At 43.4% G+C, this 63889-nt stretch overlaps 1 protein-coding gene across 1 annotated transcript; it reads right to left on the bottom strand.

The window, feature by feature from the left end:
• Positions 1–6938: 6938 nt before the first annotated feature.
• GCNT2 (glucosaminyl (N-acetyl) transferase 2 (I blood group)) lies at positions 6939–35600 on the bottom strand. The gene is made up of 3 exons (XM_075270844.1): positions 34522–35600; positions 13599–13688; positions 6939–7479 (listed from the first exon to the last, which is right to left on the bottom strand). The coding sequence occupies exons 1-3, from the start codon at positions 35441–35443 to the stop codon at positions 7289–7291; spliced, it is 1203 nt and encodes a 400-aa protein (XP_075126945.1). The 5' UTR covers positions 35444–35600; the 3' UTR covers positions 6939–7288.
• Between the last annotated feature and the right edge of the window lie 28289 nt (positions 35601–63889).

Here is a 63889-nt window from a genome sequence, read left to right as displayed (position 1 = left end):
ATGCCAGAGAATTAGATACGCGTCTCAGCACACAGTTCCACATGGGTGAGGATTAGATACACGCATCTGCACACAGTACCACACGCTAGAGTATTAGATACGCGCATCTGCACACAGTACCACACGCCAGAGTCATTAGATATGCGCGTCTGCACACAGTTTCACTTACTGGAGGATTAGATACGCGCCTCTTCACACAATACCACATGGGGAGGATTAGATATGTGCATCTGCACAAAGTACCACACCAACAAGGATTGGATACTTGCATCTAAACACAGTACTACACGGGGAAGGATTAGGTACAGCTTTACTCCAGGTATCCATAACAACTGATCACAGGTTTTTCACTGACATTCAAAATGAGATACACATAATCACATGACGCTTATGGACATACACACAAACCACATACAAAATACACGAGTGCAAAACTGGGCAATTCTTATGGGGCCACTACACAAACATAAAATGTAATATACCCGTGCGAAGCCGGGTCCTCCCTCTAGTGGTATATAAATGTATATGTTATAATAATGTATCTGTGTGAGTATATATGAATGTATATATGTGAGTACATATGGTATATGTATGAGTGTGTAGGTATGTGTGTGAGTATACTAGAATTCCATATATGCGCAGCAGAAACACTGCAATTTCTAAAACTGTTGCCGTCTTGGAAATCGCAGCATGTCACTTATACCTACGGAAACACCTACAGTACGTTTTCCCTATAGGTATAATTGAAGCAGAAAGTCAGCAGAGGAAACCTCTTTGGAGTTTCTGCAAAAAGCGCTGGGGGAAAAATTGATGCGTTTCCGCAGGGGTTTTTTCCTGTGGGGCACTATGTTAGGACTTAGCCTTGTAGTGTAATGCACAGTATACTGAGATGATAAGGATTAGGCTCAACAGCGAGATGCAGCTAAAAAACACTGGAAATCAATAGCAGTGAATCACAATGTAATTTTTCTAAAAGCATCTTTTTTCTTTTTGTAGCAGATTTTGCTGTGGTTTTCTGAGCCAAAGTCAGGAGTGGATTGAACAGAAGTGAGAAGTATAAGAAGCTTTTTAAATATTCCACATTCCATTTGTAGCTACTCCTGGGTTTGTCTCAAAAAAACACAGCACAATCTGCAACAACAAAACAGCTGCCTTTCTGCAATGTGCGGCCTCGGCCTAAAGTTTTGGTTTTTTTTCATAAATCAAAATTATAACCTAAAGCAAGTGCCCAACTCTTATGTTGTGAGGTCAGGTGTCCTGCGTTCTCCCATTTAAATAGTTTGGTTGATGAGTGAGCGCACTACTTGTCTGTGTAACGTATATGGAGATGATGAAGGTAGTGGAGATCAACGTTCAGCTATTGTCATCTGTCCCATAAACTTTGAATGGAAAGGCAATGTGCATGAACACCAATCCATTCAGACAGGAGAACATGAGAATTAATTCACTGAATTAATGATGCCACGTAACTTCCTTTAAAAAAAACAGATGTCACACTGCCAGTGGTGAACCTAGCCTTGGTGCTGGCTGAGGCAGACGATTGAAAGACGTTCCCCGGGCTGAATACCGGGGAAGGGGGGTGGGAGGGGTTGAGGGGTTGCTAGTGGTAACATTGCAATTAATTTTTTTTTTGTTACTTCCAGGGGACGTCTCTGACTCATTGCTCACATTTCCTATCTCTTCCCTTTGAACCACCATGACACCTTCTTACAGCTGTGACTTGTCTCTGTAAAGTTTACAACAGAGATATGTTTGACTCCTCACTTTTCCACGCGTGAGCGCTTTTATAAATGTCCTTTGCATGTGGAATTATGCCCCACAGCGGCCCCTGCAGCCTCTATTATGCCCCACAGTGGTCCCTGCAACCTCTGTTATTCCCCACAGTGGCACAGTAGACTGTGGGGCATAATAGAGGTTGGGTAGGCCACTGTGGGGCATAATATAGGTTGGGTGGGCCATTGTGAGGCATAATAGAGGTTGGATGGGCCACTGTCGGGCATAATAGAGGTTGCAGGGGCCATAGTGGTAGTGAAGTGTTTGGCACTATGAGGGGAACATTATACAGTAAAAGCAGCTATTTTTGGATTATACTATGAGGTCAGAGGTGAATCTGGCAGTCAGTGGCTGACATGACAGTATTTAGTCCTGGTATAGCGGTCAGTGGCTGATGTGACAGTATTTAGTCTTGCTATAGTGGTCAGTGGGTGACGTGACAGTATTTAGCCCTAGTATAGCGGTCCTATTTGATAACTCTGTATGTATATAAATATTTTTTAGTGCGTAGCGAAAGGGCATGTACCTTGTTGCTTGTGCATCTCATCTTTAATGATAAGGCACAGAAGCAACTAGTTTCACTAGGCAAAATTTTTCTACAAATTTACAAACCACCACTTAAAAGACATAGGAACATCCCTGTAAGTATCAGTGATAGGCAATGCATCAAATTAACAGAATATGACTATGTAGTAGGTACAATATTTCAGCATTTGGTGCTCCACTTTTAATTTTTCACGGGCCCCATTTTGTCTAAAGCTGATCCTCCCTGTCCTGTACACAATACAGGGCCAGAAGCAGAAAGCTCTGTCACTGTGTATTAGCACCTTCACTGCATCTCAGTACTTATTGAAATTAGAAGGAGCTGAGCTGCAGTGAAGGCGCTGGGCAACTAAACAGCGAATGGAGCTTTCTTTTTCCGGCTCTGGGTTGTGTACAGAGAGGGTGCTGGAAGTGGCTCCATACAGCTGATGGGGCCGTGTGTCAGCCCCCTACTGATCAGGTATTTATGGCCTAATCTGAGCATAAGCCATAAAAAAATTAACTCTGTACAAACCCTTTAATATGCCCCACACAGTTTAATGTCCCCCCTCCCCTTCCCACAGGATGTTAGCCCCCATCACTTCACCCACACAATATAATGGCCCCATCACTGTTTGCCACAGGCCACTGTATGGGGGGACCAGTGAAGTAGCCATAAAAAGTTTGGTCCAGACAACCCCTTAAAAGAGGTTGTTCATAGACTGAGTGATCACTGTGGTGGCCACCAGGGAGGTGTAAAAATAAAAACATTTTTTTAAAAAAAAAAAAAAAAAAGCATACTTACTCATGTATCCCCAGAACCTCGTTGTCCCCCATCTGTGTTTGTTTGGTCTCATGGCAGCACCTCATTTCTGGAAATCATGAACCTATTTGGTCTGAGTGGTCACATAAGGTTTGAGACTGAATGGACACTGGCAGCGGACAGTGGAACATCGGGCACAGGTGAATGTGCTTTTTTATTTATTTATTCTTTATTTTACACCTCCCGCCCGGCACGTGGGTTGCTCCAATTCCTGGAAAACCACTTTAAAGGATTTATATATCTTTCTACTATTGATGGTCTGTCCTTAGGATAGGCCATCAGTATTACATTTGCAGCGATACAACAACCAGGACCTCTGCAGATCAGTTTCTAGGACAATCCGGCTACAGGTAATGGTAACATTTCTAGGAGCCGCTGCTCACTTGCCATACAAGGTGTAGCAGTATGTTTACGTAGTGCGTTGGTACACATGGTATAGCGGGTGAGCAGCATGGCTTCCGACATGTTATTAACTTTAGCTGCCCTGTCTCGGTACCGCTGGTCTACAGGGGTCCTGATGGTGGGCCCCTAGATATAATTCCACTGGTGGGCCCTACACATCCCATTTTGCGCAAATAGGTAATAACCTCACTCATAGCATGCTAAGGTACACAAGTGCATCTATTTCTATGCATAGTGCTCCTACTGATTAAATTGAGAGGTTTTGAATAATAATATTAATAACAATAACAACAACTTTATATAGTACCAATACATTCTGCAGCACTTTTCAAATAAGAGGGTACATGAACAGACAGTATTTGACATTACAATGTAACAAAATAATGAACATATCAAACAATAGGAGTGAGGACCCTGCTCAAAAGAGCTTACAATCTATGAGGAAATATAGGGAGTAGAGATGAGCGAGTAGTATTCGATCGAGTAGGTGTTCGAACGAATACTACGGTATTCGAAATACTCGTACTCGATCGAACACTACTAGCTGTTCGAAGTTTAAGGTTCGATGCAGAACCAGCGTTGATTGGCAGAATGCTATACATTCTGCCAATCAACGCTGGTTCTTCTCTTACCTTTAGAAGTCTTCTCCGTGCAGCGTCCCCGCGGCGTCTTCCGGCTGGAATTCACTTTGCCTAGGCATCCGGCCTAGGCAGAGCCGACTGCGCATGCACGGGCATGCCCTCACATGCGCAGTCCGCTCTGCTCAGGCGTCGGGCCTGGCGGGGGCGCTGCGCCGGGTAAAGACTTCAAGGAGAATCCAGCCTGACCGTCACTCGTGGACTTGGTAAGTATAATTTTATCGAATTTTGCGTACCCCTGAAACGAGCATTTCCCCCCATAGACTATAATGGGGTTCGAAATCCGTTCGAACAGTCGAACAGTGTGCAGCTGTTCGAATCGGATTTCGAACTAGGGACATTTTAGTGTTCTCTCATCTCTAATAGGGAGAAAAGAGATAAGAGGGTTTGTTTGATACAATGACCCAGCCACTTTTTATTTTAGTGTATTTTTTTATCATTTGCATAACATTACCATGTCTATGTCTGTGATTTACATAATTCTAAGATGTTTCCTTCTTGGTGTTGTAATGTGGAGGAGTGTATATACAAATGTTTTGTGTCTTCAGCTTTATGTAGAACTATGTATGTGTCCCCATGATTACAGATTACAAATTTTTAATAAATGTAATGTATTTCCTAATAAAAGGACCTGGGACGTCACAGGTGACGTATGAGAGTGACATCCCGGCTCCTTTCCTTAGGCCACTGATTGGCCATAGCTGTTACATGCGGCGGGGACTTCCATTGGAACAAGCTCTGGGGTGTAGCTGAACCGGACACGCTAGGGACAGGTGAGTATTTAACCAGCGCTCCGGTGCTTACAGCCACAACAGATTCTGCCCCAGATATACCATTAGTGGGCTGCTTGGAGGCTGTGATACTGCAGATGGCCAACTGAAATCTCGGGAAGTCTGCAGCTGGTGCGCTGGCCTTTAGCTAAAATAATTTACTATGTCTAGAAATGACAGAATTGCAGCCTTGTCCGTCATGAGTGGCCTTCAGATCCTCAAGACATATTCTCCCTGCAAATCCTTCACCACAATTGGAGGCCCTGTCCAGCTATACACCCTCCTACTGACAGGAACATCAATTTCCAGAAAAAAGTTATTGAGGAGAAATATATTGCAAAATATTAATAACAATTGACTAAAAAATTTTTTTTGCAGAAAACACATCTTTTTAATTTTATATGGAAAAATAGATATAAAAAGATATATAAAGATTGAAGAATTTAAAATTTTTATTTTAATGGAAAACACTTTTAAAATAACATCTATCTACATCATTTTTGACCTAAGCAAGGGAACATTAAAAGATCAACAATTAACGTTTGAACAACTTTGTCCTAGGGCTCCAGTCCCCAAAGGCTTAATATCAGATTTATGCAAGTTGCTTTTTCTATACTCTTTAGAAAATAACTCTGTTAGTCTCCATGAACATGCTGGTGGCTAACCTGCTGCGATCTATAGTAGCAGCATATTAATCCAGGCTTGCAGATAGATATTTTAGGATCACCTGAATCAGTGTCTTCCTTTTGTAAATAGTTACTTCCATTGCTGAGATATCAGAGATATCACTGTATTAGTCAATATGAGAATAAGCTCTTTGGAGCAATGAGAGCATTGCCATTGCTCCAAGGAGGTTAGCAGAAATGCTCTGATTGCTACAAAGAGCTAATTTGCATATTGACAAAAACTGCAAAATATCAATGGAGTAATGGAGACATTGTGTGGCTGAGTTAAACCTAAGCTAACTATATGAGTGACATGTTGTATTCTAGAGCCAGACTACCTTTAAACAAATCTTATTCACAATTGGAAGACCTGCAGTACAAAGTGACTTGCATTGCAAATGTCATACCTGCAAAATGTTAATTATTGCTTTAGTTTTTATCTAGAAATGTGCCTTGCAGAAGTTTAAAGTTGTGAGGGTCAGAGAAACTTGCAAGTGAGCTGCAACAACAGCCACTCTATTTTGTTGCTTTTTGGCCCCATGTCCAGTAGAAGAACAAAAACACCTATTAAAGGCTAAGGCCCCACATTGCGGAAACGCAGCTTTTTTGGTTGCAGATTTTGCTGCGTTTTTTTGAGCCAAAGCCAGGAATGGCTACGAAAGGAATGGGAAATATATAGGAAATTCTTGTACTTCTCCCTTTTGTTCAATCCACTCTTGGCTTTGGATCAAAAAACCAAAATAAAATCTGCTACAAAAAAAGCTGTGTTTCCGCAACGTGGGGCTTCAACCTAAAGGCAGAAAAAAATGGACAACCCTTTTAAAGTTTAAATATACTGGGCGCAGTGAAAAAAATTATGCATACTCACCTGTCCCTCTTGCTCAAGTGTCCTCCAGCACCTCCTGGTTCATCTGCCCCTGCAGTGTCTTCCAGCATTGTGCAGGGGGAGATGTGAGCGCTGATGCCAGTGGTTTCAGCACAATGCCGAAAGAGACCTAGGAGAGCAAATGAACTGAGAGGTGCGGGATGACACACGATAAACGGGGATAAGTGAATACTGTATGTATTTTTTTTTCACTGTCCCCAGCAGATTTAAACTTTAAAAGTTTTGCCTGGACAAACCCTTTAAGGACATATATAAGACATAATTTGAATCTCCTAAACCCCAATGCAAAACCAGTGATGGGGTTCTTACCTGCCTTGTCCCACTCAGAGTTCAGGACTGCTGCCTCTGCACCCTCTGTGGCTATGCCTTTGCATTCAATGGTATGAATATTAGGCGTTGGAGCCTGACTCACCATTATACTTCATATATTCGTTTTCTATATTCCAGAACTTCTTCCCCTCTTCCTCTTCCACATACCAGCCCTTATGCCTTTTCATTGAATACTTTGTGAGTTGATCTATGCTACTGTACCTGAATTTATAACCTGTTCAAATTACTATTCTTGCTTTTACAATGTTCCCCTTTCATTTTACTACAATAAAAAGACAGAAGAAAAGAAACGACAACAAAAGGCGAGAGAAATAATACTACATAACGTACTCAACTCCAGTCTGAAACTGCTTTGTAAAGGAAATATTGGGTCTAAAAACATAATAAAAAAAATATAGCATTGTTTATAATTGTAAACATTTCCTAATATTTCACACAGCTTTATTGTGTTAAGCAATATGTGATCATCTTTACAGTAGTTAAAAGAACCAGCTTGGTTGTAGTGCAGTTTTACTCTGAGATAATGCTTTGTGTCGTAACCTCAGCTCCATGCACTCCAATGTAGGAGGATAACTTGACAGCTCAAATTTGTTGGCGAACACACTTGTGGAATTGCATAGCCATGGTATATCTCCTGGTCCATACACACACACTTGTCTGACATAGTGGCCTGTAACAGATAAAGCAAAGCATAATTTCAGAGATTACAGAACCATCAATGTTTTGTTGCACCCCCATGATTATTAGAAAGGGCCCTTGTGCACACCAGAGCTCAGAGGCATTCATGCATATGGGAAAGGCCTTGTTCAGGTGTAAATGTATATATAATCCAATGTAACTCCCGAACAAGCTGTGATTCTTTTCATCTGAACATACTGCACCATAGGCTTCCATACTGTTGCAAGTTTAGATCACTAGAACTCATGGCGTCTGCGTATAACATTTGGAAAACTGGAGTCCCCACTCAAGATAGTCCTTGTACTGTTATCTGCATGTGTTTGTGTTGTATGCGGTATGCTTTTGTCTGTTGCGTATACTGTACAGTTTGTAAGTACTGATGACCCATATGTCTTCATTATAATACTTTGGAATTGTATTATGTCACTGTCACTTTAATTGTTACCACTGAGTCATCACCAATGAGTTTCTCATTCTAGCAAGTTCTGATGAAGAGGCAGCGCATTGATCCCTTCACATGTGGAACTCTGTAGCCTAAGGCTAGGTTCAGACGGGGGTTTTTGGTCGGGAATCTGAGGCGGAGTCCGCACTCCGCTCCGGAGTAGGCCCAATGAATGGGCCTAGTCCGGAGGAGGGAGTGTCTTCAGGCCAAATCGTGAGGCGAAACGGCCTGATGAATGAGCATCTCGCTTCTTTTTCTGGGAGCCAGAACAAACCGGCTCCCGGAAAAAAGACAGGATTTTGAGGCGGATATGGTGACCAAAATACTCCATGTGAATTTACTCCAAGGCAGAGTTCAAATGGGGTATTTTGGTCAGGATTTTGAGGCCGAATCAATGGGAGCCAGTCAGTTCTTTTTTTCCAGAATCTGTTTGTTCCTGCTCCTGGAGAAAAGAAGCGACATGCTCATTCTTCAGGCAGAGTCGCCTCGCAGGCCAAAATACCCCGTCTGAACCTAGCCTAAACCCATCCGGAAATCTAGTGAAACAAACTGAATTGACAGTCATGAGCAGCAGGGTCCATGTGTGCTTGGCATACAACCTTTGTGTGAACAATAACACTGCAGTGTGTTTGCAGACCATGTGACTCTAAGGTTATCGGAGGAGGCCATTGCCTGTATTTGAACAAGCTGCTATAAAACTACTGCCAAATTGCTGTGAAGTTTACCTGTACCTGAAACTACCTCAAGTAAAGTGCCCAGTGATAGTCTCCTACAAGTGTCTGTGTACTTATTCTAGGCTCATTCCAAGCACAGAGTGAGTGCAGGGCAGTATATGTCCTGATCCTTGGATAGGTGACATAACCAGTGGCTAAAACAACGCGCCATTCTGAGTAAGCCCTTAAGAAGATAACCTGTAATATAAGCTTTAAACAAATACAGGGGAAGTGTGAATAGAGCTGTGGCACACATGCATGCTTACCACTCGATTCACTTTTAGGGCTCGTTCACACAGGGCATGAGGATTCTGACGTGGATTCAGCACCAAAGTCTGCAATATTGTCAGTTTGACAATTTATTGTGCATTGTGTTTTAAGATACATCTTAACACAGTGGTATATTCATGTGCCTGTTTTTATCAGTAGTAGAGATGATACAACGTGAATCCTAAACATTTGACTTTTACCACCCATGAAGCACTATTATACTCTGGAGTTATCTCAAACTCCGAAGTATAATAAGAGTAGGCCTGGGGAGATGAGTAAAATTAACTGTTATATTCTCCTGGCCTCACCTCTCCTGGACATCTGTCGGTCCTCTGGTCTACAGCCCTCTATCTGGTACATGACATAAACCAGAAACTGGATGAGACTTGAAGATGACGCCAGTGGACCACTAGATGCCAAGGGATGCCTAGGAGCAGTGAGTCAAGGTGAGTATTACTATTTGTTAGTTTTACTTACCTTTCCTTGGCCTTCATTTTATTCTAATTTGGTTTTGACGAGACCACAGAGTATAATAATTGCTATTCAGCCTGAAATGAACCAGAGAGCCGAACCTCATGAATATTCGTCCAAACGAATCTTGTGAGGTTCAATCATCTCTAATTGATATTTAAATGAAAAAAGCTATGGACACGTTTATGCATGTAAAACATCAATACACAATGTCTTACTAAGTTCCTGGATTTAAAAAAAATATTGCACTCGTATTTTTTTTTGCATTGTGAATTGCAAATTATATTGCTATTCATTTTCAGTGGAGTGCCATTTATTAGGCACAAACATCATGCTAACCATCAATTCAGGGTGATAAGCAGTGGCAGAACAATCGCGTCACAGAGAGATAGTGGGCCTGTAGGGGTTATAATCTCCATGGCCAGCCTGGTTCCCCGACCGCTATACATATTGATAATGTTGCCAGGCCCCTTTCCAATAGATGCCAGCCCAGGGGAGATGACTAAAAATAAGAAGCACCTATACTCCCCTTTCCTAGGCTTCTGACAATTCCCGACATTCTTTCTGAGTCCTTACAGCTTGCGACTGAGGTCACATGTCAGTATAATGATGTCAACATCCTCCGTGATCGCTGAGGCCCAATCACAGACCTCAGCAGTGATGTCAGTCACAAGCTGGTAGAGGATCGAAGAAATGCACAAGAAAGCCAAATGGAGCAAGGATGCCCAGGAGAGGCGAGATAAGGTGAGCATAAATGTTTGTTATTTTAGATCACTTCCCATGGACCTCTACTGATTATAGAAGTCTACTTATTATACTCTGGGATTTGAAGAGAACCGAGAGTATAATAATAGCAACAAAGCAGAGGACTGAACATCACCACAAATTTGTGGGTACTTAACCTGCATCCCTTTAAAGTATCTGACACCAACATTCGACGAATTTCGTGGGATTCACCTTAAGCGACTCTCAGGGGCCTCTTAGGAGCACAATAAACTGTGTTGGGTCACTGTGGAGCATATTATACTGTGTGTGTGTGGGGGGGGCAATGTGGAGCGTATTGTACTGTGTGTGTGTGGGGCACTGTGGAGCATATTATAATGTGTGGGGGCCCTTCGCTATTCGCATCACACCATCTGTTTTATATCAGCCATGTGCTATTACTGTATAACAGGCTGTAATAACATTACATGGCGATTATAAAACAAATACCATCCAACGTAAATAGTGAAGGAGTCACGGCACTTGCAAAAGCACAATATCTTTAAAGAATTGATCAGCAGGGGCTCCAGGTGTTGAATCCCCACTGATCTCATACATCTCTAAGGTTGTTAAGGCCCTGCAAATCAGCTGTGTCCCACAGTATGAAGATTCAGTATTGTTCATATGCTGGGCACTGTGCTGTTCACTCACTCACTGTAGTCTTGATAAACAAATTTGTGGGTACTTAAGCTGTATCCCTTTAAAGTTTCTGACATACCACTTCAGCACCTGTAACAATCGCTATCAAGAATATGCTGTAGGAAGGGTGTGGGGGCCCCAGACATAAGAATTTAACAGGGCCAACAAGACTTTGGTTACTTTAGCCACTGGGGATAAGTGAATGATAGTGAAGTTTGGTATACAGGTGCTTTGTATAAAGGGGTGCTACAGGTCTTTAGTATCTGTATAAGGAGACTGTCACAATATGTAATAAACATAATTAGGCCTCATTCACATGTCCACATCTGCAAAGGTCCATGATTTTCACAGACACCACCCCACCCTGCTCATTTACAGATGTGTGCTTTCCAAAATTTTACATGTATTTTACATCTGGGAAAAGCAGGTAATTTTTTTTTATGTTTCATTTTCATTATTTTGTATGTCTCTGGGTCCATTAATAATGGATGTCATGGACCCTTAGACTTTCATTGACAAAAAGGATGTAGATACACAAAAAATCCACTGATGTCTGAATAAACCATCTGAAATCACTTATTTTAAAATACAATGAATATACTGTCTTTGTATGTAATACAATTGTTGAAGTGTAATCAGGGCCGGCGTCAGCGCACGGCATAGTCGGGCAAGTGCTGGGGCCCACAGAGCCTCTGGGGGGCCCCCGGCACTTGCCTGTCACAATTTCAGCTCATCGGCGTCCGTCCGCCGATGAGCTGGAATACATACGCGATGCAGGAGCTGTGAGATCAGCTCCTGCTTTAAAGCTCCGGCCCGGCTTGCATGTGTAGGCGCGATGACGTCATCACATCACGCCTACACACGCAAGCCGGGCCGTAGCTAAGCAGGAGCTGATCTCACAGCTCCTGCATCGCGTATGTGACTGGAAAGAGGAGCGTCGGGGGAACGATGGAAGGTGAGTGATAGAAGGTGAGTGTAAGTGTTTGTTTTGTATTACATATTAAGGTGAAACATAATGAAGGGGGCCCATGAAACTGGGAGGCAAATGAAGGGGAGGGGGGGGGAACGGCATAACACTGGGGAAGATGAAGGGGGTGGGGAGAGAACGGCATGAAACTGGGGACAAAGATGGAGGGGGCCCAAAGAAACTGGGGGGCAAATGAAGGGGAGGGGGGAACAGCATGACACTGGGGAAGATGGAGGGGGGGAGAACAGCATGACACTGGGGCAGATGGAGGGGGTGGGGAGAGAACGGCATGAAACTGGGGACAGAGATGGAGGGGGCCCAATGAAACTGAATGGGCAAATGAAGGGGAGGGGGGGGAACGGCATGACACTGGGGCAGAGACGGGGGACATGAAACTGTGGACAGATGAAGGGGGAGAACGTGATAAAACTGGGGACAGAGATGGAGGGGGGACATGAAACTGGGGGCAGAGGAAGGGTGTATATGAAACTGGGGGAGAGATGGAGGGGGGGCATATAATTTACAGGTGACTGTAGGAGGATTATACTGTGTGGGAGCACATAATAAATGAATGAGAATGGGTGGAATAAACATAAAAGTGGGTGGAGCTAAATTTGCAGCGGCCGCACATTTTGCCCCTCTTTCTACTCTTTAAAAGATTGGGAGGTATGGCGTTGGTGATGCCACACTTCTGCATGACGTCACTCGCTTCATCTGCAACGCACAGTGTCTCGAATCCCCAACCTCCTTTACAAGGGGGCCCACTGAGGCTCTGTCGCCCAAGGGCCCATAAAAACCTGGAGCCGGCCCTGAGTGTAATGCTCTGGTTCTATCTTGTTTTATCCTCCTATAGTGGAGGAAATCCCATTTTAGACATATTAGTTTTATACATATGATTTCACATGTTCTGGGGCTTTCTCAGCACATATGACAAATATAATGTAAAGAATATGTAGACAGACCCTAACTTCTCTTTGGGAAATGTAATATTGCATTTAAAGGACCTCTATCATTGGGAAAAGTCATTTTTAGATAAGCACATCCTTGCATAGCTTTTAGAAAGGCTATTTCACACCTACTTTTTGTATGTAAATCGCCTCAGTAGTGTTTGAATAAGTCAATTTTTATTGATATGCTAATGAGCTTTGACCGTGCAGCGGAAGTGTCTCTGTGCACTGTCTGTGTATGTACAGCAGAGATGAGTCATCAGCACAGCAATCTATGCTATACATACACATAGAGCAGACAGTGCACACAGACACTTCTGGTGCACAGTTGAAGCTCATTAGTGTATGTATAAAAACGGACTTACGCTGGGTTCACACCAGTGTTCGGGTGTGCCGGCAGGTTTCAGTCTCCTGCCCTGTTATGTGCAGGAAACGGAAACCTGCATAACGGAGTCCCGGGCGCAGATGTGAACGAGCCCTTATTCAAACACTACTGAGGCAAATTACATACAAAAGGTAGGTGTGGAATAGCCTTTCTAAAGGCTATGCAAGGATGCACTTATCTAAAAATGACTTTTCCCAATGATAAAGCCCCTTTAATAACACAATCTAATAAGCAGACTTGAGGTAGCGTTCCTCTGCTGTTTGTCAGTTCTATATGAATGTTGTCGGAGAACTTGGTGGGAGGCGTGTATAATGTAATAGAAGACAGTTGTCTGTCAGCGTTGTCAGATCGGGTGACCGCTATACACATCAATAGTTGAAATTTTAAATAAGCATCTTAAAAAGAAGCGATCTCGCCGCCACGTGGATCTGCTATATCTTGTTCGGCCTTGTGTATCAAGTGTCCTGTTATCTTTGACTTTCAAACTACAGTAAAAACAATGAAAGCTCTGTTACCATGACAACCATCGTGACTTCTGTCATCACTCCACTTTATCGCTCTGAGATTACCTTCCCATTTAGCATCTGGCATGGATCCTGGAAAATCTGTTGGAAAAGGAAAAAACATTGTCTCAGGAAGAGTCCATCAGCAGTACATATAAATGAGATGCATTAAAAGGATTTCTCTTTTCCCTACCTCAAAATATTGATATGATAGAATGTAAAATGTTGTTATAGATAGTTATTAATGAAATCTAAAAATATACATAACTATTTATAACTAGTTGTAAATTAATGTACAGCTAATATTAGACCTAGAAAGTGTTAATGGGGTACAGCCATATATATATATATATATATATATATATATTTACAGGGCCGACTCCAGGTTTTCATGGGCCCTTGGGCGACAGAGCCTCAGTGGGCCCCCTTGTGGAGGAGGCGGGAGTTGGGACACTGCGCGCTGCTGCAGGTGGACAAAGCGAGTGACGTCAAACAGGAGCGTGGCGTCACCTATGCCATACCTCCCAAATTTTGAAGAGTAAAAAGAGGGACAAATGTGCGGCAAATTTAGCTCTGCCCACTTTTATGTTGACTCCGCCCATTCTCATTCATTTTTCATGTGCTCCCACACAGTATAATCCTCCTACAGTCACCCGTAAATTATATGCCCCGCTCCATCTCTCCCCCAGTTTCATATACATCCTTCCTCTGCCCCCAGTTTCATGTCTCCCCCCTCCATCTCTGTCCCCAGTTCCATTCTGTTCTCCCCCCTTCATCTGCCCACAGTTTCATGTCCCCCCGTCTCTGCCCCAGTGTCGGGCAGTTCCCCCCCTTCATCTGCCCCAGTGTCATGCCGTTCTCCCCCCCTTCATCTGCCCCAGTGTCATGCCGTTCTCCTCCCCTTCATCTGCCCCAGTGTCATGCCGTTCTCCCCCCTTCATCTGCCCCAGTATCATGCCGTTCTCTCCCTCCTTCATCTGCCCCAGTGTCATGCCGTTCCACCCCTTCATCTTCCCCAGTGACATGCCGTTCTCCCCCCCCTTCATCTGCCCCCAGTTTCATGGGCCCCCTTCATTATGTTCCATCTTAATGTTTAACACAAAACAAACACACTCACCTTCCATCGCTCCCCCGCCGCTCTCTCCGCTCTCACTCCACTCACATAGTTGTAGGCCCGATGTAACTTCATCACATCGAGCCTACAAATGCAGAAACCGGGCCGTAGCATTAAAGCAGGAGCTGAGCTGTGACTGCTCCTGCTTTAATCGCCAATGTATTCAGCTCATCGGGACAGGCAAGTACTGGGGCGGGCAAGTGCCGGGGAGCCCCCAGAGGCTCTGTGGGCCCTGGCACTTGCCCGACTATGCCGTGCGCTGACGCCGGCCTATATATATATATATATATATATATATACAGTCCTATGAAAAAGTTTGGGCACCCCTATTAATTTTAATCATTTTTAGTTCTAAATATTTTGGTATTTGCAACAGCCATTTCAGTTTGATATATCTAATAACTGATGGACACAGTAATATTTCAGGATTGAAATGAGGTTTATTGTACTAACAGAAAATGTGCAATATGCATTAAACCAAAATTTGACCAGTGCAAAAGTATGGGCACCTCAACAGAAAAGTGACATTAATATTTAGTAGATCCTCCTTTTGCAAAGATAACAGCCTCTAGTCACTTCCTGTAGCTTTTTTAGTCAGTTCCTGAATCCTGGATGAAGGTATTTTGGACCATTCCTCTTTACAAAACAATTCAAGTTCAGTTAAGTTTGATGGTCGCCGAGCATGGACAGGCCGCTCTTAAATGATCTGATAACAAAGATTGTTCAACATAGTTGTTCAGGGGAAGGATACAAAAAGTTGTCTCAGAGATTTAACCTGTCAGTTTCCACTGTGAGGAACATAGTAAGGAAATGGAAGACCACAGGGAGAGTTCTTGTTAAGCCCAGAAGTGGCAGCCCAAGAAAAATATCAGAAAGGCAGAGAAGAAGAATGGTGAGAACAGTCAAGGACAATCCACAGACCACCTCCAAAGAGCTGCAGCATCATCTTTCTGCAGATGGTCACTGTGCATCGGTCAACAATACAGCGCACTTTGCACAAGGAGAAGCTGTATGGGAGAGTGATGAGAAAGAAGCCGTTTCTGCAAGCACGCCACAAACAGAGTCGCCTGAGGTATGCAAAAGCACATTTGGATAAGCCAGCTTCATTTTGGAAGAAGGTCCTGTGGACTGTTGAAACAAAGATTGAGTTGTTTGGTCATACAAAAAGGCGTTATGCATGGCGTCCAAAAAAACAGCATTCCAAGAAAAACACTTGCTACCCACTGTAAAATTTGGTGGTGGTTCCATCATGCTTTGGGGCTGCGTGGCCAATGCCGGCATCGGGAATCTTGTTAAAGTTGAGGGTCGCATGGATTCCACTCAGTATCAGCAGATTCTTGAGAATAATATTCAAGAATCAGTGACGAAGTTGAAGTTTCGCCGGGGATAGATATTTCAGCAAGACAATGATCCAAAACACCACTCCAAATCGACTCAGGCATTCATGCAGAGGAACAATTACAATGTTGTGGAATGGCCATCTCAGTCCCCAGACCTGAATATCATTGAACATCTGTGGGATGATTTGGAGCAGGCTGTCCATGCTCGGCGACCATCTTACTTAACTGAACTTGAATTGTTTTGTAAAGAGGAATGGTCCAAAATCCCTTCATCCAGGATCCAGGAACTGATTAAAAGCTACAGGAAGCGACTAGAGGCTGTTATCTTTGCAAAAGGAGGATCTACTAAATATTAATGTCACTTTTCTGTTGAGGTGCCTATACTTTTGCACCGGTGAAATTTTGGTTTAATGCATATTGCGCATTTTCTGTTAGTACAATAAACCTCATTTCAATCCTGAAATATTACTGTGTCCATCAGTTATTAGATATATCAAACTGAAATGGCTGCTGCAAACACCAAAATATTTAGAACTAAAAATGATTAAGATCAATAGGGGTGCCCAAACTTTTTCATAGGACTGTATGTATGTAGCATGAACCCATAGAACTCTATGGGCAGGCGTTTTTTCCACGTAGATTCTGACATGGATTCAGCGCCAAAATCCTCGCCATAAAACTGTGTGTGAATGGACCCTTAGTGTAGATCCTGTAGATCTACTAGAGTAGGCAGAATTTGGGAGGATTTAGTCTTTACAACACATCATGATATGATTCCTTACTAACAGAATAGCATGTTGAAAATAAGAGATTAATTTTGTGCTCCTCTCAATGTTTGTCTGTATGAAAATGTATTTGTTTATGGCGCCTTCACTGCAGAAATGAGTGAATTATTTTTAGAGACAACATGCAAATAAACAGCTTCAAATGACTTCACTGCAAAGTCATGTATTTGCATATTTCCTGAACCTTTCAAAGTATGTTTCCTTGCTATTGTGAAAAGCAGAAAAGATGCCTTTACAGTCAGAGAAACAAGGTAGAAGACGACACGGTTGTAATCTAGGACTTTGGTTCTCCAGTGATTTTTTATTTTATTTTCAAAGCCAGATGGGGCCTTATGCATGAATACTAAAACTGGTAACAATTTAAAGGGGTTGTCCAGGTTTCTAAAAATTAAGGCCAATCACACTCTCAGCATTCTGGTCATTTAGTTCACTAAGACAGGTTATCAATATCAAATCAGAGGGATTTGGGTGCCCCCACCAATCATCTGTTTTCAACAGGTGCTGGAAGGCGAAGTAAGGCCTCGTTCTGCGTTGGACTATAATGGGGTCCGTGTGCTTGCTGCCAGATCTCCGCAGGGATAATGCGCACAGGAAAGTAGTTCACAATCTACTTTCCTGCCCGCATGATTCATGCGGGTAGTGCATGGCAAGCACACGGACCCCATTATAGTCTATGGGGTCCATGTGCTTTTACTGCACACTGCTTGCAGTTGCGTTCGGTATTCCGTTCGGGGGGTCCCCATGCGGACTCCCCCGGATGGAATACCAATGCAGATGTGAACGAGGGCTAACACAGAAGCATAGCTCCATAGGAACTGTGCTGGACTATTGCAGCTCACTTCCCATTCAAATGTGCTTCTCGCTCTGTTCTCCGTGTTAGTTTGATGGCAGCTCTATTATGACCATTGTATTGTACATCAATCTTAATAAAGGCCCCAAAAGGTGCACACTATGGCTGGTTTATGACGGTATACCCCACAAAAGGGGGCCTTGTGCCAAAGATGAAAAACATTTTCACCTCTCTAAGCCAGAAAGTATAGAGAGGTTGATAAATCTCCTCAATATCTTTACAAAGTTCTTGTGAATGTCAACATCAATATGCTACTTTTAAGACATGCCAAATTGCAGGAACGTTTGCAACTTGCTTTAAAGAGATTGTTAGATCAGGACTATCCCTTTTCATATGCCCTATGAGAGCATATGGATGACATAAATGGGACTCTTCTGGAACCTTATTTTAAGCCAGAAAGTAGAGTTTAAGAGAAGCTTTTATTCTTGCTCTCTTGTATTCAACTTCATTACCTTATTATTTGACCTACTAAATGGCCATCATGCAATACTACGTGTCATACTACAATGGACATTGTAAGAGAAATGTATAGTTGGACGAAAATTATTTTTTTGTGGTATTCAGGTGTGAAGTGATGATCTCTTTAATACAAAATAAGTAAAAATTTGAGAGTAGCGCTGTGGAATATGATGGTGCTGTATAAGTAAGCAATAATACATATACAAAGGCTGACTGTGATTTGTGGAGAAAAGGGCACATGCACACTACCATTTTTGTGGTATGTTTTCTTAAAGGTCATTTAATAACAGGCAACTCAGTCAATAGATACTGCTCAAAATTTTGGGACAAGTTGTTTCCATAGTACCTAATCTATAGATATCCAATTAGAACTGTTTCTGTGGAAGTGCTCCAACATTGTTAGCAAGGCTTTACAAATAAGCTGTTCATTTTAATGCAATTATGATAACAATACTAGCATTAGGCATGTCATCTATTTCCTGATTCCAATTTCAGCTATTTTTGTTAGCTGATGGTACGTGTCAAGGTAAAAAAAAAAAAAAAAAAAAATCAATGTCAAAACACACTCTTACAGTAAGGACATTTATTAATGGAAATAAATAAAACAAAGTTACACTTCATTTAGGTTTAGAGTCTCTTACTAATCTGTTCTGAAATATGTTACCAACCCTGTTTTCATGAACAAAAGATTTGTAGGGAAATTTTGCTGAAGTCTGTGTTGATGTAAATTGTGCCAAGTTTATCCAATGTAACACGTGTTGCAGTGGCATAACTAGGAATGGCGGGGCCCCGCGGCGAACTTTTGACATGGGGCCCCCCTCTGACCGACACCCACGCCGAAGACCTCGACCGACCCCCTCCTACGCATTCCTGCGTGTTCTATTATGCCCCATAATGGCCCCTTCACATAGTATTATCCCCTATAGTGGCCCCTGCACACAGTATTATGTCCCATAGTGGCCCCTGCACACAGTATTATGTCCCATAGTGGCCCCTGCACACAGTATTATGTCCCTTAGTGGCCCCTGCACACAGTATTATGTCCCTTAGTGGCCCCTGCAAACAGTATTATCCCCCATAGTGGCCCCTGCACACAGTATTATCCCCCATAGTGGTCCCACCACACAGTATTATCCTCCATAGTGCCCCTCCACACAGTATTATCCCCAATAGTGGCCCCTGCACACAGTATTATGTCCCATAGTGGCCCCAGTACACAGTATTATCCCCCACAGTGGACCCTGCACACAGTATTATGTCCCTCAGTGGCTCCTGCGCTCAGTATTATTCCCCACTGTGGACACCCATAAACAATTATTATACTGTGGGGTCTCTTCAGACCCCAGAGTATAATAATCGGAGACCCGGGGGAATAAAAACAAAAAACTACTGTTTCTTACCTGTCCCCCGGCAAATACGCTGTCGGCCTCCACTGCCATCCTTGTTCAATGATGTCGGACGTCACATGACCCCGGACGAAGGCCGGGTTCATGTGACGTCAGAGACGTCAGAAAGGACGTTAGGAAGGAGGCCTGACAGGATCGTGGAGAGGTAAGTAACAGTGTTTTTTATGTTTCTTACCTCTCTCCGAAAAGACCCCCGAGTATAATGATAGCAGCGGTAGCGGCTGTCACCGGGCCCCTAATGTCCTGGGCCCTGTGGCAGTTGCCTCTGCTGCTATGGAGGTAGTTACGCCACTGACGTGTTGCTGTATTTAAAGGGGGTGTAAGGAAATTGCTAGTTGAGCAATTCCCTAGTGCTGCTGTTGCTGAAACCAGGAAGGAAGGGAAAGACAGAGACAGTGACTCCTAAACTCAACCCAGCCCATGTCCCTACCTACTTGCTACAACTGTCCTAATGACAAGGACAACTGGGCGACAGTCTCTTCTCTAGATGTGTAAACACTAAACGATGCAACACAACACAGAAGGGGAGTCAGCAAGCCAAAGGTCAAAGCCAGAGAGATAAAGCAGTATCAAATCACAATCCAAAAGAGTAGTCACAACTAGAGATGAGCGAGTGCTGTTCGGATCAACCGATCCGAACAGCACACTCGCATAGAAATGAATGGACGTAGCCGGCACGCGGAGGGTTAAGCGGCCGGCCGCCGTCAAAGCGGAAGTACCAGGTGCATTCATTCATTTCTATGGAGTATGCTGTTCGGATCGGCTGATCCGAACAGTACTCGCTCATCTCTAGTCACAACAAAAGTCAAATGTCAGAAGTCAGTAAGTACAATACAATAACAGAAAGTAGAAAGCTTAGCAAGGACAGAGTCACAATAGCCAGAAAACATGTGTGGGCTGATGACCTGTTTATAGGAAGTCCAGAGCCCGCCCCAGACTTGATTGGAAGATAGGCTGTCAATCACATAGCACAGGTAAAGCTAAGATTAACTATTAGAGGAGCAGAGAGAAACAAAGTTGTAAGAGATGTGTGTGGTGGAAAATCATTACAGAATAGGGAATAGAGCAGTGTTCAGACAGAGCCAAAAGCAAGAAATCATAACTGAACATGCCTCATGCGCCATAGCGCAGAGACCCGAACAAGCAAAGATGTTACAGGGGAACTATGGTATGTCTAATTAAGGTGATGTCATGCTATATTAAAATTATATAATATATACAAATTTTTTTTACAGTAAAATCCATACAATAAATTATCCAGTATTATAAATAGAGAGGTTACCTAGCTCTCTCCCCAGGAATATAGAAAGGGATATCCAGTGGATTTTTAATTTAAAGGAGTTCTAATATAGATATTAAATAATGTGATGGCTCAAATATAAATATACTGTATATGCCCAGCAAAACAACCTAAATAGTAATAAATGTACAGTCTATTGACTAGCCTATGAATCTCAGCATAAAATATTAAAATAACCCACATTTTAATTAACATGCTGTCCTAATTAGGTGTATAGATGAAAAGATGATGGAAAAAGTTCAAATGTCGGCATATGCACAAATAGAAACAGTGGATAACAATATAAGCCACTATTTACAACAAGCCATCCATATGAAGAGATAACCAGATGAACTTCAGATGGGTTAGCCGGGTTGCGTTCTGCTCAGAAGAAACTCTCTGCTGCTATCCTTGTCAGGGAAGGACTTTTTGTACCCCCTTGATTGTTAAGGTAAGTCACAGCTGTTGCATTGCCCAATAGGATCTTCACAGACTTCATTTTCCCACTGTGGAGGATCTTTGGGCTTGAAGGGCTCCCCAAACTGCTGAGATTTGAATAAGATTTTGAAAAAGACATACATCCAATAGCCCCTGGACCCAGGCTGCCTGAGAATGGGCTCCCAAGCCCCTTGAACTGGCATCTGTTGTAATCACCAACTGTTCTTGAGGTCTCCACAATATGCCCCTCTGAAAATTCTTTCCTATCATCCACTACTTCAGTGGCGCTTTCACCTTCTTGTCCAGAGATTTGTCCCAGACCAAAAGAAGGACTGAATCTGAGTCCAGCAGACTACAGGAATCGTAACCATCAGAGAACCTGGGAGATGCATAATCTGTCTGATGGAGTTTTAATGAACAGAGCAAAATGCAGATTTCCTGTGAATGACGTTTTTTTGCTGCTGAAACAGGAAGGAGGAGGACATGTGTTGAGAGTCCAGCAGGATCCCCAGAAACATTGTTGGCTTGCTTGGAAATAGGCTGCATTTCTCCAAATTCATCAGCCAAAATAGGTCTCTAAATGTCTTCTATTTGGTTTTCACTCAGCATGGAAGACATTATAAGGCTCCATTTATATAACGTTTCTGCCGCCCATTCAGCAAATCCATTTAATGGACCTGGTTTTTTAAACAGTAAAAACAAATACTGTGACAACTTGGGGGTTATTGTAGCTAACAGGATTGCCATCTCTTCGTCAAGATGGTTTCACACATCACTTTTCTCTTCCACATAGCTTTCCCAAAGTGAAGAATACACACTCTTTTTATGCCATAAATATGGCACTCCAGCAGTCACACCACCACAATACAAATAGGCACCTATTTTACATTAAAAAGCATATCCATGTAATTGAACAGGGCCATGAATACTGGGGTGTAGAGATTGGGGAATATCACAAGATTAATTTCATACTTCGACAAATATTAGTGAGTTTCACCCCTCCCCCCAATCACTATCCAGTTTGTTTCAGGGAGGTGAATGTAAATAGCAAACAGCTATACTCACCTCACCTCACCTCTCCTGCCCCCAGATCACCACTTAGGCCTATGATTGGATCTCATTGGTCACATGGGCCGCACTGACATCACAATGCTTTGACCTAGACAAAAATGCCAGGCGACTGTCGGGCACCCACGAGAGGTGAAAATAGTTGTTTGTTTTCTTTTACTAACCTCACTTGGGCCTCCTCTTATCATACTCTGGGGTCTGAGGAGATCCTGGAGTATAATAAGGTTTAATGTGTTGGATATAAAAGAAAAACAGCCTGGACAATCCATTTGCAGCTGTTCTACATCGGCATTAATGTTACAAATAAAGAAACAAAACAAAATAGATTTATTGTGGATCTGTAAAAAAAAAACAAAAAAAAAACAGAGGGATGGAGCGTTGACCTTTTTTAACATTATAGTCGATATGTCCATTGACAGATATACCTGATTACAAAACTGTATCTTTCGGAGTGAATTAAAGTGGTGTAAGTGCTCCCTAAAAATGAAACTATGGGATAAGATAAACTGCAGCAGAATGTCTGTGTGTGTTTCCCTGGTTCTCTCCCATTCTCTACCTTCTCCACCCTGTAGTGCAGCATTATTATTTTTTTGTTATGTAAGAAAATGGAAACCAGACAAAAGTGACCTTGGGGTGTATAATACACCAGTCTTTGACAAGACGCAGGCCTCTTAATGAATCAGACACATATGCTGGGTCGCAAGCTTTGGCAGAAATCTACATTAACTCATAGCTGGCATAGATTGCTGTCTGCCCATGTCTTGGCTCCTATCAAAAAAAATTAGAGAAGGAGCGTAAAAACATCACTTGCAACTATTTTAGTTACAATTGGTGGTAAAAAGCAGAAAATCGCTATTTTACAATTTGTTTGCACCAAAAAAGTGGTGCAAATTCATAGTGAGTCTGCTACTTTTTGTTTTGATTTTTGCATTGTGAATTAGGATAGATACAAATGGAAAATCTTACATTTGTATCTGTTAATAAAGGAAACTTTTATGTCAGTTGTTCTGATCCTCTGACAAATCAGAACAATGGACAATGAGCAGTTGTGTGAGTGTAGCTTTATTCACTTATGCTTTTGCTTTACAGTGGTTGCTTGTAAGTTTGTCAACAGTTCAGAATTTTTTTATATCTCTGCATAAATTTGACTTACAACTAAAAGCAGATCAAGAGAATCACAAAAGTTTTGTGTCTGGATGAACATTAAACTTTTGGAAAGTTCAATTTGAATCCTGTTAGATCCAAACCTCTAATAATTTATTTTTATTATTATTATTATTATTATTATTATTATTATTATTATTCCTCAGCGTTGACGTGACATTATGGTTTCATCTCTCCACAAAACAATGTTCTAATAGTCTTTTGACTTGTCCAAGTGATCTTTAGTAAACTGTAACAGGTATTAATGTTCTTTTTGGAGAGCAGTACCTTTATTTTGCAATCCTTCTATCCACACTATTGTTGTTAATGTGGATAGAAGGATTGCAAAGTAAAGGTACTGCTCTCCAAAAAGAACATTAATACCTGTTACAGTTTACTAAAGATCACTTGGACAAGTCAAAAGACTATTAGAACATGGTTTTGTGGAGAGATGAAACCATAATGTCACGTCAATGCCGAGGCCTAACACGGGCCTCAGCACTGACCCAGGGCATGTGACAACACAGAATTGTGCCAGGCGCTGGCTTTGGTGCCCTTGAGAGACATCACGCAAATGAAGGAGGAAAGAACACATCGCCAGATGCCAGGAAGAAGCCCAAAAGAAGTGTGTGTGGGGGGGGGGGGGGAGGGGTTATACCTCCCTTGGGCCTACTCTTATCATACTGGAGTCACCAGACTTTAGATTATAATTCACTGCAAATCATGTCAAGGCAAACCTCAAATTGTTTGGTATCAGTAAAAACTGAACAATTTGGAATATTGTGGATCAATTTGGCTTATTATGAGCTGATTCACGAATTATTCACTTCTCCCCTGCATCACTCTCCTGCACCAGCTGCATCATTCACGTCTCCCCTCCCAGTACCCGCCCGCACTCTCCTAAGCCACAAGCCCTGCCTTCTTCCTAGGTCTGTAACAATAACCTAGGAGGTGGGGGCAGCGAGGCGAGAAGAGAACAGCAATGTATGCAGGTAAGTGTTAGCTACTAGAGATGTTAGCTAGTCTCCCATTAGAATAAATGCACGCAGGGGGTTAAGCGGCCGGACGCCGGCACAGGCTGTGTGCCGGCTGCATCCATTCATTCCTGTGGGACCTAGCTAACATTGTTAGCTTTTCCCACAATGCTTGGCCAGTAGCAAAGCATTATGACCTTGCCACTTATTTCCATGATAAAATTGATAAGATTCGTCAGGAAATTACTGCCCAAGCCCCAGGTGGCATTTATCCCACCACCTACCATAGCAATGATCCCCTCACCAACCGCACTTCAGACTGTCCATTCTCATCTTTTGAACCTGTTACAGAAGAGGAAGTCTCCCAACTACTTTCTTCATCTCGCCCTACAACCTGCAGTAGTGACCCCTTCCCCTCACACCTTCTCCAATCTCTGTCGCCTGCTGTCACTACTTACCTTACTAAAATATTTAACCTCTCTCTCTCTTCTGGAATCTTCCCATCCTCCTTCAAGCATGCTGTTATAACCCCGCTATTGAAAAAACCCTCCCTGGACTCATCCTGTGCTGCTAACTATCGACCTGTCTCTAACCTCCCCTTCATCTCTAAACTCTTGGAACGCCTGGTCTATTCTCGTTTAATCCACTATCTCTCTGCTTGGCCCCTTACAATCTGGTTTCCGCGCTCTGCACTCTACTGAAACGGCTCTCACAAAAGTCTCCAATGATCTCCTAATGGCTAAATCCAATGGTGACTTCTCTCTTCTTATTCTTCTGGACCTCTCTGCAGCTTTTGACACTGTTGACCATCAACACTGTTGACCATCAACTCCTCCTCACTATGCTCCGCTCAGTTGGCCTCAATGACACTGCGCTCTCCTGGTTCTTCTCTTATCTCTCAGACCGCACTTTCAGTTTATCATTTGTGGGCTCTGTATCCTCCCCTCTTTCCCTTGCCGTTGGGATTCCTCAGGGCTCGGTACTAGGCCCCCTGCTCTTTTATCTCTACACAGCCCCCATTGGACAAACCATAGCCAGATTTGGCTTCAGGTACCATCTTTATGCTGATGACACCCAATTATACACTTCCCGTGACATCACCCCTGCACTCATACAGGACACCAGCAACTGTCTCTCTGCTGTCTCAAATATCATGTCCTCACTCTATCTGAAACTAAATCTCTCCAAGACTGAACTACTACTGTTTCCACCATCTAACAGATCTGTCCCTGATATATCCATCGTAGTCTCAGGCCTTACTATAACTCCTAGGCAGCAGACCCGCTGCCTCGGGGTTATGTTTGACGCAGACCTTTCCTTCACCGCTCATGTTGAATCACTCGCACGTTCATGTCACCTCCACCTCAAAAACATCTCCAGAATATGCCCTTTTCTTACCAGAGATGCACTAAAGACACTTATTGTCTCTCTGATTCATTCTCGCCTTGACTACTGTAACTCCTTACTAATTGGTCTTCCCCTCACTAAACTCTGCCCTCTACAATCTATTCTGAATGCAGCGGCCAGGCTCATCTATCAGGCTAGACGCTACAGTGATGCCTCTGGTCTGTGCCAGTTGTTACATTGGCCGCCTATTCATTATAGAATAAAATATAAAGTTATCACTCTCATCCACAAGGCTCTCCATAATGCCGCACCTCCCTACATTTCCTCCCTCATTTCTGTCTACCGCCCAACCCGTGTTCTCCATTCACTCAATGACCTAACACTTACATCCTCTATTATCAGAACCTCCCACGCTCGTATACAAGACTTCTCCCGAGCTGCACCACTCCTCTGGAATGCTCTACCCCGGACAATCAGATTAACTCCCAATTTCGACAGTTTCAAACGCAAACTAAAGACACATCTTTTCAGACAAGCCTATCACAATTTCTAACGTAAACCCTTAACCCTCCTCTGTCCCCGCTCCCACATTTCCCCACATGATATGATGTCATCTCATGCTAACTTTATAGGTCCAAGCTCCATCCACATGTTAAAGGACACGACTGTTGACGGCTCATAAAGTCTTATGTTTATGTAATGACAGTCACCTCTATTACAAAAGTGTCTGACCTCTGCTTAAGCAATGCCGCCCCTGCTACCTCTTGTGTCACCCCCTCTACCTCATAGATTGTAAGCTCTAGCGAGCAGGGCCCTCAGTCCCATTGTGTGAAATGACTTTCTTTGTAATCTATCTTCCTGTCTGTATTTGAACCCTACAAATTGTACAGCGCAGCGGAATATGTTGGCGCAATATAAATAAAATTTATTATTTATTATTATTATGGGAAATAACCCCCAAGTTCGATCCCGCCTAAAAAGATTGGAATCGGAATTCCGATCGCGATCGTGAAATTTACTCGATCGCCGATTGGAATCCGATCGTGATCGCTCAACCCTAATAAGGACTTTTTGGGCAATTAATTAATTTAATTAAATAAATATAAACTGCTTTTTTAACAGTGAAGGTAAAGGATGATGCAAGAGGATGAGGATTTGGGTCAGGGTCTTTATGGTGGAAGAGTTGGGACTCCTAAATTATAAGAGGAGAAAGACTCTCCTTTAGAAGCAGAGGGCACTCTTGATGCAACCAACTTATTATTATTATTTTAAAGATGATGATGACGCAACATACCACAATGGCCAAGAATATCACCCATGGCAGACCCTTGGGTTCATGCACAGGCTGAAAATCTTGGCAGGATGTGTACTTCGCTACTTACACAGTGACAAGCATATTATTAGCATCAAGCAGAGAGATGAATATTGGATAGCAGAGCTCTTAGACCCTTATTATAAAATCAAAAATTCTTCTTTGTCTCCCAAATGGACAAAAATTGGCATATTTATAGATATGTACCCAGATTACCACATTTAGAGAGACCACTGCAATTGCCAGTGGTGTGAATATCCATGTGGCCTCTGCCAGCTCCTAGTCCACCTCAGTCAGTGCTCCACCTCCTCTGCCAGTGCCACAGCTACAAGAAGCAGGAGTAAAGTCAACAGCATCAGCAGCCTCCACAGTATCTGGAACATAATGAGCCAAAAAATTTTAAGCTTCCAGTGCCAACCGGATCCACAACAGGAAAATGACACCCATTGGCAGCACCAGCAGGTACAGTCATACCTAAAGTGCATCTATATTCCAATAAATAACTGGGACCCCATGGAATTCTGAGCCAAATTGTATATTAAAGCAGTGGTAGAAGGTGGCCCAGTTTCCCATGAGAGTTTTGTCTTTCTTGTCCATCCTCAAGCATAATGGCCAGGAGGGTGTTCAGTGTTGTTGGTGGAACACCTAGAAGGACACAACTGTCCACAGCTAGTGTGGAAAAAATTACTTTTGTCAAAATGAATCAGGCATAGATCCGTGGGACTTTTCACACACTTCTGGCTGATGTCTCCATGTGGCGGTGCCAGCATATTATATTCCATTTACTATGCTGCTGATGATGCCTGCTACTCCTAAACAACTACCACAGATACACCACTCATCCAGACATGTCCTGCAGCCTGGTCAAGTCGCATTCCACTTTTATCCCAAAAAAGGATCTGAAAACAATCCTGGAGCTACTGGTGGTGGTACCAAGACCAAAAGTAGTGTTGCTGTTAACAGCCATATTCTTATTGATAGTAATACATGCACACATCTTTCTTCATGCCCCTCCTTTTGCCTGCCTTCTGTCCTATTTTATTCCAGTATTTTTTTTTTATTGCACACACTGCTTAATTATAGTATAAAGAAAACAGTAAAAAAAAAATCCAGCACGCCCAAAAATTTGAAAAATAAAAAATAACTTTTACTTCAAATCATTAAAAACGAACAAAGCTCCACAGAGCATGGATCCAGGATAAAATCAACGCCTACGCGTTTCGAGACCGATATCATGGTCTCTTAATCATGGTACCCATGATTTGTGTACCATGATTAAGAGACCATGATATCGGTCTCAAAACGCGTAGGCGGTTGATTTTATCCTGGATCCATGCTCTGTGGAGCTTTGTTCGTTTTTAATGATTTGAAGTAAAAGTTATTTTTTATTTTTCAAATTTTTGGGCGTGCTGGATTTTTTTTTTTTTACTGTTTTCTTCATACTTGATTACCACCTGACGGTCGGAGGTTTCGGGCAGCCTGCAACACATTGGATACCATCTGGTTAACAACTCAGGTAGAGCGATTTCCTTTTTGAACTTAATTATAGTGGTTAACAACAATTCTGTCACTGTATGTATGCTTTTTCTTTTTTTTTTACAAAAAAGTATTTCAAGAAAAGTCAACTTTAAATAACAGAGTTGTTTTTTTTAGATTAGTGCAAGTTGCAAAAACAAAAACGAACACTTAAGAAATGGTTTTAATATTTTTTTCACAACACTCCACATGATGAGCAAAGTAGAGAATAAAAAAACGTTAAATAACAAGAATCTTTTTCAGATTAGCACAGGCTAGACTGTATATTCGGTAAACAACTACATAACACCTAAATAATGCTTTTTTTTTTCTTTTTCTTTTTTCAGATTAGCACAGACTAAGATGTATATTCGGTGAACTGAAAACAACAAAAAAATGCTTAAATAACAAAGATTATTTTTTTAGATTAGTGTACACTGCAATACTGAATATATGCACAGCAAAAATAAACGCTTAATGTCTTATTTCAATATTTTTTTCAGATTAACACAATTCCATCACACTGTTTTTGGTGAGCAGAGTAGAAAATAAAAAAACAAAAACATTGGCACAGACTAGACTATATTTTGGGTGAACTGAACGCAACAAGAAATTCTTAAATAATTGAGATTCCTTTGTTGTAGATTAGCGGAGACTGCAATGCTGTATGTGAAGAGGGACAAAACACTTAAGAAAAGATTTGAATATTTTTTTTTCAGAATAACAACATTCTGGTCACACTATATGTTTGGTGGTGAGTAGAATAGAAAATCACATTAAATAACAATATTTTTTCAGATTAATAAAGGCTAATGCACAGGTTTAAGAAACTGCTTTAATAACAGAGTTTTTGTTTTAGATTTGTGCAGGAAGAATAAGCGCTTTGCTGTTAGAAAATCAGTTGCTATGTATTGTATGAAAATATTTAAACTGCTGTCCAAAAAAGTCTCTAAGAACAGGAGCTTTTCAGACCCTACATTCTTTCTATCCAGGGGTGAACCTACCTTTTTTGCAGCCCGAGGCGGATGACAGAAAGCCGCCCCCCCCCCCCCCCGGGAGGAGGGGGCGGAGCAGAGGAGGCAGGGCTGAGCAAAGGTGGCGGGGCCGAGTGAAGGGGGCGTGGCGGAGCGGTGTTAGCAGGCAGAGAGCAGGCAGAGAGAGGACCTGCTTAGCGCCGCCTTAAGCGGTCGCTTCAGGTCGCCTCATGGGAGGTGCGGCGCTGTTTCTATCTTATATACAGTGACATGCTATGACATCAGCACTGTAAGCAGGGGCATAACTTGAGGGGGTGCAGTAGGTGCAGTCAAATTGGGCCCAAGAGTCTTAGGCGGGCCATAAGAACTGGCATCAGTATTGAGATTGCAGCTTCCACCTGGCCCATAAACCAAGGAGATCCACAGATTACCCTAACCACTAAGGTTGAGTAAACTCCTTAGTACCCATAACCATCACTATCAAGAATTCACTGTACGGATGAGGTAGGGGGCCCCGGACAAAAGATTGCACCAGGGCCCACAATACTTTAGTTATGCCACAGACTGTAAGGTGTCCACCAACTACTGTCTGTTGGCTGAGAAGCTGCCAGCTAATGTCAGATGGTGCTAGAACATCACACAGTGAATCAGTCACAGTCAACATTTGCTTGTTTTCATTAAAAACCAAACTATTTCGAATAGTTGTATTGAATCTGATCTCTAGTTATACCCCATGTTTTAAGCCTATTTAAGTTGTAGGTTATACCGAATAAATTTGACCTGAAACTAAGGTCAAACTAAGGTTCCTAAATGCTTCCACTTTTCAATAATACAACTCACAGTTGACGGTGGAATATCTAGGAATAAAGAAATTTCACAATCTGACATATTGTAACGGTGGCATTATGTTATCTAGTACCACCCTGGAATTCAGTAAGATCACTGGAACGAGCCATTCCTTCACAAATGCTATGTAAAGGCAGACTGCTTGGCTACATGCTGGATTTTATACACCTGTGGTAATATAACGTAATGAAATATCCGATTTCCTTCATTAAGAGGTGTGTCCGAATACTTTCCACTATCTGGCGTATATGATCTACAACCTTTGTTCTCAGAGCTTGGACAGAAGTTCTCATTCTAACCTCACCCAATTCCAATAGGTTACACCCACATTTTGATCAGACTTTATTTCCTTCTGCGCCTTTTCAGATATCAGAACATTTAACTCTGGAAGTTCTACAGAGTAAATGATTAATGATTAATAAAAGCAAGATAACTCCCTCACTGTGATCAGATTTATGATCTGTTTGTCTGGGAATTTTTGTCACCTATAATAAAGGATTAACATGCTTTAAAGACTATGCAATCTCTACTCTACATTTTTGTGATGCTTAACAGTTTCCTGCCGGATTTTCCTTTTTTACTCACCACCATCCAAACCCCATATCTTTTTTATTTTTCTGTTCACATATGAGGGCTTCATGGTACCATTTATTATTCTGTACAATGTACTGTGAAGATGGAAAAAAATTCAGAATGGGGTGGAATTGGAGAAAAAGTGTATCTGTGCAACTTTCTTCTTTTGGCTTTGTTTTTCACTGTGTAGCTAAAATGACAAATCATCTGTTTTCTATGTTTCAGTATGATTCTGAGGATACCAAATTTATATACTTTTTTCTTAAAGTCATTATATTCTGACAACTTTTTAATATTTCCATGTATAGGGATTAGGGTTGAGCGATCGTGTTCGGAAAAGATCGGATTCCGATCGGCAATCGAGAAAATTTCACAATCGCCATCGGAATTCCGAACACGATCTTTTTATGTGGGATCAAGATCGGTGATTTTTCCCACAATGCATTGCTTAGCCTTCACACTGAGTATACGCTGTATATTCAGTGTGAAGGCTCCGCTGCAGTTCCATAGGAATGAATGGAAGCAGCCGACACACAGCCTTAATCCCCTGCGCGCCGGCTGCCTTCATTCATTCGAATGGAAGGCTATACTAAATCTCTAGCAGCTACTTACCTCTAGAGATGGCTGCTACAGTGCCCTCCTTCTTCTTGACTCGCTGCCTGGCCTCCCAGGTTAGTGTTTAATGCGCTAGGTAGGCGGGGCTTGTGGCTTTGTGTGGGCGGGTACAGGGCGGGGAGACGTGACATCTCCCCTCACAGTACCCGCCCACACTCTCCTAACCCGCCCACACTCTCCTAACCTGGCAGGGAGGGGGCAGCGAAGAGAGAAGAGCAGCATGGAGCAGCAGCGAGGCGAAGAATGAAGGCACGGGGCACAGGACCAGCCATCTCTGGAGGTAAGTGGACACCAGGAGATGAAATAAATTAATTAATTAATAAAAAAAATCCCATTGACTTACATTGGGATCGGAATTGGGTTCGAGATCGGGTTCGAATGAAAAATGATCGGAAATCGGATTTTAAAATCGATCCTGAAAAGTCAAGATCGGCTCATCGGGATGCATAGAGCATTTTTTTGTGAGGTCAGGTGCACTTTTTAGTTATACCATCTTGGGCAATATCTATTGCTTTCATCACTTTTCATTCAAATTCATCACTTTTGATTTTTGGCCTTCCAGGTTTCAGACCTGCATTGTCAGACTCAGAGATACCTGTGCATGTGTTTCACAATAATTTTCTACTTATATATCTATTCTAGGGAACTGGGGGTGATTTGAATTTTTAAATAGTTTTTAATTTTTTTTATTTTTTGAAATACTGTATGTATTAGACTCTTTAGGGGGTCTTATAACTAATGCAATGGGAAAATGGTGTCCTTGGTCAGCGATCCGCATATTTAGGGGCAGTTGACTGCAACATACCTTTTTTTAAAGATAAGAAATAACAGGTTAGAGGTACTAGATTACTGGAGATTAGAGATGAGTGAGTACTGTTCGGATCAGCCGATCCGAACAGCACGCTCGCATAGAAATGAATGGACGTAGCCGGCGGGGGGTTAAGCGGCCGGCCGCCGTGAAAGCGGAAGTACCAGGTGTATCCATTCATTTCTATGGAGCGTGCTGTTCGGATTGGCTGATCTGAACAGTACTCGCTCATCTCTACTGGAGATTAGTTGCTGATGAAGATAGTGTGATTGCCATGGGATTTTTCACACCTTGGATGAGAATAAATGCCTAAGGCCTTCTATTTCTTGTTTTTCCTTGCAAAAATGTTCATGCATGCAGTTAGTAAACTCCATGGAAAATGTCAGCATTTATAGCTAATGTTTAATTAGACCCTTTTATCAACAAACTTTGAATAAATGTCTTATGAGAGAGAAATGTCACTTTTTCCTCTTATCGGGCAGTTTTCCTTCTCTCTTCCCTCTGATAAACTACCATTGAGGGTAAGTTCACACAGGGTTTTTTGGTCAGGATTTTGAGGCTGTATCCGCCTCAAAATTCTGACCAAAAAGATGGCTCCCATTGAAATCAATGGGAGCCGCTCAGGTCTTTTTTCCAGGAGCTGTCTGTTCCGACTCCTGGAAAAAGAAACGAGATGCTCATTCTTCAGGCTGAGTCGCAAGACACACCCTCCTCTGGACTAGGCCCATTCATTGGGCCTAATCCGTAGCGGAGTGCGCGACTGGATGCCGATGCAGTGCATCGGCATTCAGTCACGGCTACCTGTTTTTTGGTCTGGAACCTGAGGCGGCCTCTGCCTCAGGTTCCAGAACAAAAAACACAGTGTGAACTTACCCTAACTCTAAAAATCACTATGAGTTCCATCCGGAGGTGGGCTGCAGGTCATAGAAGTCTATGGAGAGGGGAGGTGGAGTAGTAGGCAGGAAGATAAGCAAGACAAACAGTGTAATGCTGAAGCTAAACAGAAACTCTCCGTATAGAAATAGAGGACTGTCTGAATGGACACTTAAATTAAAAATATATATTTATTAAATACCATTAAAAATGGGGCATCTTGCCAATGTTACAATCATAAGGCATTTCCCACATCAAAAACCAGTGTACATTCACATGCCCTATGAATGGTAATGTTGAACGTATCCAGGGTTCTATTTACCTAGTATGAAGGTAACCCTCCATTTCCAATATAGGAACTAGTTTATTGCCAATTACTAGTTTATTGCCAAATACTACTGTACACCTCCCAATATATTTCACATTGATCAGGGAGACAGGAATGTCAGCATGTATGTGTAATCGACCTAGATCATTATGATGTGTTTACCTCCATAAGAATATTCATATTAGGGGTTCATTAAAGGTATGTGGGTACAAATACCATGGATATTAGAAATAGTGAGGGTAGGGAGTCCACGCTAAATTGCTAGAAAAACAGTAATACCTAGCTCTACTGTATTTTTCTCAGATTCTAGGGATATTAGGGATAGGGACTCCCTACTAAATTCTAGCATAGTGTATTGCCTCTTTCCACTACCCCCCCCCCCTCTTTGCTATCTCCCCTTAATAACTGTATGACACGGTTGGTAACTGTCATAGAACTGATCCAGAAAATCTATTATTTTCATTGTTCTGAGATTTTCCAATCAGTATTTTCTCTTATTTTGACGTGATTCTGTCTTTTATCTACTTTAGTACCTGTAGGAAGTAATGTCTTTTACTGGTTGGACCTTATAAATATGAGAAGCGGCTGTAGTGTTTGTCTAGGAGCATTTGCTGACCAAATGGAAAATCTGCCCTTTATCATGCTTGTTTAGATTTAGCATTTTTCTTCAATTCTCTGTCTACTGTAGCGACGTTATGACTTCACAAGTATTACTATACACTGCAGTGTGTAATTCCATATTAAATCTAATGACACTGATGTAACACACCAAATTGATGGAAACGTATCATATGAAGAGGACAATAAAGGATTTTATCATCTTTAAAACAAGCTACAAAATAAATATTCTGGTATACCGTAGTGTTATATTATTGTGGTGTTACATACCTGGAATTCTATTCAGTGTCACCCAGTAATGTTCATCTGGACTGTAAGTGTCCTTAGACCATTTCAGAAAATCCAAGGCTCTCTGATCTTCTAGAATAAATTTTGTAAATTCCCTCGTAAGAGCAACGTATGCAGACCCAAAGTAAATGGTAATATTGTGAGGAGGGGGAGGCTTTAAGATATTGGTCCTGAGCACATAGGAATGTACTATATCCTCACGATGAACATATTTGGTGCGGGGGATGGCATGATCTGGAGGCAGGACCCCAGGTGTGATATTTTTCCCATTGAATTTTTTTAAATGCTGTACAATCTCCCTATTAGTCTTCAAAGGGAAATCCTGTCCACACGTATTGATCACATACTTCCACTGCACCTCAGATTTCAGCAGATCTTTCATGCAGTTCAGATCAGCCTGCAGTCTGGATATTCCAGCATAAACCACAGGCTCCATTTTCGAGGCAAGAAAAGCATTAGGAAAACAGTCTACAAAATCATTTACTGCTTGAATATAATCTGCGCTCGACTTCTCATCTACATGGATACAATAAATATTTTGGGGCATGTAGATCGCTCTAAACAGTCTCTCGAATGTATCAAATTCCTTGTGCAATACAATTATGTAGGCTAGGGGAAAATTTGCCTCTTCATTCGAAAGAGGAGCTGTGATGTAATGGTTCTGGATTAGATAGTCTTCCATACCTTTTATTCTTTTCAGAGTAGATGTTAAGGAATTTACCCAAATAAAGGAATTTTTCTGTTTGGCTAGTCTGTCACAGGCAATCTGTAACAAAGATGCATCGTGGGAAAACTGCAGTCTGTGTAAGTTATTCTGTCCATTGAATTGGCTGAAATTACACAGGAACAATAGCACAACTCCTAACGCAATCACAAAGATAAATACATGAATATACTGAGTCATTCTCCCCAGGGTGAAATAAATGAAGAGTTTATCGTACTTGTATTCCTCTAGCTGTGTGTTCCAGGTGTCATCATGTTCTTTCTCGCTGCATGGGAAGGATGTTTATCAGCTCTGTATCACAGTGAGTCTGTTTCCTCTAAATGCTCTGCTATAACAGTGCCCAGCCTTCTGGAGCAGACTACTTGCATATGAAAGCTGAGATCCTGCTATTGCTTGATCTAATATGAATGACTAACACTTTCTCCTCCTTTTCCTTTGCAATAAGGTCAGATTACCTATTAAAACCTAGGGCACACTACTTTACAAGGTGTTTATTAAACATTACGCAATTATTTTATATTGCTTCAACTCAATGGCTTATCTGCTGAACAAATACTGATACAGTATTTTAGTCTTACAAGGGCAAGTGTTCTCAATTAGGTAATGAGAAGTTTAGTAATTATGTGTATCCATTCTGAGACATTAAGGGTGCATTCACACGATGTAACGTGCAGCGTTATGTGGCACATATACGGCGTGTGAGAGTTTGCGCGCCGTAAAAGCTCCCATTCATTTCAATGGGAGTTAGGATCATATACGCCACGTTATTTTGCGGCCGTGATTTTGCAAAATCACGGCCGCAAAATAAAGCGGCGTATACGATCCTAACTCCCATTGAAATGAATGGGAGCTTTTACGGCGCGCTGCTGTGAGGAAGGGCGTTCCTGAACGCCCTTCCTCACAGCAGCACCTATAGAACGCCCCCCTCCCCTCCTGATAGTACTCCTCCATAGACGAGTACTGGAGGAGGCGTTCCTCCCCGCTCTCACAGTACAGCAGTATCGGCGCTGCTGTGAGGAAGGGCGTTCCTGACTGACTATCAGGAATGCCCTTCTGACGATGAAGAGCTACGGTATCGGCACCTGGGGCACAGACCGTGAAAACCGACAGTGCGCTGAATTCATCTCACTGTCGGCTTTCTAGCGGTATATAAAACCGCATGTGCCCCAAGTGATAAAGGTCCTCTTTAAGACTGTTGTGTAGTACGCCAGTCTTAATACATCCACTCCATGGTTGAAGCTTGCATCAATAATTGACATGCTGATGGTTTAAATCCAATATAGCGCAGGTCAATTTGTGCTGTGGGCTTTAGTTTGAAGTATGTGGATGCCATTTATTTAATCTCATTCACAATGCTGCCACTGTAGATTGCAGTAGGTTAGCCTGTTGCAATCCATGCTTGTGTGGTCTCTTGCCTTAAACTAGTTTCTCCAAACTGTTGGTGTCAGAATTGTTGCCAGTTAAGTAGTGTGCATTAAAATGACTGGAAAAAAACAGGGAAGGGGACAGATGAAAGGAGTGGGAGGAGGAAACACTCGTACAAATACTAACAATAAGAATGTGGGTGGCAATAGCAATACTTTTGGTCTTGACTGCCCAGGCAATAACTGCAGTGAGTAAAAAAAATTTTGAAAGCAGTGAAAAACAAATTTTAAGTCAGAGTTCTTCTCCTTTGTTGTAACATGTAATTTAGCACATTATCTTTCTGTAGTGTAAACCAACTGCACTCACTGAATTCCATAATATGCATAAACAAATCCATGCTAATAACTCAGAAAGTGTACTCTGGATACAACAGACAAAACACTAGAGAGGAGTGTGAAAGAGTGTGTTTATGCATACTATGGAATTCAGTGAGTGCAGTTGTATTGTCCTGAGGTTCATAACAAACCAGCTATAATTCTTTGCACTGTTTTATATTTTCTACAACTGAAACAATCACACAGTATTTTTTAGCCTGGGGCATTTTATATTGTGTCAAATAGAAGTTACATTTTATTTCTCACTTTCTGTGAAACTAGTTTTCAAACTTAGTGAGATAGCACCTTTCAGTGAATTTATGACTTTTGGAAGATAGTCCAACTTTTTCAGCTGGTAGCCAGGTCAGGAATGTGAGTAGTGTACCCCAACTTTTTCTAGAAATGCTGTCAATTGTCACTTCACCAGCACAACGTGGATGTAGAATTTTCTCTCATACAGGGATAAACAGCAGTATCAGAAAGAATCCTTTCCATTTCAGAAGAAGAAAAAACCCTCCAGAAGTAATGATTTTTTGCCATCTCACCTTACAAAATATGCTATAAAAAGTGATCAAAAAGTCATATGTACCCCAAAGCAGTACCAATAAAAAGCACAGGTTGTCCCGCGAAAAATAAGCCTTCAACCAACTCAGTCAAATGAAAAATAAAACATTACGCCTCTCAGAATATGGCGATGTAAAAATCATTGATTTATGTCCCCAAATGTGTTTTTGTTTGACAGAATTACTAATGCATAAATAAGTAATATAAATGAGGTATCACCGCAATCTTATCGACCTGAAGAATAAAGGTCACGTTACTTATGCTGTACACTGTATGGTGAAAAATTTAAAAGGTAAAACGCAATGCCACCATTGATTTTTTTTTTTAATCCAACAACAAAGTTCAATAAGTTGTAGGCACCCAAAAATGGTGTAATTACAAAATACATCTCATCCCACAAACAACAAGCCCTTATATGGCCACGTCACCAGAAAAATAAAGAAAATATAGCTTGTACAATGTGAAGACAAAAAAAAAAAAAAAATCGCCAAATCATTACAACACAACTGGCTGCATCAGGAAGGGAATGTACAGTCCTATGAAAAAGTTTGGGCACCCCTATTAATCTTAATCATTTTTAGTTCTAAATATTTTGGTATTTGCAACAGCCATTTCAGTTTGATATATCTAATAACTGATGGACACAGTAATATTTCAGGATTGAAATGAGGTTTATTGTACTAACAGAAAATGCGCAATATGCATTAAACCAAAATTTGACCGGTGCAAAAGTATGGGCACCTCAACAGAAAAGTGACATTAATATTTAGTACATCCTCCTTTTGCAAAGATAACAGCCTCTAGTCGCTTCCTGTAGCTTTTAATCAGTTCCTGGATCCTGGATAAAGGTATTTTGGACAAACAATTCAAGTTCAGTTAAGTTAGATGGTCGCCGAGCATGGACAGCCCGCTTCAAATCATCCCACAGATGTTCAATGATATTCAGGTCTGGGGACTGGGATGGCCATTCCAGAACATTGTAATTGTTCCTCTGCATGAATGCCTGAGGATTTGGAGCGGTGTTTTGGATCATTGTCTTGCTGAAATATCCATCCCCGGCGTAACTTCAACTTCGTCACTGATTCTTGAACATTATTCTCAAGAATCTGCTGATACTGAGTGGAATCCATGCGACCCTCAACTTTAACAAGATTCCCGATGCCGGCATTGGCCACACAGCCCCAAAGCATGATGGAACCTCCACCAAATTTTACAGTGGGTAGCATGTGTTTTTCTTGGAATGCTGTTTCTTTTTGGACGCCATGCATAACGCCTTTTTTTTATAACCAAACAACTCAATTTTTTTTCCAAAATGAAGCTGCCTTGTCCAAATGTGCTTTTTCATACCTCAGGCAACTCTATTTGTGGCGTACGTGCAGAAACGGCTTCTTTCTCATCACTCTCCCATACAGCTTCTATTTGTGCAAAGTGCACTGTATAGTTGACCGATGCACAGTGACACCATCTGCAGCAAGATGATGCTGCAGCTCTTTGGAGGTGGTCTGTGGATTGTCCTTGACTGTTCTCACCATTCTTCTTCTCTGCCTTTCTGATATTTTTCTTGACCTGCCACTTCTGGGCTTAACAAGAAATGTCCCTGTGGTCTTCCATTTCCTTACTATGTTCCTCACAGTGGAAACTGACAGGTTAAATCTCTGAGACAGCTTTTTGTATCCTTCCGCTGAACAACTATGTTGAACAATCTTTGTTTTCAGATCATTTGAGAGTTGTTTTGAGTAGCCCATGATGCCACTCTTCAGAGGAGATTCAAATAGTAGAACAACTTGCAATTGGCCACCTTAAATACCTTTTCTCATGATTGGATACACCTGGCTATGAAGTTCAAAGCTCACTGAGGTTACAAAACCAATTTTGTGCTTCAGTAAGTCAGTAAAAAGTAGTTAGGAGTATTCAAATCAATAAAATGATAAGGGTGCCCATACTTTTGCACCGGTCAAATTTTGGTTTAATGCATATTGCGCATTTTCTGTTAGTACAATAAACCTCATTTCAATCCTGAAATATTACTGTGTCCATCAGTTATTAGATATATCAAACTGAAATGGCTGTTGCAAACACCAAAATATTTAGAACTAAAAATGATTAAGATTAATAGGGGTGCCCAAACTTTTTCATAGGACTGTATAAGCTGTGTGAGCGTATATATGGGGACACCCCAGATTTAGAGCTTATGAGGGAAAATACACCAGAAGTGACCCCCAAAATGACCCCCTTAGTGACTCCCCCAATCATAGGAGCTACTGGGATACAGTAGGAAATGTCCTCCACACAGCTTACATACTCACTCTTCACCATCCGCTGTGCAGTCCCGTCTGGGATACTAATACTCACTAAACAACCTGATAAATTCTTTGAGGGGTGCAGTTTTCAAAATGAGGTCACTCCTTTGGGGAATCCACTTTTCTGGTACCTTACAGGCTCGACAAACATGACATGGCGTTCAGATACCAAACATCTGAAACTGTACTCCAAAAGCCGCATAGCGCTCCTTCCCTTCTGCGCCCTGCTGTGTCACATGCCACATTTATGACACTGGTGTACCCAGGATAACGTAAGTAATGTCATATGCGGGTATAAAGTGATATTAGGGCACAGTCAGACACAGAAGGGAAAAAGCGTTATTTGTTTTTTGGATGCCATGACACTTTTGCAGAGCTGAAACGCTAGCAAAGTGGAATCTCCTGATCTGTGACCTTATTTTGGAAACTACACCCCTGAAGGAGAGACCACCTTCTCAGGTATGTGGAGTCTTACAAAAAACCATTTTATCTCCATTGGGGGGATTATGGGAAAAATATGGAAATCTCTTTCCCAAGATGTAAATAGGAAAACAGTGCCTCTTTTTGCTGCCCTTTAGGGGTAGCTCTCTTGAACACCATGCCTGACTTTCCAACAAGCCTTTACTGCAATAATGCAGGATTTTGCCAAGTCAGTATCCCAGCTGTGGACTGCACTGTTTCGATTTGGTTGGATCACTTCAGCACAGCGTAGGGAAACTGACTTGGCAGAGATGAGAGACTTCTAGACCAGGTTATGGGGATAATGTCACTCCCTAAGGAGAGACCACCTTCTCAGGCATGTGGAATCTTACAAGAAACCATTTTAGCTATGTATCCTCCTCAAAATCCTGACCAAAAAGACAGATCCCATTGAAATCAATTCTTTTTTACGGGAGCCGTTTGTTCCGGCTCCCGGAAAAAGAAGCGAGATGCTCATTCTTTCAGGCAGATTCGCCTTGCGACATCCGCCTGAAGACGCTCCCTCCCGACTAGGCCCATTCATTTAGGCCTAATCTGGAGCAGAGTGTGCGGCTGGATGCCGGTGCAGTCGCAGCTACCTGCATTGTGGTCTGGCACTTGAGGCAGCCTCCGCCTCAGGTTCCGGACCAAAAAACCCTAACACTTACCCTAACACTTACTGCTGCTTTAGTTTGACATTTGTAGGCTGAGAACTAAAATGTGCTCATTGGCCAGGTGTGTTCCAACATAGTAGGGGCCACATGCAGACAAACCCTGCCTGCATATGGGCATGCAACCATTGGCAGCCACAGGCAGGTGGAGTTTCGTCCCCTTGTAGCTGCCACTACATTGGAAAAAATCCTTCCATTAAGGCATTAGTAATCTACTTAGAAACTTAAATTCTCTTGAAAACTAGTCACTATTTCAACCATCCCAAAGCATGCATATCTTGTTAGTTACTCAGTTAGCATAAAAGTAGCTACTTATTCTATTAAAATGAGCCAAGTTACGAGTGTTTTGTTATCTGACCAGCAAACCACTTTTGCGGGTTGGGTCATTTCTACCTGCTTTCAGGACTGATGATTTGCTTTTCCCTTCATACAGTTTTGTGTGTGCCAGAAAAACGTGGTTTTATGAGACTAACATGGAAGGGAACACACCCTGTGCATACCTGAGCATAAAGGCTTGTAGACAGTTGTATTGTTTTCACGTATTCAATAGCAGTTACATAGCGATAACAAAAGAGGGAATTTTCCTTTCCATCAGTGGCATTATTATGTACTGCGTTCAATAAGAGAACCATTGTCCTGCTAGTCCTTGTGTGGTATATTTTATTCTAGACTGCTATCATTTCAGAGAATTGTTATATTATTAGCATGAGGTAGTGTCTCAGGGCATGTACATGCAACAGAAAATAATGGTTGAAAAATCCAATGCAAATGGAAGTCCGAATCAGAAATCCATGTGTATGCTGCATATTTCCTGCAAACTTTTCACAATCAATTACACACATTTTAGCTTCAATTAGTAACAATCATAAAATCTAAACAGAATCAGCATTAGCCTGAAGCCCCACGTTGCAAAAACACTGCGTTTTACAGTACCTGCAAAGTGGATGGGATTTTGGCTAAACCCATCCAGAAAAAAATCTGCAACAGAAAAGCTGCATGTCAATTATGCCCGTGGAAACGCTACTATTTTCCATGTAGGTATAACCAGGGTAGAAAGACTGCAGAGGAAACTGACAAATTGCAAAGAAAAATGCAGAAAAAAACACAATGCACTTCCGCCATGTTTTCCACAGCCTTTTTTTTTTGCAGCGATTTGCTGTGTGGCGGCCTTAGCTTAAACTGAATTACGAATTTGCTTGGGAAAAAAGTCACGCGATCTTGCCCTTAACAAACTAATTCTGCTTCTTTTATCCAGGGAATCCAAAGAAGATAGATATAAGATAAGTATGTGCCTCTTACCTCTTTAGAACAACAGCAACACCCTTAGTGCAGCAAAGAGCTCATTTGCATGTTAACAGCGATAACTCACAGTGGGAATTGTGTATTTGTGGGACTGGGCTGATTTGCTGTATTTTGGTCGCAGATTCCCTATATCCTAAGGATAGACCATCAATCTTAGAAACTAGATAACCCCTTTAACCCCTTCCTGTCGGTGACATTTATGGATTTGGATTTTTGTTTTTGACTCCCCTCCTTCCAAATCCCATAACTTTGTTACAGGCTGTAAAAATGAAAAATTACCATATATACTTGAGTATAAGGGCGGGTTCACACCTGAACTCCGTTATGCAGGTTTCCATTTCCTGCCCGAGAAACTGGGCAGGAGACGGAAACCAGCAAGCACTTTTCAAACCCATTCATTTGAATGGGATTGAAAAGTGTCTGGCCATGAGTGCCTGTGAGTGTTTTGTAACCTCCGCGGCGAAACCGGTTTTTTTTCAACTGGACACCAAGTTGGACATGCAGGACTTTGTGTCTGATTTTAAAAAAAAACGGTATCGCCGCGGAGAACACAAAACTTGCACGGGCGCTCACCGGCAGGCAGTGAATGTAGTGTTCCGTCTTCTGCTGGCAGAAAACGAAAACCTGCATAACGGAGTTCGGGTGCAGGTGTGAACCCGCCCTAAGCCAAGTTTTTCAGCACAGTTTTTGTGCTGAAAAAGCCCCCCTCGGGTTATACTCAAGTCAGGCGCTAGAGCAACACAGTCGGCAAGACACCTGTGGGTGACCGCTGGAGCAGCGCTGCTGCTGACAGGCTTACTATTCATTTCAAACTGCAGAACTGTACTTATGGTACTTCTGCCAGCAGGCCAGGAACGCAGACACACGTCGGGTGCGGGCCTGAGCTTACGTGGCCATGTCACTCGGCGTGTGATGGAGCAGTGGGGGGCGAGGTCTTCTCTGCTGAAGGCAGCGGTGCACTAAGAAGATGTAGACAAGCTACTTTCACGCAGGAGGTGTTCATATCTTCTGGGACCTTCCAGGGATTCGTCCTTTCTGGCTGGAGGTCAAGTTCCTTACAGATGCTCTATTTATCCAAGGTGTCCCCTTAGACTCTCTCACCAATCTTCTCAATCTCCCCCCTGTTTACTTAGGCAGTCATCTAGATTGTTCTTTTATCTCTGTACCGCAGCCAAGACGCTCATCGCTCTCCGTTGGAAGAGAGCCTCTCCTCCTTCTGGCTCAGACCTTGTAGCCCGAGTAAAGGATGTGTGTAGTATGGAGAACCTGACGGCCTCGCTTAATCACACTGTTGAAGCGTTCCAGGCTATATGGTCATCTTGAGTGGGGACCGAAAATCAATAAGGACCACCGCGCTCGACCAATTATTCAAACAGCGCTTTAATTCCGAAAGTAGAAAACAACGCGTTTCGGGCCTATGCCCTTTTTCAAGTGCAACAACTTTTTTGTTTTTTCGTATAGCCCGGACACAATACCTCCATGTGGTTTTGGTGATAGCAGCTGTTGTTCTCAAAGTGGTAGAAGTATCTGTTCTACTTGCAGTTTTCCTTGCCCAGGACTCCAGCAGTATCTCCTTCAGGTAGACATGTCCTCTCCATGTTGTGAGAAGTCTCTGAGTAGTGAACACCTCAGAGACGTCTCACAACATGGAGAGGACAGAGGACATGTCTACCTGAAAGAGACACTGAGCTCTAAAGGTTGACCATCACTGGCACAGGCTGACAACTCTGACTAATTTATCCTGCTGGAGTCAGGATTATAGGCAGAGAGGAAGGCAGATTGATTACATCCTGGGTGGCCATGGAAACTAATCAACACCCTTTTCCCAAGGGCAGGGACGGGAGGGGGGGCACAGACTTTGTAAAACACCTTACATGAAGCGGTCATGATTGTGTGTGCCATATAAACAGTAAACACCTACAAATGTTATCTCCGACTGCAGTTACTACATTGGGCATACAGCTGACATCCACTATCCATGGCGCCTGGTCACCTCCACCTGTTCCTGAGCAGAAGCCATGTTCATGCCACAATAGAATTACCAACTTCTCATGCCATACTATTAGGGCATAGTGCAGCTAGGACTTAAAGGAATGTAATAGTCATTATGGCTGCATCTGCAAAAGAAACGTACACCAAATGACCAACCTACCTCTATTTAATGTATTTGCCATCTTTTTTTTTTATGTAGATTGTGAGCCCCACATAGAGCTCACAATGTACATTTTCCCCTATCAGTATGTCTTTTTTGGAATATGGGATGGAAATCCATGCAAACACAAGGAGAACATACAAACTCCTTGCAGATGTTTTTTTGCCCTTGGCAAGATTTGAACTCCAAGACTCCAGCGCTGCAAGGCTGCAGTGGTAACCACTGAGCCACCATGGCATCTTTAAAAGGTTTTTGGGACTAAAATATTCTAAAAATGTATCAATATCAGTTTGGTGGGGGAAAGACACCCAAGCACCCCACCAGTCAGCTGTCTGAAGAGAACACAGCATTCAGATGAGCATTGTGGCCTCTTTGCTACCTATCAAGCACAGGGCTGTACATTGTATAGTGGTTGTACTTGGTATTGCAACTGAACTTCATTTACATGAAAGAGAATGCGCTGCAAAGAGGCCATGTGACCAATGAATTTTATGTCACTTTGCTTGTGAGGCAGAAGCCACAAATACTTTGAACAGCTTTTCCCCCTACGCCCAACAGCAGCACAACTGGGGTATTTCTGCCCCTAATAAGCTGTTAGGACAAGTGGAATTTTTAATTACCTAACAGCTTTTGACCCCTATAAGAGGCCGGAAGACCTGCTCCTCCCTTGTGTTTTTTTCTGTCCTGTGGGACAGGACAGGTGGTCAGGGGGAAGCAGGTGTTCTGACCTCTCATAGGGGTCCACTGCTCTCCCCCTTCCTTACCTGACAGCGGAAGACCTTAATTTTTTTCCTTTTCATTATGAGGTTTCTTCTTCCTCCCGGCGGGGGAACCTGCCGCTTCATGCGCGCTTCTGTAGTTCTGTCTGGGGCTTCCCCATGCGCAGGAACTTTAGGCCTAGGAACCTATCTCAGGTTCCTCGGGTCTACCGGCTAACTGGTCCACCGTGCATGCGCAGTGCGTGGTCTCGCGGCGGACATAGAAAGAAACCCCTAGACGCGAGCTTTGCTGTGGAGATTCAGGGGGGGGGGCCCTCCGTGTTCCTGGGGATCCCAAGCCTGAGTTGGATCCCTCTGCCCCCCCCTCTCTTTTTTAGATTCATATTGCCTCCTTTGAAGGCCCCGCCCCCTTTGGGCATTGCTCTGGACAAACCCCGCCCCCTGGCCTATTTAAAGTCCCCCTAGACCATCATTCAGTGCTTGTCGCTCCGCTTACAAGCACATCAACTGGAGAAGCTCCTCGGTCATTCATTTGCCCTGGAAAGCTGTGCTTCGTTGATTAAAGTTTGGTGGACATGGCCAGGGGGAGGGGCAAGGCAGGTGTTGGTTCCCTGGAGCAGTAAGTTGTTAGTGGATCTCTCTTTCTTCCTCCTCAGAATGTCTTCCTCTTCCTCCTCCACTATTCCTCCTCGAAGGAAAGTTGCGTCCAAAACGAAGCATCTGGCGTGCGCTACCTGTAAGGTTCCGCTTCCTGACGACTCTCAGTACCGGTTCTGTCAGGGGTGCAGAGCCCGCCCCTCTGAAACAACTCCCATGCGAGAGATGGTTTCCTGGGTGAAGGGGTATGTCCAGGACTCCATGAAGAGGATGGAATCCGTCTCCCTGGCCAAGAGACCGCGCCTGGACTGTGAGTTGTCCCTGCCGCCCCTGGAAAAATTGGGCCTCAGGGACGTGGAATCGTCATCAAGTACTGAGGAGGAGAAGGAGATTTTTCCCCTGGACAAGATGTCCAGAGTATTCAGGACCCTGAGAATCAGAGACCGGGAAGGCAGGGAAGGCTCAAGCCGCAGGTCCCGCACTTTCAGGCCTTCTTCGGAGATGCTCCGCCTGATGGAGGGCAAATGGAGGCACCCGGAGAGATCCTTTGCGCCATCCAGGTGTTTTAAGTCGCTTTTTCCTGTCTCTGAGAGTCAGCTGAAGACGTGGGGTCCTCCACCAAAAGTGGACGTCGCCGTGGCCAAATTATCAAGGCGCACTGTCCTTCCATCTGAGGATGGGTCTGGTCTCAGGGATCCCATGGATCGCCAAGTGGAAGGATCTCTGAGGCGGGTGTATTCGGCCGCCTCTGCCCAGGCCTCTTTAGGTATTGTCACGAATGAGGTAGCGACTGGCTTACGGGCAGAGCTTTCATCTCTTGCCAAGGACATCGATTCCGGCATGGATCGAGATGATCTCCTCGCGGCAATGTCGGATATCACTTTACTGGTGGATCACCTGACCGAGGCTACCCATTTCCAGACCCATCTGGCGGCCAGATCTATGGCGCTGGCTACTGTGGCTCGCCGACCTCTGTGGCTGAAACCCTGGAAGGCTGATCTCACCTCCAAAAACAGCCTGTGTGGTCTCCCCTTTGAGCCCGGACGGCTGTTCGGGAGGGAGCTCGACCACATCATGGAAGGATTGGCCGACTCCAAAGCAAACAATCTGCCACAGCCTCTTGAAGGTCGGAGTTCCTCCTTTCGAGGAAGAGGCGCCACCAGGAGAGGAACCAGAGGCCAGTGGCGATCCGGCAGAGGAAGAGGTCAGGGCTCATCTCGTGGGCGTAAGAATGCCCCCTTCTAATTCCCCCACATTCAAGGCATATTCATAGTCCTGTACCTGGACGACTGGCTTCTGAAGGCTCATTCAAAGGAGGTTCTTACCATGCAGTGCAGACCGTCGTAGCTCTACTAGACAAGCTGGGGTGGCTGGTAAACTGGCAGAAGTCAGTAATGGTGCCATCAACACGAGTTCAGTTCCTGGGACTTATTCTAGACTCTCTCAACATGACGGTCTCTCTACCCTCTCCTCGCAAAAGGAAAATTGCTCGGGCAGCACATCATTTGTCTTCTACACGGAAGGTCACCATCAGGACGGCTATGAAGGTCCTTGGATTGATGTCTGCTACCCTAGATGCAGTTCCTTGGGCCCTATGGCATATGCGCCCTCTACAGAATGAGATCTTGAGAGTCTGGAATCACAGTCCTTCAGGTTTAAAGAAGCCAATCCAGTTAACCATCAGCACCCGGCAAACCTTGCCCTGGTGGACCCATCTGCGAGATGGGAAGTCCTCGGTCCAGCCTGCCTGGACCCTGTTGATGACAGATGCCTCCCTCACAGGCTGGGGAGCTCATCTGGGGGAGACCCCGGTTCAAGGTACATGGAATCAGCGGGAGAGGACGCACTCATCCAACTGGCGCGAGCTTACCGCAGTTCATCGAGCCCTTCTGTCATTTGCACCACTTCTACGAGGGAAAGCGGTCAAAGTAAGATCAGACAATCTGACGACAGTCCACTATATCAACAAGCAGGAAGGAATCAGGTCCCCCTCGCTCCTGCAAGTCACCAACCTGATCTTCTCTTGGGCAGAACGGAACCTCTCCCAGCTGGCCGCGGTACATATCCAGGGCCGCCTGAACATCCTAGCGGATCAACTCAGCAGAGGCCGCCCGACCGCAGGCGAATGGTCCTTGAATCAGGACATCTTCCACTACCTGACCAGGAGGTGGGGTCTCCCCGAGGTGGATCTGATGGCCACCCAACACAATGCCAAAGTAGAAAGGTTTTGCTCCCTGTACCGGGAAGACAACCCTTTGGCTGTGGATGCCCTGTCAATACAATGGAGGTTCGAACTGGCATACGTGTTCCCTCCAATCCCGATGATCCCAAAGGTATTGGCGAAACTCAGGCAGGACCAGACTTCGGCAATAGTGATCATGCCATTCTGGCCAAAAAGGGCATGGTTCACCAACCTTATCCTTATGAGTCGGGGGAACTACTGGAGGCTTCCACCAGTCAGGAACCTGGTGTCACTGAACAGTCTGCCGTGCCTGGGCCTAGACAAATTCAACCTCACTGCCTGGAGGCTAACCGCGCCATACACGCAGACAGAGGATTGTCCCAGGGATTGCTAAGTACCTTAGCCCATTCAAGAGCAGAGGCAACCAATCAGAGCTACCAAAGGATCGCCCGGATATTCCGAGATTGGTGTACAGGCAGCCACCGCGATCCAGACAGAGATGCAGTCCTAGAGTTCTTACAGAACGGCCTGGAGAGAGGACTAGCACCTGCCACCCTCAAGGTTCAAGTGTCAGCTCTATCTGCTCTCCTGGAGACACGGTTATCACAAGATCCTCTCGTCAAACAGTTCCTTAGGGGGGCTGCCAGGCTCCGCTCCCAGGTACGGCCCCCTGTCCCCAGGTGGGACCTGGCCGCGGTTCTACAAGGGCTGTGTGCGCCCCCCTTCGAACCATTATCTGAAGTGGACTGGAAGTACCTGTCATTTAAGGTGACTTTCCTGCTGGCAATAACCTCCGCCAAGAGGGTTGGCGAATTGCAGGCCCTAGCGGCCTCCGAACCTTTCATAACCTTCTTCCCTGACAGGGTACAGCTAAGATTCATTCCGGGATTTTTGCCAAAGGTACCAACACTTCAGAACACCAATCAAGTGATCACCCTACCGGGCTTCTTTCCCTCTCCTGCTACGGAGCAGGAGGAGAAGCTACACACACTGGATCTGGTAAGAGCACTACGTATTTACCTAGACCGTACAGCACCGTTCCAAAGATCAGAGAATCTTCTGGTTAATGTGTTTGGCCACAATAGAGGCGCTAAAGCATCAAAGGTAACCCTGTCTAGATGGATCAGAGAAGCTATCAGCTGTTCCCTTCGGGCCCAGAAGCTTCCTGTTCCAGATTTTCTACGAGCCCATGCCACCCGACCAGTGGCGACATCATGGGCAGAGACACAGTTCCTCTCTCTAGAGCAGATATGTGCTGCAGCCTCGTGGAACTCACAGCTGACTTTTGCCAAACACTACAGATTGGACTGGCGTACGGCCGATGCTACAGCATTTGGGCACTCCGTCTTGGAATCAGCCTGCCAGGAGGACCTGCCCTAGGGGAAACAATACTTGCTAAATCCCCAGTTGTGCTGCTGTTGGGCGTAGGGGGAAAGAAAGATTATGAATGATAATCTGTTTTCCCTTAGCCCAAACAGCAGCACAAGGCTCCCTCCCTAGGAGGTACTGTTGTACAAATATGTGGTGTATATGTGTGTATCACTTTTATAAATTGCTCTTTGTATATCATACTTGTTACTAACACAAGGGAGGAGCAGGTCTTCTGGCCTCTTATAGGGGTCAAAAGCTGTTAGGTAATTAAAAGTTCCACCTGTCCTAACAGCTCATTAGGGGCAGAAATACCCCAGTTGTGCTGCTGTTTGGGCTAAGGGAAAACAGATTATCATTCATAATCTTTCTTTTTTAACCTAGTGCCTGTGCAATCAAACATGACTTGACCTGGGACCTTTGTTTGGACTATCTTTACTGTAGAGGATGAGAGTTATAGTGGTCAACGTTGGATCATCCTTGTTAGGCCGGAAATCATTTTCACTGGGCTATCAAGATACACTGTTTACCAATAAGGATTTGGGCATGTGGTAGAATAGAAAAACAACATTAATTCATATTCAATAGTTGGTAGAACCCAGCAGATGCTTCCTTACGAATGGTATAAGATAAGATAAGAGAATCCTTTATTAGTCCCACAGTGGGGAAATTTCAGTATGTTACAGTAGCATAGTAATACAGATACAGGATAATACACAGTAATATATTACAGACGTAGGCACACATATGCTGGGAAGAGAAGGTATACTAGGAGTCCGTAGCAGCTTAGGAAGAGAAGAAAGAAAGAAGGAAGACTTCATAATCATACTCATTTAGTTTTCTGTGCGGGGTGATCTTCGCTTGGTCTGATGTAGATTATACAGCCTGATTGCGGTTAGAAAGAAGGACCTGCGATAGCGCTCCTTCTCACACTTGGGGTGAAGCAGACGGTCACTGACAGTGCTGTCAAGTGCCATCAAGGTCCCATATATGGGGTGGGATTTGTTCTCCCGCATGGAGGTCACCACGGACAGTAAGCCTGTTGAAACTCCTGGTGTATGTGAGACATTGGTTAGGTGCGGTTCTTCCGAATCTCTCTAGCCAGCACCCGTCAGTCTCTATCTCCCAGTTTCGGGGGTCTGCCAACTCGGGGCACATTCCAACAATCACTGTTCACCTTCCACTTCATAATCACATAGGCCTCTGTCGATTTTGGGTAAATCAGTTCGCTTGCTATGTCCCTTAAGGATCGACCATGTCTGTGGTACCCGACATTTACCCCTTTCTTGAAATCGGACAACTCTGCACTTCGTGGCATCCTGCATGCGACTAATGCCAATGCTGTTTCCTATTTAACGTCGGAAGGTGTGACATCCATCACGACCACAGATATCTTTTTGCATGGGTGTCCAAATACTTATTGGTAGGCAGTAGAGATGAGCGAACACTAAAATGTTCGAGGTTCGAAATTCGATTCGAACAGCCGCTCACTGTTCGAGTGTTCGAATGGGTTTCGAACCCCATTATAGTCTATGGGGAACATAAACTCGTTAAGGGGGAAACCCAAATTCGTGTCTGGAGGGTCACCAAGTCCACTATGACACCCCAGGAAATGATACCAACACCCTGGAATGACACTGGGACAGCAGGGGAAGCATGTCTGGGGGCATAAAAGTCACTTTATTTCATGGAAATCCCTGTCAGTTTGCGATTTTCGCAAGCTAACTTTTCCCCATAGAAATGCATTGGCCAGTGCTGATTGGCCAGAGTACGGAACTCGACCAATCAGCGCTGGCTCTGCTGGAGGAGGCGGAGTCTAAGATCGCTCCACACCAGTCTCCATTCAGGTCCGACCTTAGACTCCGCCTCCTCCGGCAGAGCCAGCGCTGATTGGCCGAAGGCTGGCCAATGCATTCCTATGCGAATGCAGACTTAGCAGTGCTGAGTCAGTTTTGCTCAACTACACATCTGATGCACACTCGGCACTGCTACATCAGATGTAGCAATCTGATGTAGCAGAGCCGAGGGTGCACTAGAACCCCTGTGCAAACTCAGTTCACGCTAATAGAATGCATTGGCCAGCGCTGATTGGCCAATGCATTCTATTAGCCCGATGAAGTAGAGCTGAATGTGTGTGCTAAGCACACACATTCAGCACTGCTTCATCAAGCCAATACAATGCATTAGCCAGTGCTGATTGGCCAGAGTACGGAATTCGGCCAATCAGCGCTGGCCAATGCATTCTATTAGCCTGATGAAGTAGAGCTGAATGTGTGTGCTAAGCACACACATTCAGCACTGCTTCATCAAGCCAATACAATGCATTAGCCAGTGCTGATTGGCCAGAGTACGGAATTCGGCCAATCAGCGCTGGCTCTGCTGGAGGAGGCGGAGTCTAAGGTCGGACCTGAATGGAGACTGGTGTGGAGCGATCTTAGACTCCGCCTCCTCCAGCAGAGCCAGCGCTGATTGGCCGAATTCCGTACTCTGGCTAATCAGCGCTGGCCAATGCATTCTATTAGCCCGATGAAGTAGAGCTGAATGTGTGTGCTAAGCACACACATTCAGCACTGCTTCATCACGCCAATACAATGCATTAGCCAGTGCTGATTGGCCAGAGTACGGAATTCGGCCAATCAGCGCTGGCTCTGCTGGAGGAGGCGGAGTCTAAGATCGCTCCACACCAGTCTCCATTCAGGTCCGACCTTAGACTCCGCCTCCTCCGGCAGAGCCAGCGCTGATTGGCCGAAGGCTGGCCAATGCATTCCTATGCGAATGCAGACTTAGCAGTGCTGAGTCAGTTTTGCTCAACTACACATCTGATGCACACTCGGCACTGCTACATCAGATGTAGCAATCTGATGTAGCAGAGCCGAGGGTGCACTAGAACCCCTGTGCAAACTCAGTTCACGCTAATAGAATGCATTGGCCAGCGCTGATTGGCCAATGCATTCTATTAGCCCGATGAAGTAGAGCTGAATGTGTGTGCTAAGCACACACATTCAGCACTGCTTCATCAAGCCAATACAATGCATTAGCCAGTGCTGATTGGCCAGAGTACGGAATTCGGCCAATCAGCGCTGGCCAATGCATTCTATTAGCCCGATGAAGTAGAGCTGAATGTGTGTGCTAAGCACACACATTCAGCACTGCTTCATCACGCCAATACAATGCATTAGCCAGTGCTGATTGGCCAGAGTACGGAATTCGGCCAATCAGCGCTGGCTCTGCTGGAGGAGGCGGAGTCTAAGATCGCTCCACACCAGTCTCCATTCAGGTCCGACCTTAGACTCCGCCTCCTCCGGCAGAGCCAGCGCTGATTGGCCGAAGGCTGGCCAATGCATTCCTATGCGAATGCAGACTTAGCAGTGCTGAGTCAGTTTTGCTCAACTACACATCTGATGCACACTCGGCACTGCTACATCAGATGTAGCAATCTGATGTAGCAGAGCCGAGGGTGCACTAGAACCCCTGTGCAAACTCAGTTCACGCTAATAGAATGCATTGGCCAGCGCTGATTGGCCAATGCATTCTATTAGCCCGATGAAGTAGAGCTGAATGTGTGTGCTAAGCACACACATTCAGCACTGCTTCATCAAGCCAATACAATGCATTAGCCAGTGCTGATTGGCCAGAGTACGGAATTCGGCCAATCAGCGCTGGCTCTTCTGGAGGAGGCGGAGTCTAAGGTCGGACCTGAATGGAGACTGGTGTGGAGCGATCTTAGACTCCGCCTCCTCCAGCAGAGCCAGCGCTGATTGGCCGAATTCCGTACTCTGGCCAATCAGCACTGGCTAATGCATTGTATTGGCGTGATGAAGCAGTGCTGAATGTGTGTGCTTAGCACACACATTCAGCTCTACTTCATCGGGCTAATAGAATGCATTGGCCAGCGCTGATTGGTCGAGTTCCGTACTCTGGCCAATCAGCGCTGGCCAATGCATTCTATTAGCCCGATGAAGTAGAGCTGAATGTGTGTGCTTAGCACACACATTCAGCTCTACTTCATCAGGCTAATAGAATACATTGGCCAATCAGCGCTGGCCAATGCATTCTATTAGCTTGATGAAGCAGAGTGTGCACAAGGGTTCAAGCGCACCCTCGGCTCTGATGTAGCAGAGCTGAGGGTGCACAAGGGTTCAAGTGCACCCTCGGCTCTCCTACATCAGAGCCGAGGGTGCGCTTGAACCCTTGTGCACACTCTGCTTCATCAAGCTAATAGAATGCATTGGCCAGCACTGATTGGCCAGAGTACGGAATTCGGCCAATCAGCGCTGGCCAATGCATCCCTATGGGAAAAAGTTTATCTCACAAAAATCACAATTACACACCCGATAGAGCCCCAAAAAGTTATTTTTAATAACATTCCCCCCTAAATAAAGGTTATCCCTAGCTATCCCTGCCTGTACAGCTATCCCTGTCTCATAGTCACAAAGTTCACATTCTCATATGACCCGGATTTGAAATCCACTATTCGTCTAAAATGGAGGTCACCTGATTTCGGCAGCCAATGACTTTTTCCAATTTTTTTCAATGCCCCCAGTGTCGTAGTTCCTGTCCCACCTCCCCTGCGCTGTTATTGGTGCAAAAAAGGCGCCAGGGAAGGTGGGAGGGGAATCGAATTTTGGCGCACTTTACCACGTGGTGTTCGATTCGATTCGAACATGGCGAACACCCTGATATCCGATCGAACATGTGTTCGATAGAACACTGTTCGCTCATCTCTAGTAGGCAGTGTATAAATACCAGTATCTTGAATTTTGACCTCTGACATCCAAGCTGTTGGTACCAGTATCCTCAATATCAGCGCACCTTCCTTTACTTTGTATATGGGTACGTAGATTTTGGCTCTCGTGCTATGTATTGAGAAATCTGATGCCATATCTTATATTGTGTATGTTTTTCTAGCTTAAATGTGGCAGTTTTAAACTTCTAAGTAAAGCTTAAGATTTATGATGGACTTATTCCTGTGATTATGCTTTGGCCGTGATAGATAGCTCTAGGGTCAGACTAAAAGTTTTCTTCTTTGTATTATCTCCCTCCTCTCTTCTCCACCTCCCCTCTCCATAGACTTGTATAGACATGAGTCATTTCAGTCATGAGGTATACTACAAAGTTTCCGGGAATCAATATTCATTTATGCTATGAAAAAAAAGAACCATAAAGAGATAAAGCTAAAAGTCCAGCACCAGTGGTTAAAATCAATTTTATTTAGCTCAGAAGCTGCTGAACATGTTACTTTTAAAGTAAAGAAATAAAGTGGATATTAAACACTGGAGACTTTCAACTTTATATCTTTCTGGAACTGTTTACATATCTCATGGTTAAGGATTAATGGGATTTTAATGGCGCATAGTCAGGTTTAAGACATAGGATTGAATGAGGTGTACATACGGCCCTGCAACAAATTTATGGTAAAGCAAGATTCTACATTTTGCTAGTTGAAGTGTCATAAGTGTCATAAAGTGCCATATACTGGTAACTGTCCTTAAAAACTAGAGTTCTGTACTTAAATGCCAATATTCAGACAGTTCTTCCAATCCAGTTGTTAAAAATACAACCAAAGTGAGTTGGTAAGTAAATACAAGCAGTGAGGGGTAAGTGTTAGTGCAGAATTTACCTGTCTGCCCGGGTCCTCCTGCTCCTTCCTCCTTCAAGCACACATGATGTCACAGCAATGTGCCCGAGGCAGAGTAGGAGCGCGGCCAGGAACAAGCAGAGAGGTAAGTATTATATTGAAACACTGAGTGGGGGCACTGTTTGGGGACACTGTGAGGGAGACATTATATTGTATTGAGGTCACTATGTGGGACAATTATATTGTATGGGGGCCATTATACTGAATAGGGGGCCGTGATAGGGACATTAGGCTGGGGGGGGGGCATTAGGAGGGAATATAAGTACACAAGATTTTGAGGTGTGTTCTGTTGATTTGGTTCATTCATTTTTTTCCCCCTGACGAAGCCACGGTAGTGGCGAAACGCGCGTCGGGGCGCGTTCACTACATGAAGGTCCACCCATAGGTAATTTATTACTTGGTATCATGTTATTTCACAGAATATTTGCACTTTAAAAAACTATGTATGTTATATATGCACTTTAGAAACTATGGATGTTTTACATATCCTTATATACTGTATATGTAATGTAAGTGTCATTTATTCATCATCAACCATTAGTATTCCATCTTGGGCCTTCATTGTTCTGTTTGGTTGTATCACCCCATTCATTATTTCTTATATATGTTTTAAAATGTATTTAAATAAAGCTTTATATATTTTTTGCTAAACATTTTCTGTGGCAGTGCGCTTTTTTAGCATAGTGTTCTCTTGGTTCATTCATCGCAGACTATTCAGAAAGTTATAGCTGTGTTAGTAAATCCATCTATCAATATAGCACCTGCGAGGGGTCCTACAGTCCAGACTCCTGCAGAGCTGCCTATCCAGAACAGTAAGATGATTGGTAACATGCCGGGAGTCATGCTGCTCACTCATTGTACAATGTGCATGGTGAGTTTAGGTACTGTAGCAGAATACATACAACAGATGAGAAGCATGGTTCTTAGCATGTTAACATTACCAGACACCGTGTTGTCCTGATCCTAATGGGTCCCGGTGAAACCGGCTTTTTTAACCGGACACAAAGTCAGACATGTAGGACTTTGTGCCGTTAAAAAAAAAACGGTTTTGCCGCAGACAGGCAGAAGACGCTCACGGGCGGTCACTTTACAAACCCATTGAAGCTAATGGGTTTGAAAACTGACCGCAGGTTTCCGTCCCCTGTCCAGTTTCTCTCGGCAGAAGACAGAAACCCGAAAGCGGAGACTGGGCAAAGGTGTGAACCCGCCCAAAGCTTTGTGCCATTTTACCTAATTGTTGTAAAAGCTTTACTATATTTTGAATCTGAAGCTCCTTAAAACATTAATCTCAGCAGGCATTTATGCATAACCCAAATCTAGGATCCAACCCTATTCAGAGGAAGGAGGTCTCCCCAAATACTCTCTACCTGGGGAGGGGGACACCGATTGCATCTCCCTGTTTAATGGAAAAGTGGCTGCGCACTTGACTCTCTATTCACTTTTATCAAAGTTACAGAAGTTGTACATGCTTCTTAATTGTGAATAACTCTTTAAGCTTCAGGTCTTTGGATGTACTTGTGTAGTAGGGAATGGTACTATACCCAAACTGTGTAAAATAAAAACTTCAAAAATCTAAAGAACTTCATGCTTTAATTTTATTGTTTCTAATTCCCAGAACATGAATATTTTTGACTTTCTTGAGCACAAATAACAATAAAATTTAATAATTGATGTCTTTTTTTCTGTTTTATTACACAGAGGAATGAATGAAATTTGTCTCAGGCAAAAAATAAATTAGTTGTCCTTCCAATGGTGATAAAAGACTACCACCTAGTGGCAGCATCTATGAATGGCATGCAACATACAATGAAAATGAAAGGCTAACAGCATTCTGTGTATATGTGGATTTCATTCCTCACTGCTGCTTCTGTTGTTACAGCTCATGCAGCCCTAGTTACTAAACCTGACTATGCCACATGAAAAACTCACTTACACTTGCCAATAATAATTATTTGTTGATCATTTTGATCCATTATAAAGATAACTGGTCAGCATTAGGACAGCTTTTTACTGGTATATTTGGCCCTTTTAATATGGACCACATGTAGCCCAGAAGGAACACTGAGCCAGGTCCACGATTTCCAAGCATCATAATGATCTACATGATTGTGATGTTTGGAGTCTGGTTCATGGTTTAGTGTTCGGCCCAGGAAATAGAGCTAACATCTTTTCCAGGTTTCATGGACTAAATACGTCCATGAAAAGCCAGCCTTAGGGCGCTATTAAATGTGTGAGGGTAGCTGCGGGCAACATTGGGGTCTACTGCTAATTGTTGGTCTGCAATTTGAAACAATAGCAAGATCAGTTGAGGCCCAACAATTAGCAATAAATTGCAAATGTTAACGTTGCATTTTAAGTGATCTACTGCAGCATAAATTTTGCGTGGTGGGAATCATACATAACATGTTAACTTTATTCCGCTAGTCAGTACGATTATATGATACCAAATGTATATAGGGTTTTTATGTCATACTCAGGCGTGCAACTAGCAAAGATTGAGCTTAACTTTTGAATTAGCCTCCCTTTTTCCCCCTTCCTCCAACCTTATAGCTCTCCCCTTTCCTGGTTCCCACACAGTATAACGTCCCATTTACAGAGGCTATACTGTCCCAAAGTGGCCTCGACACAGTATAATGTCCCATAGTGGCCCCTCCACACAGAATAATGTCCCATAGTGGCCCCTCCACACAGTATTATGTCCCATAGTGGCCACTGCACACAGTATAATGTTCCGTATCAGCCTCCATAGAGTATAATGTCCCACAGTGGCCCCTCCGCTCAGTATTATGTCCCATAATGGCCCCTCTACACAGTATTATATCCCACTATGGCCCCAACAGTGTTTGTTGTAGATGTTGCAAAAATTTTGCTTCAGCAGAACTTGAAATTTTTAGGGTACACCGCCTACAAACTATTATACTCTGGGGGGTTTTCAAACCCCAGAGTATAATGATTGAAGGCCCAGTTTAGGTGACAAACATAAAAACCAGTCACAGTAGTTTACCTCTTCTGGGCTCTGCTGCAATTTCCAGCTATTTTCGGTCCTGTTCAATGATGTCACAGACATGGGTAACACTGGTGTCATTATGCATCACAAGAGAGGAAGAAGAAAGCATGCTGTCACACCGGAGAGTTGAGTAACACTGTTTTTTATGTTCATTCACCTACCCATGGCATCCGATCACTATACATGGGGGTCTGAAGATAACCCACATCCACTTCCCCTTCTTCCCTCCAGGGGGCCCCAGTGACATATTATGAAATGCACGGGAGGCCTCCTGAAGGGAAGAAAGGGAAGTGGAGTTGACCATGAGCAGGAACACGAATCGAGTAAACAGAGTCCATTACCAGCTGGGGTTACTTCTTCACAATAAAATTACTTATCTGTCAAAAAGAATTTGTTTATTGCCACCATATTATGAAAGCCATAACTTTTTTCCATCATAGGATCTGTTCTAGAGTTTTTTTGGTTTTTTTTTTGCAGGATTGTTGTTTTTATTGGTACCATTTTGGGCTATATGTCACCTTTTGATAATTGTCTTTTTTTTTTTTTTTTTTTTTGAGGCAATGTGACCAAAAACAGCAATACTGTTGTTTTTTTTTCAGCATTCAGCATTGTTCTATTTTTTGGTATGGGTTATTACAGATGCATCAATTACAAATATGGCTATTTTTTATCATAAGGGGGAAACTTATATATAAGAGGGCTATTATTGTCAGGACCTGAGTTGTTTTATAAAATTGCTGTGTATTTTCTGGTGGTGTTTGTCTGGGGATTTGAGCTTTTGTGGCTCTCTGGTTGTTCTCTTTGCCACTGAGCTGTTGAGTTGGTGGTTGGGTGTCTGCTGAAGTGTCTACTTGAGCTGGCTTGGTGTCTCAGTACTGTAGATGCGAACTTCAGGTGTTTGACATTATCATCAACCTATCAAGTCTTTCCGGGGTCTGTATGAGGCTGACTGCTGGCTTCAGTTCTCGCTGGTTTTTGTTGTTACCAACCAGGATTCTTGGCCCAGTTTAGGAGGAGAGTTTTGTGGAAGTTGTATGGTCTCAGGAGCTGATTTGGAAGTGGTGTGAGTTTTGTCTTGTGTGAGAGTCTGTCTACACTAAACATTTTTACTCAACCCTTTTGATCCTTTTGAATCCTGCATTTCTGGCTGCCTGACACTGTTTTGGTATTAGTGAGATTTTGTTTAGGGCTTCAGGTTTATTTTGCCCCTGTTCTTTGATACCCTTTCCTCACTACTCCACTTTTTCCCTCCTCAAACTCCTGTTGTGTGTTTATGGTTGTGCTGTGCCTGTTAGTTCTCCAGCACATCCCATCCTAGTTTTTACCGTTCGCAGCTGCACCTATTCTTAGTTAGGGGTGACCGCCTCTAGTATCCCAGTCCCTAGCCTCTTTCAGATATCATCCTACCTGTCTGTTAGGTCTCCGCGTTTAGAGAGCTAGTAGTTGTCGAGGGCAAGTTTAGCTTGGGTACAGCTGACCAACACGCTCAGGCAGGTCCTAGTCAGTCATCATAGCGCCAGGGACAGCGTTCCTATCCCATTCCCATAGAGGTGCTAGCAGCATTCGGTATCGCGGTTGCTCGGGCAGTGACAAAACCTTGAGAATTATAAGGTGGGAACTATTATATGTAAGAGTGGCTATTTTAATGGGGAGACTGTTATAAAAAAGGGGGAACTATTTAGAAGGGGTGATATTATAATAAGTAGATAGTAAAATATATTATAATAACATAAGAGGGAACTATTATTCATTTGAAAGGGGGGAACTGTAATATATATATATATATATATATATATATATATATATATATATATATATATACATGCGCTGTGATGTCATGTGTGTTATGGTCAGTCTATGGTAGAGCAGTGTCTTTTTAGCTCCCTGCTCTTTTTTTCAACTGAACTAGTATTGATGTGAACAGCACAGTACGCTGATACAGCTGTGGAGCTCCCCAGTTATCAGGCTGAAAGCCTGATGTTCTCTATCCCAGGGACCCTTTGGGGGATGGAGGCTCTGCCTATGGCCACAGAAGATCTCTAGTTAGTTCTCCAAGATGTTTGGAACAACCTTCCTGCAAAGTTTCTTCGAAAACTGTGTACGAGTGTATCTAGAAGGATGGCCCACCAAATATTGATTTGATTTAGGTTTTGTTCATTCAAAAAAGTAGACTATTAACATTTTTTTTGTTTGTTTTTTAATGCATTCTTACTTTGCAACATTTTTCCTAAAACATTTGCATTTGAGATGAGCGACTACTATTCAAAACTCTCGTTTCGAATAGCACGCACCCATAGGAATGAATGGAAGCGCCCGGCACACAGACTTTGCTAGCGGCCGGCCGCTTAACCCCCTGTGTGCCATCCACTTCTATTCATCCTTATGGGTGCGTGCTATTCGAAACGGCCATTTCAAATAGTACTCACTTATCTCTAATTTGCACAGCAGTGTAGATCTCAATAGCAGCCTGTTCATTCTGTGTTGTCAGGAGATTTGCTTCCTGCTCTAGTCTATTTGGCATAAACTCCTTCATTCCTAATGTCAGGAGGGTGACAGAGCACTGCTGAGCATACTGGAGAACTTCCTGTTCTATGTTCACATCTGCACCAGAGTCTTTGTTATTGAAAAATATAAAACTTTCTTCCTGTCGCCATACTGTTACCCATAGCTTTTTTATATTTCTATGTACGTTACTGTGTAAGGGCTCTTTTTTAGCTGGACAGATTGTAGTTTTTATTCATAATAACTTTTTGAAACCTGCGGTGGTTTGATCGCTATGTGTTCAATTCTTTTTTTGTGTGGACAAAAAAAAAATATGGCAATTTGCATGCTTTGATTTTTTTTCCCCACTACACTGTTCACCATATCATTATAATTTTATAGTTCAGTCATTTTTGGATTAGGTATCCCCCTAATTTGTTTATATTAATTGTTGTTTGTTTATTTTTATGTGTAACATAGGGAAGGCAGATGATTTAAACGTTCATATTTTTTTTTACTTATTCTTGTACTTTTTGAAACATTTATTTTTTTTATTTTTTTTAAGACCCTTAGGGTACTTGTACTTGCTAAGCTGTGAGGTTCTTCTAATCCAGGCTCATTATTGTAAAACCGCATGGCAGCGCTTCACCTTACATGCATGATACGAGTACGGAGAAGGAGGATTGGAAGCAACATCTTGCCCAGAGGCGGGTGATGGTGGGAAATGGTCCAGTGAGGAGGATACAGAGGATTTGGATGGGCCCTGCATGGTGTATGAATTGGGCCTGCACAAACGGGTTTGTGTTTCTAGACTGTGGTAGCTAATGGTCAAAACATTCACCTAGTGGGCTTTGAAATACATGTATCCTATTAATATTATAAATGTGAAAGTTTGTGAGTTTATGGGTTTGTGAGTTTGTGTGTTTGGATGTTCGGATGTTTGTTCCTCAATCACGCAAAACCCGCTCCACCGATTTGGCTGAAAGTTTCCACAAACATAGATAATACACCCGATTGCGCATTAGGCTACTTTTCGTCACAATAGCACACATACGTTTGTGCCAGAACCGCCCCAAAACCCAAACTCACACCACCATCTCTGCAATCTCACACACTTTGGACCATAGCAAGCCACAAAATACATATTGCCCTCTACAGCCTAGCCCCTAACCCCACACAATCTCATATACATATACTTTACCACTTTGCCCCTCACCTTAACGATACTCCAGGAGGCTCTCTTTAACGCTCCGGAGCAGCCATGTTTGCCCTCCCCACCGCTCTGACAATCCACGACACCGCTCACCCATGTAAATACCCCTAGGCGGTCTAATAAATGCAAAAACAAAAACAAAAAAAAAGGAAAAAAAAATAAAATACAAAATAAAAAGTATTACAAATTCAAATCCCCCCCCCCTTTCCCTAGAACACATATAAAAGTAGTTAAATACTGTGAAACACATACATGTTAGGTATCACTGTGTCCGAAATCGCCCGCTCTACTAAGCTATACAAATATTTTGCCTGGACGCTTAACGCCGTAGCGGCAAACATACTGAAAAGTCCAAAAACGCTGTTTTTTCACTATTTTCATTATCATACAAATATCAATCAAAAGTGATCAAACCAATAGCATTTCCCGAAAATGCAACAACTACAAACTACACCCGACCCTGCAAAAAAAGACATCCCCCGACACAAGACAAATAAAAAAGTGACTGCTGTCAGAATATGGCAAATTTTACAAACAAAAAAATGTCAACAAACTACTGGCAGAAAATAACAAGTCATACAATGTCGTATATCGAGGTATATTAACTTCAAATAACTCGGTCCCAAAGACACTATGTACAGTTTATACCAACACCGTATAGCAGCTCAAATACAAATTACATTCAACACAAAAGTCTCACGTATTCTCAGAATTACAGGAAAAACAAGATACAAAGTTACATTTCATATCCCATACCTTATACACAGTACGAAAACCTTACCCGCACCTGTATATACCCACTTCTACAATCACCGCAGACGAAGTCGCAGGTACCAGCTAGTTGTCTATAATTGTTGCCTCACATGCAGTGCATAAATTGGGATAAAATACCCTGACTGACTGATCTTTCCAGACCCCAGAGAATAATAATCGGAGACCCAGGGGATGATACAAATATAAAAAACAATGTTACTTACCTTTCCCTGGCTCCAGCGCACTCCCCGCAGCTGTCGGCCATCTTCAATGATGTACGGGAAGTCATGTGAGCAGGGGTTTGTGTCGCAACGCATAAGAATGCAAGCCCCAGCCCATGTGAAGTCCGGGATGTCACCAAGTAGGTCTGAAGCCTTCCGGATCCAGGGGAGCTAAGTAACATTGTTTTTTATTTTCCGCATTGCAGTTCAGACATTTTCTTAATTTATACGCTTTTTAATTATGCTGAAACTGAGTTCTGTTGCGTTCCAGCCCAATTTAACCACTGTTCACGTGTCAGTGGTAACATGCACCTTTCCCTGGACATATGCAAGGAAAGGCCCACATTCTCGGAAAGACATGGTGATACAAACCAGGAACAGCTTTCTTAGAGAAATAATGGCAGCTAGGTATCCTCAGTTGGGGTTGAGTGAATGCCATCAGTTGGCAAAATGCAGTGAAATCCACTGTGGTACAGAAGCGACTGCTCTGTCAGGGCTCGTTCACATCTGCGCCCGGGATTCTGTTCTGCAGGTTTCCGTTTCCTGCACAAAACTGGGCAGGAGACGGAAACCTGGCGGCATCTTTCAAACCCATTCATTTGGGCGAAACCGTTTTTTTTTAAAACTGGACACAGAGTCGGACATGCAGTACTCTGTATCCGGTTTAAAAGAAAACAGTTTTGCCGCGGAGAACATAAAACGCTCACCAGCACCCACGGCTGGACTTGGCATGACAAGTTTCTGCATGCAGAAGACGGAAACCTGAAAACGGAGTGCCAAACGCTGGTGTGAACCCAGCGTCAGTAACTTGGTCAGTTGCGAGTGAAGTTTAAGTTTCAGAACTGCTGGATGCAGGGGCGTAACTACCATAGAGGCAGCGGAGGCGGCTGCCACAGGGCCATTAGGGGGCCGCAGTTTTTGTTTTGTTTTTTAATTGGCCGTTACGGGCCCTATTTACTTGCCGATCCTGGACATAATACTGTGTGCAGGGGCCACTATTGGGTATAATACTGTGTGCAGGGGCCACTATGGGGGATAATACTGTGTGCAGGGGCCACTATGGGACATAATACTGTGTGCAGGGGCCACTATGGGACATAATACTGTGTGCAGGGGCCACTATGGGACATAATACTGTGTGCAGGGGCCACTATGGGACATAATACTGTGTGCAGGGGCCACTAATGGACATAATACAGTGTGCAGGGGCCACTATGGGACATAATGCTGTGTGCAGGGGCCACTATGGGACATAATGCT

The sequence above is a fragment of the Leptodactylus fuscus genome, chromosome 4, assembly GCF_031893055.1.
Source record: "Leptodactylus fuscus isolate aLepFus1 chromosome 4, aLepFus1.hap2, whole genome shotgun sequence".
In the NCBI taxonomy this organism is placed as follows: domain Eukaryota; kingdom Metazoa; phylum Chordata; class Amphibia; order Anura; family Leptodactylidae; genus Leptodactylus; species Leptodactylus fuscus.
The sequence above is the reverse complement of the archived record's forward strand: the minus strand, read 5'-3'. Positions and strand labels throughout refer to the sequence as shown.

What these genes read in the sequence shown, in the direction of transcription:
- GCNT2 (XM_075270844.1), bottom strand. Translation starts at nt 35,443, where the DNA reads ATGACTCAGTATATTCATGTATTTATCTTTGTGATTGCGTTAGGAGTT. An exon ending in GACACTGAATAGAATTCCAG is followed by an intron (nt 13,689 to 34,521) that starts GTATGTAACACC and finishes CTTTTCCAACAG; the next exon opens with ATTTTCCAGGATCCATGCCA. An exon ending in AAGTCACGATGGTTGTCATG is followed by an intron (nt 7,480 to 13,598) that starts GTAACAGAGCTT and finishes TATCTGTTACAG; the next exon opens with GCCACTATGTCAGACAAGTG.